The sequence below is a fragment of the Muntiacus reevesi genome, chromosome 6 (genome assembly GCF_963930625.1).
Source record: "Muntiacus reevesi chromosome 6, mMunRee1.1, whole genome shotgun sequence".
NCBI classification, from domain to species: domain Eukaryota; kingdom Metazoa; phylum Chordata; class Mammalia; order Artiodactyla; family Cervidae; genus Muntiacus; species Muntiacus reevesi.
In genome coordinates this window covers 108,826,613-108,898,701 of record NC_089254.1, presented here as the reverse complement: position 1 = coordinate 108,898,701, position 72,089 = coordinate 108,826,613, and the positions used below count along the sequence as shown (strand labels likewise).

The following is a 72,089-nucleotide window of genomic DNA, read 5'->3' as shown; positions in this document are numbered from 1 at the left end:
AGGGATCAAACCCGGGTCTCCCGCATTATAGGCAGACGCTTTTACCGTCTGAGCCACCAGGGAAGTCCCTATAAATACTCCCAATAATTTTTTTTTTTAAACAGCCATGTCAAGAACAGCAGGTAAAAAGGCCATTAGACCCTGAAGAAGAGAAGGTCAAACTGCAGCGTGAGGTGGAATTTGCACATTTCACATCAAGCTAGATGAACACGTCAAGATCACTCACATATTTATTCAGAACTGGCCACAGAAATAATTTTGCATCTCAAAGCAGCTGAAAGAGTTGAGATGAATAATACATTTTTATCTATCCCAACATTTTAAAACCCAGGCAGCCCCGTGCTATTTGTTCAAACCTGTCGGTGTTTTACATGGTGCTCTAGCATGAGTGTTTGAGTAGAAATCTCATTTGAGATGTGAAAATGTTTATGATGCTGACACAAATTCAAAACAATCTACCATCTATCGAGGCCCCACTGTAAAGGATTTTTAAACACATTTATTATCACAGAGTCACTGCAGAGATGAGAGGCCACAAAATGGAGCACAAGTCTTTTTCCTTCATGAAACTTCCCAAGGATGCTCCTTTTGCAGAGATTGAAGGTCTGTGAGCCGTTCTGATCCGCCTGAGAGACCCACGTTCAGAGGTAGAAAAAAGGCCCTGTAGCCAAAAGCTACATAGGAATTTGTTCCACCTCCAGTTGCTTCAAAGGTTTCCAGGACAACAGCTCAAATGAAAAGGTAACATACGAGTAGCTTGAACAAGATCTAGAATTCTAACCCGTAAATTCCAGTGGTGTTTCCAAATCATGACCAAAAATCAGACAACATGAACGGTCACATGTTACATGTTACATCTACGTATCCCAGTGAGGTCTATCCTGGCCAGTTGCTGGGGGGGAAATTGTGGACATTCAGGATCTTGCCAGTTTGCTCCAATAGTGAAGTTTTATATCTCTGGTGGTCCAGGAAAAGTCAAAATGACCATTTACCTTCAAGGATTTATTGCAACTTGTATCACCTGCCACCAAAAATAAAAAAGGCACAGTGGCCTCTTCTGCAGCCTTTCAAGTCAGCTGATAACAGTCTAGGGCAAGATTCTGCAGTCTGACAGATGCTATTTCCCAAACCTAGGCTCAGGAGTGCCCCGGGGCAGAAGCAAGTTCCGCAGCAAACCCAGAGCCTGCCCAGGTGGGCCATGTGCCCAGCAGATCCAGGCTCTGGGGGCCAGGGGTCGACAGGTCCCTGGCAACCCCCAGCGGGATGTTAGAGTACCCACCTGCCATTCCACAGTAAAACTCTGCCTCTGCTGCAGAGGGCTTCCGGATGTGAAAGGCGGTGCTGGGGTTGTAGCAGAGATTACATGCTTGACTGTTCCTGGGGAGCTATGGATCAAGTACTCCCCATCACATGACCTCATGTTGGGGCAAAGAGACCCCCTCTCGTTTCACCTTTGGTAACCGTAAATTTGATTTCTATGTCAGGCTTTTTAAATGTATGGTTTGGTCTCTACTCAAGGGACTTCCCTTGTGGCTCAGCTGGTAAAGAATCTGCCTGCAATGCGGGAGACCTAGGTTCGATCACTGGGTTGGACAGATCCCCTGGAGAAGGGAAAGGCTACCACTCCAGTCTCTGGCCTGGAGAATTCCATGGACTGGCTAGTCCATGGGGTCACAAAGAGTCGAACATGACTGAGTGACTTTCACGTCACTTCACTCTACTCAACATGTGTCCCCCACCGCCTGGCTCCTCCAGCAACCTCTGGGCTTCAGAGGAAGTGTGTTTGCCCAGGACACCAGGTCCCTGCCCTGCTGACCTGTGATAGATCATTGGTTAATGCAGTCCCTAGAAATTTCACCGCCGGTAGTATCATGGGGTCATTTGCACAGACTCTTGGGATCCTAGCAAAACATCCACTTTTCACATGAGACATACTCGATCGTGTGCATGCCCCCACCTCACATCATCCACTTTTCTCAGTTTTAATCAAAGTTCCTTTTTCGCTTGAACAATTTTGGCACTGCCTAGAATCCTCACTGCCATTTCTCAGGTTGCTTTTCTTGTTTATAAAGAGAATGTACGGGCGCTTTAGTCACATCACAACTTTAAGTTATGATGGAATTTGGAATTCTATACTTTGGAAGCTTGGGTTATATTTTTTAGGGCCATTGCCTGTTATGACTCTTTCACTTTTTATTTCAACGAGACTAGAAGCTGGTGTTCTTTGGGGAACTGTGTTTTACAAATAAAAGGAACTGATTGCTGGGAGCAAGTCAGTGAATATCTGGAAAGTATAAACCAACAAACTGTTTTGAGACATGGCCGCAAGGATGTGTAGACACCAGGGTCGGCTGCCCCTCTGGCTAAGAAACGCCCCTCCCCACTCCCCGCCTCGTGGAACAGACTCAGAGTCTGCCAGGTTCAGATACATCCTCAGTAACCTTACAACACGTGCCGGAGCCTCAGGGTGACTCACAGAATGCTAACTACTGGAATTCCATAATAGTATATCCTGCTCACCACTTCATGTTTCATCATCAGCATTTCCCACAGTCATTATGGTCATTAAATATTTGCCTGGCAACCCACTTAATGGGTTTTAAAGATCCCATTATATAGATATGCCACGTGTTAACCATTTCCCAATGCCTGGGACATTTCAATTGCTTAATTCCTTCTAGTCATTGGAAGGATTGATGCTGAAGCTGAAACTCCAATACTTTGGCCACCTGATGCAAAGAACTGACTCATTGGAAAAGACCCTGATGCTGGGAAAGATTGAAGGCAGGAGAAGGGGACAGCAGAGGATGAGATGGTTGGATGGTATCACCGACTCAATGGGCATGAGTTTGAGTAAACTCCGGGAGTTGGTGATGGACAGGGAGGCCTGGCGTGCTACAGTCCATGGGGTCACAAAGAGTCAGACATGACTGAACTGCAGTCCTTCTAATTCAGTATTCTCATGTGCAGAAATGGAGACGATAAGCAGAAATGTTCTACCTCTGCACCTCCAAGATATGAAGTGGTGGTGGTTCGCGGTGAGACCTTTAAGGAAGATGGGTATCACCAAGAGAGCCCCCAGTTGTCAGACTAGGTTAGAACTCACCCTGCAGGGCAGTCTTCCCTCCACAGGTGAAATAGGGACACATCTAAATGAGTTATAAAGTGGGTTGCTTGCTAGACTAACCCACTGAGAGGAAGATGAAACAGGTGGGGGGTAAGAATCAAGAAACGATGAGTGGCATTTGCACTATATGGATGGACCTACAGACAGTCATGCTAAGTGAAGTAGTCAGACCGACCGACAAACACCATGTGACGTCACTTCTGTGTGGAATCTAGAAACATAATGGTAGAAATGAACTTATTTACAAAACAGAAATAGAGCCATAGGTGTAGAAAACAAACACAGTTACCAGGGGGTAAGGGGAGGAGGGATAAATTGGGAGACTGAGATGAACATATACACACTTCAGTCCAGTTCAGTCGCTCAGTCATGTCCGACTCTTTGCGACCCCATGAATCGCAGCACGCCAGGCCTCCCTGTCCATCACCAACTCCTGGAGTTTACTCAAACTCAAGTTCATCGAGTCGGTGATGCCATCCAGCCATCTCATCCTCTGTCGTCCCCTTCTCCACATGCCCCCAATCCCTCAAAGCATCAGGGTCTTTTCCAATGAGCCAATTCTTCGCATCAGGTGGCCAAAGTACTGGAGTTTCAGCTGCAGCATCAGTCCTTCCAAGGAACACCCAGGACTGATCTCCTTTAGGATGGACAGGTTGGATCTCCTTGCAGTCCAAGGGACTCTCAAGAGTCTTCTCCAACGCCACAGTTCAAAAGCATCAATTCTTCAGTGCTCAGCTTTCTTCACAGTCCAACTCTCACATCCACACATGACCACTGGAAAAACCATAACCTTGACTAGACGGACCTTTGTTGGCAAAGTAATGTCTCTGTGTTTTAATATGCTATCTAGGTTGGTCATGACTTTCCTTCCAAGGAGGAAGCGCCTTCTAATCTCATGGCACATACACACTACTGTATATAAAACAATCAACAAGGACCCACTGTTTTGTCATTGCTCACTCACTCAGTTGTGTCCCACTCTTTGCGACCCCATGGACGACAGCACGCCAGGCTTCTCTGTCCCTCACCATCTCCCAGAGTTTGCTCAGATTCATGTCCCCTAAGGAGGTCATGCCATCCAAAAATCTCACCCTGCGTCACCTCCTTCTCCTCCTGCCCTCAATCTTTCCCAGCATCAGGGTCTTTTCCGATGAGTCAGTTCTTTGCATCAGGTGGCCAAAGGATTGGATCTTCAGCCTCAGCATCAGTCCTTACGACGAATATCCGGGGCTGATTTCCTTTAGGACCTACGGTACAGCACAGGAAACTCTACTCCATACTCTGTAATGACCTATGTGGGAGAAGAATCTGGAAAAGAGTGACTGTATGTGTGCATATAACTGAGTCAGTTTGTTGTACAACAGAAGCTAATACAACACTACAAACCAGCTATGCTCCAATAAAAAATGTTTCAAAAGGACCAGAGGAGTGGGCGACAAGAGACAAGGTCAGAGCCCTGCAGGGCGTCAGACTGCAGTCGCAGGAGGGGTGAGGCAGTCACAGGGGCCACCGACCAGCCCCATGAGAAATTGCTGCAGCTGGCCACACGGCCGTGCAGGGGGAAGGGCAGTGACTGAGTCTCCAGGAAGTCCTGGAACCTCTGTCCAGGCTGATGGAGCTAAGCAGATGGCTTTCCTTGGCTCGGTAAGGCAGTTGGATCCTCCAGCCCCCTCGCACATTCCCTGCAGTCACAGACCCCTACTGTCATCTCCCCAGCCATCGCGGGCTGCCCCTGCCTTAGCATATGACCTGAAGAAACATTAAAAGCAATTTGATGAGTTCAGTTGAGATACGGAAATCCAAGATTCAAAGCCACGCGTGTTTCCTAAAAAGAACATGAAGCGCATCCACTTCTGGCTGAACCTCTGATAGGAAAACTAAATTGTTCTTTATTCACAGTAGAGATTGTATTTATAGTTCTGACTTACTTGAACTGCACTGTCCAAAGGTCCAAGGGAAAACGAGATCCTGCCCCTTCCTAGGCAAGAGCAGCTTCAGCAAGGCAGCCGTGGAGCCGCAGGTGTGTGGCTTTTGCCAGGTCGCCCTCCGTGGGTGTCACTTCCACGCGATGACCCAATCAGGAGGGTCTGGAACTGTCAGGATCCTCGTCCGCCAGATTGTTCAGTCCACACTCGTGCATATTTGTTTCTCTAAACTCAATTATTCTACAGGCTCTTATGATATTGAATTACACAACTCACAATATTCGAAATGGCTCATTTGTTCTGGGAATTACATGCCTCTAATTGTATCACAAAAATGCTGACAACCAGCAGAATGTTAATGAAACACAGCCCTCCACCAGCAGGCTTTGAATGCGAAGCGAGATGGCACACTTAAATATTGGTACAGCACCGGTCAAGCGTACAACGACGTGACCAAGTCCCATCAGGGGTAACAAGGATTCACACTGATGCCACTCACTCTTCCAGAGAGCTTTGCCATCAACCCACAGCCTTCAGGATGCTTCCTGCCTTATGGGTTGAAGGACTCGCTCATTCTGCCGAAGACACACCGAACCTCCGAGTAACCATTTTGCCCCTGACAATAGATTCCTTAAGACACGGCAGTGATGGACAGCAAGACAGTAAGGACAGTAAGGGACACCACAATGTACCAAGCCTCCTTATGGGGTGGAGGACTCTCCACACACCCCCCACCAGATGACTGATCGTGGCTGCCATCCTCTCTGCAAACTGCTCTCAGACGAGGAGCACCCCTTCACACCGTGACGCACCACTGCGGGCAGAGGAAGCCACACCTAATGACTGGCCAGTGTGAGAGGAGCAGGGCCAGGGTCCCCCTGAAAATGCACCTGCTTCCAAGGTCCTTCCCGCGGCCGTCAGCTGAGGCTGCTGTCGACACCCCAGTGCCCCCCGGGCCCTCCTCCCTTCCTCGGGCGTTGACCTGGGAAGTGCTCCCGGTAAACTGCCTGTAGGTGTGCCTGTATCCCAGAGCGCACTTGGCCCCCTTTCCCCTTCTCCATCAAATTCAAACCGCTCACCTTGGCTTCGGATGCTCCTAGAGTCCAGCCCCACCTTCTCCGAATGAAAGCATTTAATGAAACCAGACTTCTCACTCTCTTCCGTTTATGCCACTATCGTTTCTGTTCCTGCGTCCTTTTGTTTGTTTCTCTCCTTCAACATGGGGAATTTTTACCCTAAATAGTAATTGCTAAGCTTAAGAATGATAATGAAGAAAGACATCGGTACGGATGAGACGGGAACTCACGCACACAGACCACAGCCAGTTTTGGTGGAGGAAGAAAACCCACCCCTCTCTCTGCCTCTGTAAGAGTGATACAGGCGCTGAAAGAGATTGCAGTGATGGTCCCTGGTCCACCCTAAGCTCCCAGTAAAGGACCAGAGATAGGAAGAATGAGAGAGCAGGGGAGGTGGGACTGCCCCAGAGGAGGGGAAAGGCCCTTAACACCGGCAGCAAGACTTACTCCAGATGTTCCAGTCCTGTCTCCTCTCCCATCCAGGGCGGCCCTTGAGAAACACCAGGTGCCCACGTTCCTGAGGAGATTTCCACTCCTGATGTCTGATAATGGATCCGCCTTTGAGGGGAAGAGAAGGGGGTCGAGTTAAGAAGAGGGTTTATCAGACGCTGTTACGTGCCGCTTAGTTCTCTACTCCACACAGCGTCCAGAGAGCCCTGCCTTGGCCAAGAACAGAACATTAAGAACTGCAAAGTTTCTGTTTCAACTGCAGGGGCCTTTGCACTCTGCTGCAATACCTCTGAACTATCATTAGACTGACACCAAACAGCACTTTTCGTGTGACAGACACATCAGAAACCATAATTTAAAGGATTAAATCAGGGATGGTGACATTTCGGGCAACTTGCAGAACTGTAGTTCACATTAAACAAATGCAAATCCTTCATAATCCTTTTTCAAAAACACTTAAAACCGGTTTTTACTCTAAGAGAGGCCAAGTTGCCAAAATCAATGACTATAGATCAAAACTCTCATTTTAACTATTTTTCTCGAGTAAGCTCATTCTTTCAGACCATTTTTCCTGAGGCTTGGAAACTTTTAATACAAGATAGAGTTCATACTTGAGGGGCACTCCAGGCTGTGTTGATCCAGCAAGAATCCTACAAATAATAATTATTGATCAATGCTAATAGCATATCTAAGTTTCAGCCAACAAAACAAAGGCTGTTAACACTTATTAAAATATTTAAATATATTTACAGTCTGAAATTGATAAATTGAGTTATTGAACAGAATTGATCCTTTGCATTTTAAGCTCTGGTATATTACATCATGCTTTATTATCCATCATAATTTACAATGAAAAGAAACAGTCCAGTAAGGAAAGATCATCAATAACTTACCAATTTTCATGATACAAGTGTTCAGGATGTTGCTGCTTGAAAATTATTAGAAGAGAATCCATGAGGTTTATTGGCAAGTGTCCTGTGTATGTCAGGATTTTCTGAGGAGCTTATTAAAAAGTACAGAAGCTCAAATCTGCCATAGATGCATGACAGACTCATCAGGGGTAGACATAGGGATCCACTTTTTAATAAGTCTCTCAGTTGGAACTGCAGATGAACCAACCTCAAGAACCCCCATTAAAGTAGATGACATCATATTCCTAGTACTGAGCCTGGGGGACATTCATTCTCTTAACCTTAAGAAGCTTTTTCCTATCCTAAGAACTCTGGAAATCTACATGAAGCATTCTGGTATCCCTGGGGGGAAATGGCAATTGCTAAATCAAATGCCAATCACCCCCAAGACATGCAACCACCCAAAAAAACACTCTGCACACTAGGAAGTACTGAGGACAGTCTTCCCAATGAGAAAGGCTCATTGTGAATGCTACGTTACATGCCACGGACATGACTGAGCGACTTTCATTTTCACTTTGTCGGTTTGTAAACAAATTTTACAAAACAAAATTCTTAGAGTCATTGTTAACTATTTTAATTATTGTAATAAATAGGAGAGCACATCACTTAAGGAGAAACAGTTCTCCAGTTCTGTGCATAATAATTGGATTTATTAGCGACCACATGAGCAGCCCTTCTTGTTGAATACAGCCAAGTATCTTTGCAATACCTAATCACTAATAAGTTACCATTTAAAAAATTCTAATCACCAAGATTTTTTAATAAATATTGGGTTCAGTTTGCATACTTGGTCTCTCCAACAAAATGGGGGCCAACAAGCATTCTTTAACTGTTTCAAAAGTTAGAGAAATAAGAGACAAAACACCCTCCTAAATATCACAAAATCATAAAATGCACTGGGTCTCTCCAGACTTTGCTGCTAATCGTGGACAAACCCTCTTCCGACTAAGTGACTGAACTGGACTGAACCCTCTACAGAAACTCAAAACAGAATCAGTGCTAGAAGCAACTAACTCTCCTGCACTTTCTCTCTCTCTCCTTCTCCTTTCTGCCCAGACTCAGTGACACCCTCTGGCCATGGATTCCCAAGAAACGCTAAAGCAAAACAGGAAGGGCTGCCCACGTGTGTACTGAGAGCAGAGCCACCATGGTGATGGCCCAAAGAACAGCATCTAGAGCTAAGCAGAGACCCAAGGCCTCCATACCTGCAGCCAGAGATGTCCCCAGGGCCATGTTGGCCCCTCCATGCTGCCAGCAGGCTTTGCTCTTGACTCTGGGAAGAGCCCAAGTCGTCCTGCCTTCCCTTTCTCCTCTCCTTAAGCAGAAAGACAGACACTAGTCCCACTCAAAGATTCAGTAGAATGCCCTGGTGTGCCACGCACTTTCCCAGTTCATCAGCTGTTGTTGTTCAGTTGCTGAGTCATGTCTGACTCTTTGTGACCCCGTGGACTGCAGCATGCCAGGCTTCCCCGTCCTTCACTATCTCCCAGAGTTTGCTCAAACTCTGGTCCTTTGAGTCAGTGATGCCATCAACCATCTCACCCTCTGTCTCCCCATTCTCCTCTTGCCTTCAATAGTTTTCTCTATTTCTTTGTTTACCTCAAACGTGAAAAGCATAGAAGGGTGTTGTGGGGGAGTCTGGGGGTGATTTATATGACTATCCTCCTCAATCAGACTTCAACCGGAGGCTTATGTTGAACTTTTCATCTAATCTTTGGACTCCAGGTTCCCAATTTTGATCCTAGTGATTATTCATGCCATCCACTCTTTCCAGTGACCCAAACCCAGGTTCCCTGACCCTGTCTTGGCCAAGATCACTGACATTGACCACCCACCTGCATTAGTTTCTTGTAACTGTTTTAATTCATCATCCTTTCTTCCCCAGGAACGTATACAGCTCAAGTCTTAACTCAAAACGCCCATCAGAGTTTTCCAGTCTTACCTCCTAACCAGTATGGGAGGGGCTAGTCTCTTTCTCACAAATATACAGGATACAGGACTAGCAAGCATTCGGTCTATTACACATGGAAGCAGGGCAGACTTCAAACTTCGTCTTAGGAGTTCATAATCACAGGCAGCCGTCTAACCCCCTAAAATAGTCTATCTTCTCCCTGATTTCTTGAAGCCTCCTAGTAAAGCACAGGGATATTACTGTCCTTTAAACTCAGATATCCCTTAAAACTCAGATATTAAAACAGATATTCGGGATGTCAGCTTGCATACATGATACTTTTAGAAGAATTAGTCAAAGGTGGTCCCTTTAGGATTAGGGCATAGAAGCTGTAGTGAGATACCGTTTTCCAGAACAGTCCACAAGGACTCAGGACTGGGAAAGTGAGTAAGGTCTGACTCCAGCCCATCATGTTGGCACGTTGGCCAGGTGCCCTTGCATGGGGCACCGTCTATACAACCAGAAGTGCTGGACCCACAACCTCCTTTAGAAGACAGACATGTCACCCGGATCCATGCAGTGGAAATATCCTTTCAAAACAGTGTTCAAAAGCATGAAAAGAAGGGAAAGATAAAAGGGCAAATAGTATTTGAGAGAAGAAAGGAACACATAGAATTTATTTTAAAGGGGACTCTAAAAGACAAGAATAAGTTTTGTCTGCTTCATAATTTAACACATGGAGCTTTGCCTGACTGGGGTCCTTGCAAGACAGTCAGGCAGATATTTCTTCATATCCCTGAGATACCACTTGGAGTATTACCTGTTGTAAGTCATCAAAAAGCTTTTGGTTGATAGAGGAAAAGGAAGGGTGACTAGCCAGTTTCCATGAGCTCAAAGGGTTGAATTAAAACTGTATCTGGTTAGAGACTTCCCTGGTGATCCAGTGGTTAAGAGTCTGCCGGCCAGTGAGGGGACCTGGGTTTGATCCCTGTTCTGGAAAGATCCCACATGCTGAGGGGCAACTAAGCCCATGCACCCTAAAGCCAGTGGTCCACAAGCAAATTCCCCACTGTGAGAAGCCTTTCTCTAGTTGCCCTGCAACGAGAGAGCAGCCCCTGCTCACCACGGCGAGAGAAAGCCCACAAAGAGCAATGAAGACCCAGCGCAGACACAAAGAAATAAATAACTTTTAAATGATATCTGGTTAACAGCTATGACTCACAAGATAATGTTCTAACCGACCACTTACTTTGTAAATATGGCTTAAATGGATCCTCCATATGTGTCAATGATTCAAATATTAGATGTGAAATATGCACATAGAGCATAGTATATTAGATATATGAAGGATACTGATAAATCCTTGTAACTAATCCTTAAAAGGCTTCCCTGGTGGCTCAGTGGTAAAGAATCTGCTTGCAATGCAAGAGACATGGGTTTGACCCCTGAGTCGGGAAAATTCCCTGAAGAAGGAAGTGGCAACCCACTCCAGCATTCTTGCCTAGGAAATTCCATGGACAGAAGAGCCTGGTGGGCTACAGTTCATGAGGTCACAAAAGAGTCAGACAGTCCATGGCATTCTCCAGGCCAGAATACTGGTGTGGGTAGCCTTTCCCTTCTCCAGGGGATCTTCCCAACCCAGGGATCAAACCCTGGTCTCCCACATTCCAGGCAGGTTCTTTACCAGCTGAGCTACCAGGGAAGCCCAACTGAAAAACAACAGCCCTTAACAGACAAGGCGAGGGAGTTCCCTGGCAGTCCAGCGGCTAGGATGTTCCCTGGACTTAGTGCTTTCACTGCTGAGGGTCTGGGGAACCCTTGACTGGAGGAACTAAGATCCTGCAAAGATGCGAAATGCGGCCAGAATAAAGGCAGTTCAGTCCAGTTCAGTCACTCGGTCGTGTCTGACTCTTTGTGACCCCATGGACTGAAGAACACCAGGCTTCCCTGTCCATCACCAACTCCTGGAGCTTACTCAAACTCATGTCCATTGAGTTGGTGATGCCATCCAACCATCTCATCCTCTGTCATCCCCTTCTCCTCCTGCCCACAATCTTTCCCAGCATGAGGGTCTTTTCAAATGAGTCAGTTCTTCACATGAAAAAGGCAAAGGGGAGAAAATAAAATACACCCCTGCCACACTCAATTTCACCAAAGATCAGAGAACACAGCAGAGCATAAAGGTCACTTGGTTACTTGCTTTGGTTTCTTTGGCATCTTGGTCTGCAGTATGGACAAAGGAGAGTGGATAAATTCTCCAGCAAACATCAAAATCTCAGAGTATTTGAACAGAATGCACACATGACTAGACATTTTAAGGATCTCTGTAGAGCATTGTTGTCTGGTCATAAAACCCCATAAAAATCTAGCTAGCCTAAATCTCTCCCTGGGGAGCAAATACCAAATAATAAATTTATCTCTAAGACCAAGTTGAGGATTTAAATCTATAATAGGACCACTGGTCCAAAGGCATTTGGTAATAAAAATTCACAAGTTGTTGGGTTAAATATTCATGGAGCAAGAACTGCAGCTATAACAATGAGTTTCCTTTCTGGATCAAAACTGTAGCGTTACTAATATTTAATGTCGTCTCAGGGGACTCAGTCACTTACTTCAATAAAGATACTTGTGCTAAACCTTTTCCATCAGACAAAAATGGTGAATTACAGCCCACATGCCAGGCAATTGAAAAAAAGAAAAGAAAGAAATGTTTATTTTCATGTAGTTGAGAACTGCCTTCAGAAGAGTTCTGGAATGAATGGGGAGTCCAATGACTCCACTCTCCCTGGAAAAGCACCCACTTAACTAGTGAAAATTATATTTTAAAACAGTCATCTAAACCTCCTGGGGACTGTCCTGAGGGCATTTAGCAATTGGAGAAATATTTGAGAAAATTGACTAAGTCTCAGTAAGAACGGTGGGGGTCCAGGGAATCTGAGCCTACTGTCACCCCGACCCTAGGTAACTCGATCACAGGCGCTCTGATCTGGGCAGGTCCAGCCAAGAAAACAAGGCTCCTCTCCCCACCTCATCCCAGTGCAGCTACACTTTCACTTTGAAAGGTATAGGTGACTGGTGCTTCTCAGGCTTTCAGAATTCCAGGGAAGAATGGCTGAAAAGATGAGGTTCCAACCTGGTGGGGCAGAATTCTACCCCGGGTTTAATGGGCTGGCAATACTGAAGCCTGGATCGACCCTACACCTACTCATTCATAAAGAGAGGCTCCACACCAAAAGGACAAGCCCAGAAGACCAGGGGCTCCCACCCCAACCCATCGCTGCTCAGACAACACGTGTATCACACCAGGAGAAGCAGACCAGAATGTGAATGGATCAAACAATCCAATCAAAAGACACGGACTGCCAAACTGGCTTTTAAAAAAACAAGACTCAGTTATTTGCTGGGGACAGCACCCGGTTATGGCCACCATTTACATCATCATGTGCTGTTGGCAGCCACAGGCTGCAAATTGAAAACCCAGGGCTTGGAGGGTCCAGGAGAGGGTTTCAGTCACAGGGACCAAGAGAAGGTCAGCAGTTGGGAAAACCCTCTGGAAGGAAAGGTAGCAATAGCTGAACAAGAGTTTTAAATCTTTTGAGCCAGTAATTCCTCCGCCTCTGGGATTTTAGCTTTATAAAATAACCATCGGTGTGCACAGAGATTTAGTGCCAAGGATGGTCACAGCTGTATACTTCTAGTAACAAAGAAGAAACAGCTTCCATGTCCAAAAACTGGGGATTAATTAAAGCTACTCTGGATATTTTAGACAGAGGATATTTAATACAAGAAATTGGTTTTCGGCATTTCCGACTCATCGGTGATGAAGCAATGCCTATCTAGACAAGACAAAGATAGATGCTACCACTGCAAGGCTGTGGGGTACACAGTCCTGCTCTCAGAGACCAGGGGCTGTGGTCGTCAGTCTGTGAGTGTTGGAGCCTTCCCCTTGAGCATGAGAGTGGGAGGTGGAGGAAATACCATGTCTCCTGCCACCCCCCAGGCTTCCATCCAGTCTTCCCTTTGGTCCAAGCAGGATCTGAAACAGCCTGGAAAATGGAGTCCCCATGACACAGAGCAGAGCAAGCTAAGAGTAGGGGTGAATGTGAGAACCAAGAGGGAGAAGACCAGTGTGGGAGACTAGCCAGGTTTGCGTGGAAGGTCTTCTTTTCTTTAAAAATGTGTGCACGTCAAGACCTCATACTCCAAGTGAATAGAAATGAAATATGCTTCACTCCAGCTGTTGACCTAACAGATGGAAGTGTTTTCCTATCCGTTTGCCAAATCATCTATATAAACAAGAGAAGTGGATGCCGCAGACCGTGGTCCAGATTCCCTCCTCCAGGACTGAAGCTCACATTCCCAAGTCTAGGGGGAGTTTTGGTGGCCACACTCTGATGTCTTCAAGTCCTGCCTCCTCCCGGGGTGGGCGAGGTCAGGCTGCATCCAGTGACGGATGGAGGAGGGCAAATCCAAGTCCCCTCTCCCACCTCCATTCCAGGGTTACTCTGAAAGTTCTTCCCAGAACCAGAGGTCCCTCTGGAATCGGCCAAGGCCACTGGTAGCTACAGGAGCCAGGAAAACACACACAGGACCTAAGGTTTCTGGATGGAGGGGATGGAACACTGGTTTACCAGGATGGGACCGCTTCCCAAGGCAGAGGACCAAGCGCCCTGGGGAGGACCCCGGGGCGGTGCTGACATGATGCTCGGATAGCCCTATGCGCAGGCCATTGTTTCCTCCAAGCTCTCAGTGAAGGACAGCGATCTGAACTGCTATGATCAGTGGCGTCACAAGGGTTGGAGAGACTCAAAAGTGTGAGCTTGTGGGGGGGAACGCTGTACAGGCCAGACCCCCAAATATCAATGCTGCTAACAACCTAGACAGTGTGTTAAAAAGCAGACATTACGTTGCCGACAAAGGTCTGTCTAGTCAAAGCTGTGGTTTTTCCAGTAGTCATGTATTGATGTGAGAGTTGGATCATAAACAAAGTGGAGTGCCCAAGAATTGATGCTTTTGAACTGTGGTGTTGGAGAAGACTCTTGAGAGTCCCTTGGGCTGCAAGAAGACCAAACCAGTCATTCCTAAAGGAGATCAACTTTGAATAGTCATTGGAAGGACTGATGCTGAAGCTGAAGCTCCAATAGTTTGGCCACCTGGTGCAAACAGCCATCTCATTGGAAAAGTCCCTGATGCTGGGAAAGATTGAAGGCAGAAGGAGAAGGGGGCAACAGAGGATGAGATATAGCATCACTGACTCAGTGAGCATGAGTTTGAGCAAGCTCCAAGAGATAGTGAAGGACAGGGAAGCCTGGCGTGCTGCAGCCTATGGGGTCACAATGAGTCGGACACTACTGAGTGACTGGACAACAACAACAATTCCAGGTTCTAGTAACCTTTTCCACTTCCATCTCTCTGACCTAAGGGTATAACAGCTCTATCCATCGTGACCTCTTTTACCTAGCCCAGACTCTTTCAAACAGTCTGTTTTTAAGTCCCCCAGAAATGGTCCTAATTGAAGAATGTTCCTTTTTCTTGTTGAAACCCTCTGATGCATCAGCAGAGATCACTTCTCACCACAGACTTTCAAGAAACTTCCAAATTGGTGGGAGTCATCCAAGCCAGCAAACAAATCACCTGCCTCCCCTGGTAACTTCTTAAGTCCTAGCCATGTTTTTTCATTCTCTGAGAACTGCAATGCCTCAAGTCCCAATGATCACAAAGCTAAGTCCTTTTGTGGCAGGATTGATTGGAACTCATTAATCCAGTTTTATAGAAGAGAATACCAATAACACAATATAAAACATTACTTTTAATTAACAAAAGCAATTAGCACTAATTAAGAAGCGCTCACATTTGTCAAAGAGCCATTTCACCTTAATTGCTAGGTGTGTTAAATAAGCAATTAAAAACAAATTAAAAGGAAGACCCCAGGATAAAAAGGGAGGCGGGCAAATACATCTGTGACAACACACACAAAAAAAATCTTCAGCTTGGAAACACACCGCACTGCCCTTGACACACATCACAGCAACTCCAGTCCAACATGCTTCATGAGTCAAGGCCATGAGTGCAGATCGGGGGTTGGGGTTAAAATTTAAAGCAAGCAAGTTTGAACTTTGGCACTGTTGCTGCCAACAGTCGCTAGGTTATGTGTGACTCTACTGTGATCCCATGGGCTGTAACCCACCAGGCTCCTCTGTCCATGGTATTCTCCAGGCAAGAATACTAGAGTGGGTTTTCCTGCCCTCCTCCAGGGGATCTTCCCAACCCAGGGATCGAACCCAAGTCTCCTGCATTGCAGGCAGATTCTTTACCACTGAGTTACTTGGGAAGGCCCTGGTGGCACAGGAAAGTAAAAAGTTCTTTCTGGAAGTTTTTGCAATATCCACACATGAATGGGCTCATAAGCAGTGCTAGTGGTAAAGAACCTGCCTGCTACTGCAGGAGACATAAGAGATGTGAACTGGATCCCTAGGTAGGGAAGATTCTCCAGGAGGGCATGGAAATCCACTCTAGTATTCTTGCTGGAAAAATCCCATGGACAGAGAAGCTTGGCAGGCTGCAGTCCATAGGGTCGCAAAGAGTCAGACGGAACTGAAATAAGTTAGCACGAACACATGAGTACGTCCTCAGTGCCTCCACGGTCGAATTCAACAAGGAACGTGAAAGCCATCCACCATCCAGATGCTGAGATGTTTTCTTGTGATACATACTGTTTCCATGACTCAGGTGGACAACAAAGACAGGAAGGCTGGTAAACACGCTCAGTGAAAAGCTCTTTAAAGGGTGTCATAACCAGACGGGTTTTAATGGGAGTAGAATTTATGTCAGACCTTGAAGTAGGAGTAGGAAATGTTTTGAATAAGAAGAAACAAGGGTATCCCTAGCAAGAAGAGTAGTGTAAACAAAGGCTCAGAGCTGGAGCCAATCGGTCTGACACACACCCCTTACATTTAGAGATGCTGTAGAAGATGTTGATCTGAAGTATATCTTGTAGGGAGAGTTGTCCCCAGAGGGAAGCAACTGAATGTTTTCAGTTGGGTAAGTTATACAATGAGTTGGCTGTTTGCAGCGGATGAGTCAGCTCTTTGTATTAGGTGGCCAAAGTACTGGAGCTTCAGCTTCAGCATCAGTCCTTCCAGTGAATATTCAGGACTGATCTCCTTTAGGATGGACTGGTTGGATCTCTTTCAGACCCAAGGGACTCTCAAGAGTCTTCTCCAGCACCACAGTTTGAAAGCATCAATTCTTTGGTGCTCAGCCTTCTTTATGGTCCAACTCTCTTTTCGTTGGAAAAGACTCTGATGCTGGGAAAGATTGAAGGCAGAAGGAGAAGAGAACAGCAGAGGATGAGATGGTGGGATGGCATCACTGACTCAGTGGACATGAACTTGGGTGAACTCTGGAAGATAGTGAAGGACAGGGCAGCCTGGAGTGCTGCAGTCCATGGGTTGCAAGAGCGGAACATACTTAGTGACTGAACGACAAACTTATACAATATTCCTGGCGTGCTTCTCCAGTGGACCTAGTGATGGGCTAGCTCTTCTCCAAGCTATGATAAGAAGAGAATTCTCCAGTTCACCAAGAATCACCTAGTTGCCAAAGGACAAGCCTACCAGCATTCATGTAAACATGTGACCTGTAAGTTACTTCATCTCAGAGGGGTTTTTCCAAAAGTGATGGGAAAGTGACAACAAGCTAGCAAATTAAAAAAAAAATTTCTCCATGCCTGGCAGCATGTAGGACTGTAGTTCCCTGACCAGGGATTGAACATATGCCCCATGCAATGGAAGGCAGTGTCTTAATCACTGGACCACCAGGGGAGTCCCAAGTTAGCAAATGAATAGAAGACATGAAAGTGGGAACATAGAAAGTTCTCTGCATGCCTCCTACAAATAAATTACATAGTCAGTCTTCTTGAACTGCCATAACCTCACTGACAGAAGGGCAAAATGTGAAGACATTAAGCTCTGATTCAGTGGTTGGGTTTAATGAAAGTGAGAAAACTGAAGACTTCATTATTTTGAGAGCACTAATATTTACAAAAGGTCTTGAGTTGATGTTGGCATCCCAGATGAAAAACTTCTCCCCTCAGGGATTTCTGACTCTTTCAGGACCATTGCAATTAAAAGCAAGTGTGAGGCAGATGTTTGGCTGGGGAAATCACCAATAAATAATAAAATGACAGATACAATGAGATTTAAAGTCCAGGATACAATAATTTCTAACTCTGAATGGTGACACAAGTCAAAGCCTTTCCGTATCTCTTATAATCTTAAGACAAATTTAGTGACCCGGAAAAAATTGAAAAATAAAAAGGGTGCAGGGAGGCGGGAGTCATACATATCTCTAAAAAGCTGCCAAGCTCTGATCCTTAAAAAATACATATCATATCCCAAGGCCATGAGAATCTTCTGAAAATTGACCAAAGGAAGTTGGTAAATGATGATATCTACCCGTGCATGTTGATGGGAATGCAAAATGGTACAGCCACTATGGAAAACAGTTTGGAGGTTCCTCAAGAAATTAAAAATAAAACTACCATAATTTTTAAAAATCCAATTTCTGTGTATTTATTCAGAAGAGTTGAAATCAGAATCTTAAAGACATATCCATACCCCCACATTCATTAAGGCATTATTCACAGTAGTCAAGATATAGAAACAACCTATGTGTCCACTGAAGGATGAATGGAAAAAAGAAAATATGGTACATACCTATGATAGAATGTTATTCAACCTTTAAAAAGAACGAAGCTGTGCCATTTACGACAACTTGGATGAACCTGGAAAGCATTACCCTCAATGAAATAATTCAGATGGAGAAGGATAAATACCGCCCGATGCCACTGACATGAGGCATCTAAAATAGTCAAGTTCACAGGAACAAGGGGCCTCCCGGGGGGCGCTAGTGGTAAAGAACCCGCCTGCCTGCACAGGAGACTCAGCAGAGGCGGGTTCAGTCTCTGGGTCAGGAGGATCCCCTGGAGATGGCAGCCACGCCAGTGTTCTTGCCTGGAGAACCCCATGGACAGAGGAGCCTGGCGGGCTAGTCTACAGGGTTGCAAAGAGTTGGACACGACAGGGCACGCAAACGTAAACAAATCGTAGAAACGAAGGCAGAATGGTGGTTACGCGTCTTTCCTTTTCCCATCAGGCATCCCCAACCTGACCCCCAGGGACGTGCGGGGGCTAAAGCTAGCCTAGCAGCCTACTGGTCCTGCTGCACCATGCAGTGCTCCGTGTCCGACTCTTTGCGACCCCACGGGCTGCAGCCCGCCAGGCTCCCCTGTCCGTGGGGACTCTCCAGGCAAGAACACCGGAGGGAGCTGCCACGCCCTCCTCCAGGGGATCTTCCCAACCCAGGGATAGAACCCAGGTCTCCTGCGTTGCAGGCAGATTCTTTACCGTCTGAGCCACCAGGGAAGCCCAGTCCTGCTGCAAACCTCACAGACACGGGGACGGCACACCAAGCTGCCTTGTACCTTTCTCCCCACATCTGGCATCTAGCACAGGGCTTCAAGGGTAAGATGCTGTATCTTTAAAACCGACACAGAGTGCAGACTGCCCAGGGACCACCGCTCCAGGAAACACATTCGCCTTGACTCACGTGACCAAGATGGTATTTCTGGCAGTCCAGTAAGTGGGGGAGGAAGCTGTCCAATAAAGGGTGTATTTGGGGCCAAAGTTCTCCTCAACCTCACAAACAGGTCCCCAGATCTGACTATGCTCACAGCCGGATGTAGACTACACCTGACCTTTTTAGCCCCTTTCCCATCAAATAAAAGTGGCAAAAGGCATTTTTTCCAGCTAAAGTTGCTTAAACCACAGGCCCTGGGCTCTTGAACTTGAGAAAGCCAGCGCTCTCCAGGCTGCTGCGAGTACAGGATTTTGACCCCGTGCTCGAGTTGCTATCAGGCAGCCTGGGGAGAGGATGTGTCTGACAGAAAAGCAAGCCCTGTCCCTCCATCAGGTGACCTGAAATGTCAGCCTCGTGCAGCTCTCCGGGCTCCCTCGGCCTGCTCTGACTCCAGAATTCAGGACACGTTTCTGTTTCAGCTGACGCGGTGGCCGGATGACTCAGAGCTGGGCCGGTCTGGACCTCCCCCCTCCGTCTGGTGTTGCCCACTCCTCTGGGGAGCTGGGTCAGAAGCTGGGCGTCTGCCCAGACTCCGGCGGGATGCTCAGAGCCGCTGGGGTGAGCTGCCGCGTCATAGTGGCCACTGTCGGGGCAGATGACAGCCCAGAGGGAAGGGCATGAGGCCAACGTCGACCAGTGGTGGAAAACTTACTCTCCCTCCCCTCAGATGGACTGTTCTGGGCACAGTTCCCCGAGTGGCCTGCCCAAGGCCATCCGCATGGTCGAGCAGGTGCCCCGCGTGTGACCGGGTGTCTCCTAGCAGTCCCACGGGAAGCAGGATGCTCTTTGCCCACCCTTCCCTCACTGCCCTTTTCCATCTCTCTCTGCTCCAGAATGGGCTTCCGGGGTGGCTCAGTCAGTAAAGAGTCTGCCTTCGATGCGAGGGACCCAGGTTGGATCCCTGGATCAGGAAGGCCCCCCTGGGAAAGGCTACCCACTCCAGCATTCTTGCCTGGGAAATGCCAAGGACAGAGGACCCTGGCGGGCTACCGTCCATGGGGGTCATAAGTCATCAGACACAACTGAGTGACTAACACTTTCACTTCGCTTTCTGCCCTGGGGTAGCACCTCCCTAGCCCACCGGTGATTAAACCTCACCTTGGGTCTGCCGTTTTGGAAAAGTCTAAGTCACTTGGTCTTCCGTTCTACTCATGAAGGGAACTCCCATGTCCACATGCAGGGCCCTGAATGCCAGCGTGAGCAAGGGTGAGTTGGCACGAGATAGACCTCAGCCCCGATGCTGCATCCATCACTACCCAGCTGGTGTCTCTAGATTTTTATCTAGTAGGGACTTCATAAAAATCCTGCAAGGTGGTTAGACAGAAATTGGCTCATTTGACAGATAAAATACTGAGACAGAACTTAGCTTTCTCAGTTCACACAGCGAGTGGCTGCAAAAGAAACCCCTCCCTCGTAGATTTCTCCACAAGGGTCTGCATATTAGTGGACGAACTCAGGGACAGGGTCCTCGGGAGTGAGGAATTGAGAGGCAGGAGCTGTTGAAAAGGCTGCCGTGCCTAACTCTCCCTTGTTAAAACAAAGATAGCGTGCACACCCAGGTTCTCTCCATGACTCTAAAACAGCCACTTGAAAAGCGAGGACTGGGTGAAACAGGTGTTTGGCATAGTGAAGACCAAAAGAAAAGTTTTGCAGGCAAGTTTCATAAATCAAGTGCCACACACCGTATCCATCTGCACTGCCAGAGGTTGGGAAATGTTTGCCAGCCATTTACTCCCATCAAAAGTAAATCTGTAGGGTTTTTTTTTTTTAAAGGAGCCAATATCTCAAAAACACTGCTGCGATTCTTGGCCTTGTCCTCGACAAAGTACAGCGAGACTTTTCACAGCAGCTGGCATTGTGTATCTGTGCCCATGCAGAGCTCTCAGAAGCATCTGCAGAGTTCCGGATGCCAAGAACAACTGTGGAATATACTGGAACAACCCAAGCTTGTTGGAGGCCAATTCCTACAAGAAGCCTTGCTTATCAAGCTATACACACATTAACAGTGGCCGGTGCTGTGGATGAAACACAGCTGCCCATATGCGCTAGCCCACCCACCCTGTACCACGGTAGGGTCCCCAAAGCTTCCCTGGTGAGTTTCCTTGAATGTCTGTGAAGTCCCAAGGCTGCCACTGAAAGGATGAAGGAGATAGGAAATGTCAGGACAAAAACTACCAGCTCACACCATTCCCTGGATCCTTAAGTCACAGCAGACGTCCTGCCCTGCCGGGGATTTCCCTAAATGCGGGCCACACTGATGTGTTCGGGTACTGAGCAGGTAAGCTGTCAAGAGTGACAGGTGGGTCTGCTTACTGCAGAGCCCTCCAGGGCCCTGCTTTCCTTCCTGTTCTCATGTGCGGTCTACAGCAGAGGGCTCGAGTTCCACAAGTGTGTTTCTTCTAGACAACTTCACAGGACCCAGTCATGCCCTGGGCACACACCTCCGGATGGCCTGCTACAGAAAACACCGCTCTGGGCACAGAGGGTGGGGCTGAAATGAGCGAAAACCTCTGACTTCAGGAGTGTTTGCTTTGCCGGGGAAGACAAAACAGTAAATAGCAGAGACAAGATCATTGTAAGCATTATATCTGTAGATTGGGATGAATGCAGTAAAAGAAATAAACACAGTCATAGAACTGTGCATCATGACAAACCTCTCTCCTGCAAACTTCATCCCGGCTCCTCTGAGCCCTCCTCTGGACTAACCTTGGCCCCATCCTTGCTGCACTGGCAGAGCCCGTTTTCAGCAAGAATCCTGCCAAGTCCACTTAGAGGCTTGTCCCCACCAGCCCCCAGTGATCATCTGGCCTGCCTTCAGCACGAGCCCTGTTAGGCCAGTTTGGAAAAACCCTACTCCCAGCCTCCATGGAGTCTCCTGGTCCTTCCCATCCACCAGCGCCCCACACCCTGCTCCTTGGCTGGAAATCCCCACAGGTCCTGTCGTATTCAACGCGAGTCCCATTTCTCTCCTCTATTGTCAACACAATATCCGGATAGTCCTAATGAAGCCTTCACCATTTCAACAAATATCAGAATATTTTTTTCCTTGGCAAAAACCAAAGGAAGAGGTGTGCAGTCTTTTGTAAGGTGGATGAGAAAGGCCTCTCCAGTGAGTTCAGGTCTAAGGATGGAGGGAGGTGGCTGCAGGGAGAGCTAAGGGCAGGGTGTTCACACCCAGAGCAGGGCCGGCGCCAACCGCGGTTCTAACGGCTCTGTGTCCAGAGCAGAGACGCGACAGCGGGGCAGATTCAACAGGACAGGGGCAGTGTGACAGGGTCCTCGGGGGTGAGGGACTGAGGGGCAAAAGCTGTTGAAGATGAGGCCACCTCAGGCGGCCCTTGCAGGGGTATTCACGGATTTCATTTCATTGAAAATGAGTAGCCAGGGAAGATATTCCAATAGAGGTGTATCATGTTTCAAAGTGACTATGGAGAAGAAGGTGGTAGTTGACTTCTGATTTAAAAAAAAATTAATTGCATTACTGTTGATGGTTAACTTTTGATTTTACATCTATTATCCACCTGAGCCTGAGAATACACCGGCTCCAGCCCCACAGAAAATTCATGGTTTGTCTAAAATTGTTAGCTTGGGACTCAGGGAGAGCCAAACAGCACTGAGGTCTCCCACGAGGGGATGAAAGATGACATGGCATAAAACTACAGCCCGCCTTCAGACGTTCTCTTTGCTGAAGCAATATCTCGGGCAGCCCCAGGGACCCAGACTTCATTACACAGCACAGCTGTGCCACACCATTATTGGAAGGATACCCGATAGCCACTGGGTCAGGAAAACATCTCTGGGCTTTGGAGAAGCTGAGGTGTCCTGCCCTGTGCACGATTAGCCTGTCCAGGAACAGTGACAAGGCTGAAGCAGAAACAGTGTCAGGAATCAGCTCTTCTATTTCCCAACCACCCGCTCACCTCTACCCTGCATCTACTTACGCATCACAAGGGAGAAAGCACGCTATAGAGGTTTCGTTGAGTTTCTAAAGTCCTAAGAATGCTTCCCAAAATGGTTAGATGACAACAAAGTACCTTTCTTTAAAAGCCTGCATTCAGAAGACAGCAGATGAAGAGATGCTCTGCATCATTCATCATTTGTTGTTGTATAGTCGCTCAGTCACGTCTGGCTCTTTGTGATCCCATGAACTGTAACCAGTCGGGCTCCTCTGTCCATTGGATTCTCCAGGCAAGAATACAGGAGTGGGTTGCCATTCTCATCTCCAAGGGATCTTCCCAACCCAAGGATGGAACCTACATCTCCCACATTAGCAGGAGGATTCTTTCTTTACCACTGTGCCACCTGGGAAGCCCTTCATTCATCATTAGAGGACTGCAAGTCAAAACCTTACTGAGCTATACTACCTTGCACCTTCTAGGATGGCTGTAATGGTAGTATTTGGCCAGGCCCGGGTCCCATGCCCACCCCTGGAGGAGCAGCTGGGCACAGTTCCGCCACACAAGGGACAGAGGATGAGGGGAACACAGTGTCCAGGGGGGCTGACTCTCTGTTTATCAGAAAAAGGGGAAATGGATCCTGGACAGGTGAAACAGCACTGCCCACTCAAAGCCTCCCCATGTCAGTGGTAGGCTGAAAAGGCCTATTTTTAAGTTGAAGCAAATTAATAACAATCATTATTCCCCGGGAGATGCTCAAGCAGCAGCTTCTGACTCTAATCACTTTGCTAATTATAATTATTTCCATTAAAGCAGGTGCTCCAAAGCTTTCCACTTGGCAGCACATTGTTTGTGGTCTGAGTTATTGGGTGCAGTTGGGAGCTTTTAAAGCTGCGTTTCTTGCTGAATGTTTGATCAAGAATCTGAAGCCATCAGGGCAAGTTCCACCTTAATGGGGTTTGGCACTATTGTTATCACTCTTCGTTCTTTTATTCTGTGAATGGGCAGCTGCTTGAAGATGCTACGTGGGGCTGGGATCACAGAGTGGCCCCAGATAGCTCACTCTTAGGGGATTCAGAGGGCTTTCATGGTGGCTCAGTGGTAAAGAATCCGCCTGCAATGCAGGAGTTGCAAGAGACGCAGGTTCAATCCCTGAGTGGGGAAGGAACCCTGGAGGAGGGCATAGAAACCCATCCTGGTACTTTTGCTTGGAGAATTCCAAGGAGAGAGGAATCTGGCGGGCTACAGACCGTGGGGTGGCAGAGAGTCAGACACTGCTGAGTGACTGGGCACACATTAGAAGCTGAACACAGGTCTCCACCTTCCTTGGGAGAGAAAGCACGGGTCTCCTGTTCTCAGCTGAAACCAAAGTGCAGTAATGTTCAAAGAGCTCTGCAAGCACCTCAGGTTTTCAGTTAAATCCATCTTTGCATCTGATGGAGAAATGGCCCCAGCCATCCCTCATCCTGGATTACCCACACCCTTGATGCCACGAATGATAGATCTCATGTTCATTTCATTTACTGGGCGGCAGATACGTAAGAAGGGATTGACTTAAAAAGCCACGTTGCACAGGGCTCTCGGTGTGATTGAATTTTGGATTAAAACCCACTTGAGGGATTTAAGGTGAAGCAGTCATTCCAAATGTAAAGGATTTCTGATGTGGAGCTGGAAATGAGCTCTACCAGCTCTTCTTTGTATTGCATATAATAAGAAATAAAGCAAAAGAAAACCAAGTGTGGAGCCCTTTTTCAATATGCTTTTGACAGAGGTCAATATCCACAGAAAATTCTCCAGTTTGAGATTTGCTCAAAGTCTGGAGGAGAAGTGAGTGAGGAGAGAAGAGCTTTGGGCACAGCTATGGGCCAGGGAGGTCCAGGTTTGGTTTTGCTTTCCCTGGGGACCACAGGTCACAAGGGTCAGCATCATTTGCTGATGCTGACAGAGGGAAGAGTCATCACCCCAACCTCGGGGAGAGGGCCACTGGTCACAAGGGTCGGCATCGTTTGCTATTACTGATGGAGGGAAGAGTCATCACCCCAAGCCCAAGGGGGTGTGTTTGCTTCCTGAACATTGTGCATCTTGGAGTCCGACAGCTTCCTCCCCCTTCTCTTCTCTGCATTCACAGGAGGTATGTCCATCTGCACGAGTCTGCACTGACATGCACGCTTTGTGACTAAATTACCACTGCGCTTGATTCTTTTCCTGCGCCGCTCTGGTTAGTCGGGTCAGAACCTGCGTCGGCAACAAACTGCAAAAAGAATTACGAGCTGACTCGTATCATCACCTCCTGACTCGACACTTGCTCTTCCACCTCCTCACCCAGTTTTTCAGAAGCATTTTTTAAAATTATTAAACTGCGTGTTTGCTGGCATTTTCTGGCATCACTAATGCAGCTGTCTGCTCCTGGACTTCGTGATGGAAGAAATTAAATGCAATACACTCTCCCCACTTAGGGAGTAGTAACAGGAAAATCTAATTTTGTCTTTGTGAAGACATACTCTGCTGCCACTTTGATCCAAACTGTCTCCTGGAGAAAGTCATTGGACTAGAAAGAATGGCTATGTGCAGCTTTGAATTCTTTCAACCTGCTTTTTATTCTACAAATCAGTATATTTGATAAAGAAGTCTATAAGGAGGCAAAGGGATTGTTTGTATTAACCAGGAAAATTAGTAGACATTTTTTTGTAAACCTTTTACAGTTTACAAACACCCTAATTTCAATCACATTGATTTTTTGAGATGACACCTAAATCTCTCTCTATCCCTATCCCTCTGTCTACCCAGACAAACACATATGTATTTATTTTACAGAATTAAACCTGGTTTTGATTTTGAGATCTTAATGTTGTTTTAGATATTACTGGTGGCAGTGTATAAAAGTCAGCACTGATAATATTTTAAGCTAGTATTTATGAGATTTCCAATAACATCATGAAAAATACAATTATTTCTCCTTTTGTCCAAATCAAGAGGGTTTTTTATTTTCTTTTCTTGTTATTCTGAAGGTGGATATCTGGTACTCAGATCATGTGCTTTCCACGGCGGATGGTTTATATCACATCCATTTCTGTGCCGGGTTCTTAGAGGTGAATGTGCAGCTGTAAGCTGTCCTTTGCTTTTCTGCCTTATGTATGGCACAAAGAAGTGTTTTGAAGTATTTACAGCACAGAGCACAAAAAACTACTCATCTATAGCAAGGGTGATGAACGTTAGAATACTTTTGGCTGCAGAGGGGACAGATGGAACCAATCTGAATGATCTCAATAAGGAAGCTTTGCGGCAGCTCTTCAGTCACTCAGGAGTGCCCAGTCCTTTATGACCCCATGGACCACAGCACGCCAGGCTTCCCTGTCCTCCACGTCTCCCAGAGCTCGCTCAAACTCACATCCGTTGAATTGATGATGCCATCCAACCATCTCAACCTCTGTCGTCCTCTTCTCCTCCTGCCTTCAGTCTTTCCGAGCATCAGGGTCTTTTCAAATGTGTCATCAGGTGGCCCAAGGATTGGAGCTTCAGCTTCAGCATCAGTCCTTCCAATGATTATTCAGGACTGATTTCCTTTAGGATGGACTGGTTGGATCTTCTTGGGGGTCCAAGGGACTCTCAAGAGTCTTCTCCAGCACCACAGTTTGAAAGCATCAGTTCTTCAGTGCTCAGCTTTCTTTATCAGGAAGCTGCTTGGCTCTATAACTGAATGTCTGCAGGAAGGGCAGATCTACAGCTGGTTACTGGGAGCTCAGCGCGGTCCCAGTGCTCTCATCTGCTCACGAGGAAGATGCTTCTTCTCTCATATGTGTGCTGCTAAATGCTTCCTCAGAGGGGCTCTGTAGAGACCTCGGGGGCTTCAAGTATAACAGTTTCCCCTGACGAGTGAGGAACCTCCTTCTCTAGAAGTCTCTAGAAAACCCTGTCTCAAGTCCCACTGGCTAAAATTACACCACAGTCGTTCCTCGGCTAATCATGGGGCAAAGAGGAGGAAAGAAAACTCAGGCCACCCCTAGAGTGGGTGTCATTTCCCCGTGGCACTGGACTCAGACAAAGGGGGAAGACCCTGATGCTGGGAAAGACTGAAAGAGGGAGGAGAAGGGGCTGACAGAGGACCAGGTGGTTGGATGGCATCACCGACTCAAAGGACATGAGTTTGAGCAAGCTCCGGGAGACAGTGAAGGACAGGGAAGCCTGGCGTGCTGCAGTCCATGGGGTCGCAAAAAGTCAGACACGACTGAGCAACTGAACAACAAAAACAGTTCCTTTCAGGAAAGGAAAACGGGAAAATCTTTGCCAAGGACCAGCCAGCAACACCACTCCAGGTGCTGAGGCAGAAATAACGTTACTGCATCTAATTTGAAGAGATGCACACCTATCTATCCTTATATATATAGGGGTATAAAAATATGCCCTGTGTTCACAGCAGCAGTATTTACAATGACCAGTCCTTTGAAGCAACCTAAGTGTCTGTCGACAGATGAATAGCTAGAGAAGATGTGGTACATATATACAATGAAATATTACTCAGCCTTGAAAAAGAATGAGGTAATATCATTTGCAGCAACATGAATGAGCCTGGAGATTTTCATAATATGTGCAGACAGACAGAGAAAGATAAATCTTATATCATTTATATGTGGAATCTAAAATATGACACAAATGCTGTTTATAAAACAAAAATAGACTCACAGACGTAGAAAACAAACATGTTTACTGAAGGGGAAAGGAGGTGGGGAGGGATAAATTAGAAATTTGGGATTAACAGATACACACTACTATATTAAAAAAACAGGTAAACAAGGACCTACTGTGTAGCATAGAGAACTACATTCAGTATCTTGTAATATCCCATAGTGAAAAAGAATCTGGAAAAGAATAGATATATGTGATATGTATACAACTGAATCACTTTACACCTGAAACATTGTGAATTACTATGAAAGTGACAGCGTTAGTTGCTCAGTCATATCCGACTTTTACGACCCCCTATAGCTCTTCTGTCCATAGAATTCTTCATGCAAAAATATTGCAGTGGGGAGCCATTCCCTTCTGCAGAAGATCTTCCTAACCCAAGGCTCAAACCCAGGTCTCCTCACTGCAGGCAGATTTCTTACCGTCTGAGCCACCTACCTCAACAAAAGAATAGTGCTATTGCAGACGGGAATCTTCCAGAGCTCTACAGAGAGCAGCTGGGTCAGGTCCCAAGTCAAATGAAAGCAAGGCCCAGCAGGGTAACAAATGCATGGACAGGCTGGTGTCCTGCAAAAAGGAGCAGTGGATTCTGGTCAACGGGGGTGTGCGTGCCTTCCCGGGGCATCCCTGCCCCATTAAACAGAGGCAGACCTCCGCTGCCACGCTGACCTGAATTATCCACTGGAGAAACTGGCTTTGGACCAGAAGGAATAAAAATGTGCAGACTGCTTGCCCTCGGGCCCCTCCCCAACACCCGTGACCTGTTCCCTCTACCTTCTCATCCGAACCTACAGGACCCTTCATCCCATGTCCCCCAACCCTGTCCATTCACTCCCCTCTCACCTGAGATGTGGTGTAAAACCACATTCCACGCACCGTGTAAATCCCATTCATGGGCTAGCCATATGGGCTCACATGGCCAGCAGGCAAACACATGTGAGCCCAGAAACCAAAAGTCAAACTTCGATCAGTTTGCTTACATTGCTCAGGGCACTGCCCCAGCTTATATTCAACTTCTGGAACTCAACCCCTTGAATACACTAATAATCGAATGAGCTGGACAGGTCTTGTCTGCATTTGAATGTAAACTTTGCCACTAATGAGGTCCGTCACCTTGAACAACAAGGCACATCCATTCGTTTGATGAATGAAAAATCCCAGGCTCATAGATAAATACTAACCATCAAGCATTTTGGGAAGATTACATGAGGGTTTATGTAAACCACCACCCACTACCTGCGCACTCCAGTGTCACCCTGGGCTTTGGCATGTGGACAAACATAAGGCCAAAGTATCACATTGTCTCCTTATTTTCTAAGGGGGTTTCCCCAGGACCCCAGACTCCAGCTGCCTGGGCCTTGGACAGCTGGTCTTCTCAGGTTTCTGCTGAGAACACTGTCTCTGACGTCAGCCCGCCCGCCCCCCAAGTCTCCCTCCGCCCTCCCATCCCAGACTGCCAGCACCACCCACCAGCTGGGAGACCAGAGGGCAGGCGGCCTCTCTGGAAAGTGGCTTCTGGCACGTCCAGAGCGTCTGGCCCAAGGGCACCTCTCATGGGGACAGGCGGGGTGGGCAGCAGGCCTCCTGTGTCCCAGCCCCCATCTGGTAGAATCCCCAGGGACCCCTGCCGCTCGGCCGTGTTGACTGTTCTCCACCAGCCTCCCCTGCTGAGCTCACCCCAAGTTTTCTTAGCAAAGGAACAGAACTCCTCCATGATGTCGCAATGCTCGATGCAGAGAAGGAATCTGAAATACACCTGGTGCCTCCCGACCCCTCCTCTCACAGGAATGGAACCCCCATCTCCCAAACTGCCACGGCGGCTGCTGAAGACAATAACTAATAAAAGATGCACATGTGATTTCTCAAACAGTATTTTATTAGTTTGCTTCTTATTGGAGCATAATGCTTCACAATATGTGTTAGTTTCTGCGGAATGACGACGCGAATGGGCTCCGTGTGCACGTATATCCGCTGCCTCTCGAGCTGCCCTCCCAGCCACCCCTCTAGGTCATCCAGAGCACCGAGCCGAGCCCCCTGGCCTATAGCAGCTTCCCAGTAGCCATCTCTTTTACACAGTCGTGTGTATACGTCAGTTCTACCCTCCCAATTCGCCCCACTCTCCGCGTCCTAAAACCTCAAACAGTGTTTTTTATTACCACCCATCCTCTGTCCCCCGCAGCCCGTGAGAGTACCAGGCAGCTGCTGAGGCCCCCATTCAACCAGTAAGGATACGCGGGCGGGAGGGGGGGAACCAGCTGCCTATCAATCCACACCGTGAGTGATGGGTGGAAGTGGGGGCTCAAACCCAGGCCTGTGACTTTGGGTGACAATTTTTTTCCACTTTATATTCCAATTTATCCCCTCATCTATGAATCCATAAACCATTCCTTTAGTGCTTCTTACTCTAACCTTCCTTTATAAATCAAGCATAAAGATTCCGCTCGAAGCTCCAAATGACTTCCATTCCAGCCTGAATAAAACGCTCCGCGGGCCCTTACATTTCAAATTCACTGTGCTCCACACCCGAATACACGCCTACCATCACACTCAAGGGGATCACGTGATCAACTGTCGGCTGTTACCCCTGGAGGACCGCAGGGGCTGTCATATTTGGGGAGTGAAGCTACACTTTAGTTTCCACTTTAAGTGTTCAAATATGGAAAAGAATCATGTCAGTTGACATAAATGTGGTATTTTAATGAAAATCTGAAATTGCATTTGGCCCCAAATCATTGCAGACAGTCACTGCAACCATGAAGTGGAAAGACAATTGCTCTTTGGAAGACAAGCTACAACAAACCTATTAGCATATGGAAGAAAAACTTTGACAGTACCTACAAGTGTGAGTCAGTTCTTTACTTCAGTTGGCCAGAGTATTGGAGCTTCAGCTTCAGCATCAGTCCTTTCAATGCATATTCAGGACTGATTTCTTTTAGGATTGACTGGTTTGATCTCCTTGCTGCCCAAGGGACTCTCAAGAGTCTTCTGCAACACCACAGTTCTTACTGGGAAAACCATAGCTTTGACTAGACAGACCTTTGTTGGCAAGGTAATGCCTCTGCTTTTTAATATGCTTTCTAGGGTGGTCATAGCTTTTCATCCACAGAGCAAGCGACTTTTAATTTCATGGCTGCAGTCACCATCTGCAATGATTTTGGAGCCCAAGAAAATAAAGTCTGTCACTGTTTCCACTGTTTCCCCATCTATTTGCCATGAAGTGATGGGACCGGATGCCATGATCTTCATTTTTACAATGTGGAGTTTCAAGCCAGCTTTTTCACTCTCCTCTTTCACCTTCATCAAGAGGTTCTTCAGTCCCTCTTTGCTTTCTGCCATAAGGGTGGCATCATCTGCATATCTGAGGTTGTTGATATTTCTCCAAGCACTCTTAATTCCAGCTTGTGCTTCATCAAGCCTGGCATTTCACATGATGTACTCTGCATATAAGTTAAATAAGCAGGGAGACAATAAACAGCCTTGACGTACTCCTTTCCCAATTTGGAACCAATCTGTTGTTCCATGTCCAGTTCTAACTGCTGCTTCTTGACCTGCATACAGATTTCTCAGGAGGCAGGTCAGGTGGTCTGGTATTCCCATCTCTTGAAGAATTTCCCACAGTTTGTTGTGATCCACACAGTCAAAGGCTTTGGCATAGTTAATAAAGCAGAAGTAGATGTTTCTGTAGAACTCTCTTGCTTTTTCATTGATCCAGCGGATGTTGGCAAGTTGGTCTCTGGTTCCTCTGCCTTTTCTAAATCCAGCTTGAACATCTGGAAGTTCTCGATTCACGTAATTTTATTGGAGTTTGTTGCTTTTCAATGTTGTGTTAGTTTCTACTGCTCTCCATATACATATATCCCCTCCTTTCTGGACTTCCTTCCCATGCAGGCCACCCTAGGGCATTAGGTAGAGTCTCCTATGCTCTATAGTAGGTTCTCATTAGTTATTTTATACTGTTGTTGTTGAGTGACTAAGCCGTGTCCAACTCTTTAGTGACACTGTGGACCGTGGCCCACCAGGCTCCTCTGTCCATGAGATTTGCCTGCCTACATCCAGGCAAGAATTCTGGAGTGGGTTGCCATTTTCTCCTCCAGGGGATTTTCCCAACCCAGGGATCGAACCCACGTCTCCTGCATTGGCAGTCAGATTCTTTATCCTGGAGCCACCTAGGAAGTTACATAGCATCAACAGTGGGTATATATGTCAATCCCAATCTCCCAACCCCTCCCACCCTCTCCTTTCCCCTTGGTATCCATACATCTGTTCTCTATATCTGTGTCTCTATTTCTGCTTTGCAAATAAACTTGAATAGAATTCTCAAGAATATTCCCTGGGCTATAATGAAACACTTTGACTGAAGAGAGTGGGTATTTAACTCAGCCACAGGAGAAAAAGATACAAAAATTGCCAAAAAAAAAAAAAAAAATTCCCAATTCCCAAACTCCCCTTCCAGGGCCCCAGACAGGAAGCTTAGAGAATCAAGTGCTTATTTATGAAAGAGTTTCTGTAATAATTGTGTAGCATTTGCCTCACGCACGAAGACTCTGAAAAGACAGCCAAGTTGTTTGAGGTCTCTTCTAGGTAAGATGGATTTAGATACCTATAAATCTCCTAGACAGAACCAGACAGCATCAATAAACTTGAATGATGGCCCAGCACTCACATAATTAAGAAGAATTAATCCTCCCAACTCTGCAGTGATAGGTGTGTTGTCCGTAAGAGCCCTGTCAGCACTTCAAATATTTCTCAGCTGACAAAGACTGGACATTGGGGAAGACTAAACAGATGTCGTCGGACACAATCTGACAAGATCTGCTAAGGTGAATCAACCTCCCCACCCTGGGGCAAAAGAGGAAAAGAGAGTGAGGAAAGCAGAGAGTGGGCAAAGCTTATCTCCCCAGACTCTGGAAGTCACCCGAAGATTAACTTCGCAAATAGAGCCGATTAGGAAACGACCCAGCATGATTTCCAGTTGGGCAGGAACACAGCCGGTTGACAACGGTGCTCCTCTAAGGACCTTGCTGACAGTGCCAGCTTGCAAATTCTTCCAGTTCCTGAGGAGATAAGGAGTTTGTGCCAGAATATGTCAACGACAGCCCTGTTTAGTTCAGCTCACTTTTTCAAAATGTTTTAGTTTTTATTCAGTTCCGTCACTGCGTCGTGTCCGACTCTTTGCGACCCCGTGGACTGCAGCACATCAGGCTTCCCTGTCCATCACCGACTCCCAAAACTTGCTCAAACTCACGTCCATCAAGTCGGTGGTGCCATCCAACCATCTCATCCTCTGTCGTCCCCTTCTCTTCCTGCCTTCAATCTTTCCCAGCATCAGGGTCTTTTCCAGTGAGTCAGCTCTTTGCATCAGGTGGCTAAAGGATTGGAGCTTCAGCTTCAGCATCAGTCCTTCCAATGAATATTCAGGACTAATATCCTTTAAGATTGATTGGTTGGATCTCCTTGCAGTCCAAAGGGCTCTCAAGAGTCTTCTCCAACATCACAGCTCAAAAGCATCAATTCTTTGGCACTCAGCTTTCTTTATGGTCCAGCTCTCACATCCACACATGACCACCGGAAAAGCCATAGCTTTGACTAGATGGGCTATTTTGTATTGGAGTACAGCAAAAGGAGAAGGGGGCAGCAGAGGATGAGATGGTTTGACAGCATCACCGACTCAATGGACATGAGTTTGAGCAAATTCCAGGAAGCAGCGAAGGACAGGGAAGCCTGGCGCGCTGCAGTCGACAGGTCGCAGAGAGGTGGACGGGACTTGGCAACTGAACACCAGGATGGAGCATTAGCTGCTCATGACTCACGGCTAGGAGCATCTCCAGGAGCTGCTGGAGACCAGGATTTCCCTGCTCTGTCAAACGCCATCGCCTGCTCCCAAGCGCGCTCTCCTGCCCCTTATAAATGGCACCGTTCTCACTCCCTCCAGCCAAGGAGGGTGGGGGTATCAAGGGAATGATAAAGTGGTACTTTTAGCATCTCCAGGCCTAGTTCCTGGGGCAGACACACACCTGGGAAAGAACATCCGCTGCCACATTTCAGCGAGACAGAAAACAAAATTCCTTACAATATGTGGGGATTTATTTCCCTGGTGGTCCAGGGGCTAAGACTCCACGCTCCCAATGCAGAGGGCTGAGTTCGAGCCCTGGTCAGGGAATGAGATCCCACACGCTGCAGCGAAGATCTCACCGTGGCAACGGAGATCCCGAGTACCGCAACTAAGACCTGGGGCAGCCACGTTAATTAATCAATTTTTAAAAATAGAATGAAAATATGAATAAAAGGAAATGAAAAAAATATATTTCCTGTTAAGATTTTGAAAAAGAAAAAGAAAAAATTCTTGAGTACTCCAAAATAGTGAACATATTTTGTACTCTAGACTGTGATTTTGGTCACTGTGTCTGATGCTTTGAATATGAACATTAGTTCTGAGGATGAATTTAATGTTAATAAATAAATATTCAACTTAACCAAATGCCTGACAGGATTCCTCAGTGACTGTTTTGAGGAAAGTAGATGCCTAGAAAGGTTAACAGATTTAAGTGTCTTTAAGAACAGGAGAGAAGTATCTAACAACTCTCTGTGTGTGTGTGTGTGTGCAGAACAAACTCAGGGCACCACCCGTGGAAGGCAGGTGTGAACACGAGGAGTGTGTCCACATCCCCAACACGAGCCTCCCCGCCCCATCTCACGCCCAGAATACAATCCTGGACCAGCGACTTCCTCTCAAAGTCCATCACCTCTGCCTGAATTACCCAGCTCAGGACACCAGCCATTTTCAACAAGGGTCTGGGCTTGGATATTTCCTTTTTAACCACTAAAAATTATTGCATTGCCACTGATAAATGCTCATTATTCATGCCTTCTGAAAATGAAATCTTTTTAAATTTACAATGCTGTGTTTAATTTTTGCTGTAAAGCAAAGTGACTCAGTTATATGTGTGTGTGTGTGTGTGTGTATATACATACATATATATATTCTTTTTTGTATTCTTTTCCATTATAGTTTATCACAAGATTTTAGGATTTAAGATGAAAATGCCCCCCAAACCCGCACACTTCTGCATTATCCTCTGTTTCCTCTCATAACTACATCCCCAGAATTTAAATCAGGTTTCTCTCATTTTTCTTTCCTCTTAAGAAACATTTTATTGTTAATTCTCTAACCTGGAGTCATATGGGCCTTTTCCTCCAACTTGAAGTTGCCTTGCTAAGCTCCAGGGTAGGTGTCTGTCGGCGCCCGTACGAGGCTTTCTGTGAATTTCTCCAAGACTCAGGCGCTTGGCCCCAGGTTCTCTCTGTTCTCAAAACAACATTCCTCCACCTTCTGAGCAATGGAAATTATAGCAAAGTTAAGCCAGAAATCAAGCTGTATAAAATCACAATCACAGTGACCAACTTGGTATTATCACCATAGAGCAAAATCCACTGGGAGTAAAAGTCCCAAAACCCCTCGACAAGACTGTCAAAGGCCATTTATTTCTTCTCCCTCAAAGTAGATGCTGCCAATTGTCCTCTCAACATGTGTCTCCCCCTCTCTTTGCACATAGGCAAAAAAAAAAAAAAAAAAAACTTATTACAGAAGTGTGCGGGGAAAAGCTTTGTTTACACACCCTCAGAAGGAGCAAGGTAGCTTCGCATTGGCATGAGCACACTTTAACATATTAGGGTTTATCATGTCATGAAGAAGGACAAACGAGATTTAGTGATATTCCTGGTGACTACGGCCATGATTGAGAACTGTCTGTAAAGAGCTCTCTTCATAGACTGGAGCCGTATATTATTACCTTCTTAGGAATACAAGAACTCCGAGAATGAAAGCTTAAGGAGTGAGTAAGCTTTGTTTCTGCCATGAATTAATGGACGAGAGGGACAGCGTCCTTCAAATGGATTCTTATTTTTTTTTTTACTGTAAGATGAGTGAAATCTCAGTAAAAGACAAAATCTCTCCCCACCCACTCCACCCTCACACTCCCACATGGGGACATGCCCCGGGGAAGCCAGTCCGCCAGGAACCAAAGCCGAGAACCCAGCAGTGACAGCCGTCTGACACTGTCTACCGGGGAGGCTGAGTGGCCTCAGCAGAGACAGAGAAGACGCTGTGGGTCTGAGGTGTGCGCCAGAGACGGATGGACTTGGCCACAGCCCCCCTCTCATCTGACTGCCAGTACCCCCATGCGGGTCCGAGGCCCTGACGTCAGGGCCAGCCTGAGTTCTGTGGCTGAGAGAGCCGTGGTGGCCGGTCCGGCACTGTTTCATCACCAGCGTCCCCTGGGGGCCGGGGTCTTCAGTCACCTGTTCAGCCCTGCTGCCCACTGTACTGTTTATTGAGCTGGCCAAAAAGGTCATTTAGATTTTTCAGGACGATGTTATGGAAAATCCAAATGGATTTTTTGTCCAACTCAACACATTCACTAGCCTCTCACACTTAATTGCTGCATCTCACCTTCTGTTTTTTCAGCATCCTTTCTTCCCCTTGGTCACAGGAAGCCCGGCTTCCGGGCAGTAGTTCCTATCAATCTTGGCCTACAGAGGACGGCCACCACTGGCTTCTCAAAGATGCTAGTGATCCCCTCATGGAGTCTTTATCGGCATGGTGACTGAGTGTCCTCGGACTCTGATAGGGAACAAGCAGGTTTCTTCCTCGTGCAATAAATCCACTCCAAACTTCACACTTCCCTGAAACTCCTGGCCTGTTCTGCAAATCCCTGACAAGACACTTCTGAATCTTTCATCTCCTGAGTTCTCCCTCGTATTTAAACTTCAGGGAGTCAGCTCAGCTGTATCTTAGGACCTGCTCCAGGAGTTCCTGCCTGTACTCAGTTATGAATCACAGAAGGAAGCTCCACGTTCATCAGCTCGCCATTTTTCACCCTGGAGTCGACTGATTCAGCTGTTGGTCTGAAGACGACGAGGCAAACAGGAGCAGATTTTGAGGAGGAAAAGCATCATCTTCAAGGCATTGACCTAACTAAGACCCCAGCATGGTCTCCAGGTCATAGCAAAAGCGTTCTCTGGGTATAGCGTCAGTCGCTCATTCATGTCCAGCTCTTTGCAGACCCACGAACTGTAGCCCACCCGGCTCCTCTGTCCATGGAATCCTCCAGGCAAGAATACTGGAGTGGGTTGCCACTTCTTTCTCCAGGAGATCTTCCTGACCCAGAAACAGATACCAAGTCTCCTGCATTGCAGGCAGATTCTTTACTGTCAGAGCTACCAGGGGAGCCCTCTTTGGGAACAGAGTCTACTGCTTTTTCCCACCTTGAGACTTCAGGAGGACCTCGGAGTTCACAGTGGAAGAGGAAATGGGGGCCACGTGGGGAGCAGGGTTAGAGGAGACCCACATCATTCACACCCATGGGGACACTGTCCTGGAGCACAAGCAGGTGTTATCACCAACCAAAACAAAATGAGGAGGGGATGCATCCGTTAAGTTACCCCAACATAGCGTCTCCCCCAAACAGCAAGCATGAGTTGGGAATTACCCCAGACGTACCTTTTAGGTCTCAACCTCTTGCACGTTCCAAGATTTTACAGGAAACATTCATTCTTACGGGCTTCTCAATAACCCCAAAATATGAGAAATTTGTCACTGCTGTCGTAAGTGCTCTAAGTGGTTTTTCCCTGTAGAGAGCAATCTGTCACTAGCCCGGAAAAGTGGTCCAGGAACAGAAAGATCAGTAAGGCAGCACTTTTCAGGGCAGCCTCACGAAGCCACTTCCACGGCCACTGAGAGATGGATAGATAACGTGCAAAGAAGGTGTGCTGATTCTCCAGCTGTCATGGGCTCACAGGAGATGCACGGAGTGTCCCCGACAGGCGGGAATATCAGTACCATTAATGTGCCACTGTGTCTGGTGGGGACGCTGGGGGCTGGATGGAGAGTCATTTGTTAAGGGGCCCATTTAATCTCATGTCAGTTCGTTAGCATATTTAAATAGTTTTCATCTGGCTTCAGCACTCCGATTAAAACTGCTGACAAAGATAACAAGTTTTGCTTGACGGGGAGAAACATGGCCAACAACGTGGATTCCAATTGGTTGATCGCAGGGCAGGTGTGAGTCTATGGGGCCAGAGAAGCTAACCCCACAGGTGAGACGTTACAGAGTAGAACCTGCATCACTTTACAGAGTGAGTGGTCCCCTCACCCTGGCACGCAGCACTGGTGTTTCACGTGTGACCTGCTGTGAAAGATCTCATGACTTATTGATATATAATGTCTTTACTAAATCATCGTGCTTCCATGAGTATTGTTGTTCAGTTGATACGTCCAACTCTTTACAACACCATAGGCTGCAGCATGCCAGACTTCCCTCTCCTTCACCGTCTCCCAGAGTTTGCTCAAACTCATGTCCACTAAGATGGTGATGCCATCCAACCACTTCATCCTCTGTCATTCCCTTCTCCTCCTGCCTTCAGTCTTTCCCAGCATCAGGGTCTTTTCCTGTGAATCAGCTCTTTGCATCAGGTGGCCAAAGCATTGGAGATTCAGCTTCAGCATCAGTCCTTCCGATGAATATTCAGGACTGATTTCATTTAGGATTGACTGGTTGGATCTCCTTGCAGTCCAAAGGACTCTCAAGGGTCTTCTCCAACACCACAGTTTGAAAGCATCAGTGCTTCGGTGCTCAGCTTTCTTTATAGTTCAGCTCTCACATCCATACATGACTACTGGAAAAGCCATAGCCTTGACTAGACAGAGCTTTGCTGGCAAAGTGATGTCTCTGCTTTTTAATACACTAAGTTGGTCATAGCTTTCCTTCTAAGGAGCAAGCGTCTTAGATGAATTAAAAAATACAAAACTGCCATAGATTAGGACATCACTTACCTTCCCTGTAAATTTACTCTGTAAATTTTGTATCTGAGTTTTCAAATGCCTGGAGATGTTTGCCAAGCATCATGGTCACTACGGAAATGGAGCCTGGGGGTTTCCTGGCAGTGATGCGGTAAGTAGCAGCTAAGGAAGCAGAGGGGATGAATCACTGTCTCCACTGTGGGCTGGACTCACCTGTGCTGTGTCCTTCAGCCCCACTGCAATGAAGCAAGAGTGATCCATGTCATACACTGTCTTATAGAGGAATCCTTGCTTGGGTTCATTTTTTTGGAGGACAGTTGAAGAGACATATCTGGTAACGTTTAACAGGAAGCCTCAGGGAAGAGTGAAATAAATCTCTCTAAATCTGACCCCTTCCCCTGTACTCTTCTGAAAAGAGGCTGGCGACCCCCTCCCCAGCACTCGCTCACTCCCTTCCAGCCTCCTGCACGTCCCTTCATCGCTGCTTCTGAAAGAGATGGTGCCTCGGAGCTCTTTAAGATGCCAGATTATTGCTGTAAAACGTAATGTGATACAAGGACAGATCAAATTTATGGAATGCCTTTTATGAGACGATCCCAAAGGGCTCTGCATAATGGCTATAAAATTGTGAAACACATTGTGGAACAGATTTAATTTTTAAAGCAGCTGAAAATATATATTAATGATTTACCATCCCTATTCCTCATTAGAGGTCTTTAGGAATACTAATAAAATGACTCTACCTACAATTATTTCCATCCAAGTGTTTCTTCGCGGAATTCAATCTGATCATACAGCATGTAATTGACCGATCAAGATAACATTCTGGGGGGGGGGGGGGGAGCGTTGTTTCAGTCAAATAGCCATCCGATTTTGTCATTAGCTTCTTCCTCTTCCTGCACCACCTGCTCAGCCTTCACCTGCGTTACTCGGCTTGGATTTGCTTACAATGATGCATCATCTGAACATCATGCAGGTAATGTAAACTAGATGGAAATCTGTCCTTGGTAGACAAGGCACGTGGATCCAGGCCTACTGTGTAATTGCCGTGTACAAATGCTCTTCATTCTTTAAGATCTGACTCGGGGCCCCATCCTTACCTGGCAGAGGTGGTGATGTTTCCCCAACGTGCTCTCTGAGCGCCCTACCCTTCCCCTGTCTGCCTTTGATGTCACCAACTAGAAGGCGGCGGAACCAACGACCTCTTCACCCAGCGAGTGGGGGTGATAGACTCAGCTGGGGAACCGTCCAAGGAGTTGTGCAGATGCACCACGTGCCCTGTCCTACAGGACAAGTGTCAGGGCAGTTTTGTTAGCGGGGATCCCAGCAGGCAGACTGGGACGCAGAGCCATCCGAGACAAGAGCGGTCTTGGAAACATCCAGGAACACTGGGGCTCCGAGGGATTGCAGCCCCTCTTCCCGGGGAGTGAGACCCCTGGTGCTGTGGGAAGCTGAGTGGAGTGTAAGCCCCCCACTGGGAGAAGTGGAGAGCCTGGTCCAGCGGGCTTGTGGTCCAGGCACCCCAGGGTCACTGCCCCCAGTAACACACACTCAGGAAACACACTGAGTGACTGAACGCCTGGAAAGACTGAATAGCAGGAGGAATCGGGTACCAGCCCGAGGTCCATGGCCGGAGGTCACCAAGCAGGACACGCAGAGCCAGGCCAGGGGCCGCCAGGCTTGGACTGGGCCCAGCCTGGGAGCCAGGGGCCCTGACTGTGACCAGTGACCTCCTGTCACCTGGGAACTAGCCCTGACCACCGTGCCTGGTCCCCTCGCCAGCCTCAGTCTCCTGCTTGAGTCTCACGCCCACCCGCCCCATGCCCCCTCCCCCACACCACCCCATTCCAGGCCTGGCCCTCTGATGCCAGGCACAGACGTTCCTGATACCCACTAGCCCGTGCTTATAGCTGCAGTGGTCCCGTCCCTTCTGCCGGGATGCACATTCCTCCGGGCTCTCCCGACCCTCCCCACCAGGGATGGCCATCACCTAAGTGCAGCGCTTCACCCCCCTGTGGATGCCTGCATCTCCTGCCCCTGGGCCCACACTCCCCCCAAAGTCGTGCCCACGCTCACCTATGACAGTGGGGAGTCAACCTGCTTCCAGCTAAACGTTCGACATCTATTTACATCAACGCCCTACAGCCACGATCAATGAACAAGCCAAAATGGAGAAAAACGGGCACCTTCTCAAGAAATAAGCCCAGGACACTTAGAGCTCAGAAGCACCCAGGCACCTGCCTCGATCTAGACAAAAGGTTACTGAGGGTGGAGCCAAGGCTGAGAAGAGTCAGGAGAAAGAGGGGGGACCCACATCCCGGTCCTGCCGGGAGTGAGAACAAGCTTTTCATTCCTCCCAGGCCTGGTCCTCTGCTCTCTGGAGAGAGGGCTCCCAAGAGCCTGCTGGAGGTCCCCTCTTCGCCCAGGGAGCCTGTCCTGCATGGGGAGGACGGTGGGCAGAAATCCAGGGCCCCTGGTGGGTGTGGCCGGAGTGTTGATCACCGAGGAGCACTTCCTGGACAGTCTCTTATCACCCTTTTCCCTTTTCTCCGCATCTCATAACCCGGTAACTTTCCCCTCACGTCACTCCCCTGGTGTCTGTGGTAAATCGTCGGAGCTGTCTTGCTGAAAACCAACCAGGTTATCTTGCTGAAAACCAAGCCGAGGAAGCGCGACAAGAACCTCCCCTTCACCCCTTCCCCTGGGCACCCATCCTGGCGTGGTTCAGTCTCCATTTCTGGGCAAGGAGAGGACTGAACAGTGCTGGTTTAGGAGACAAGGGACCCGGGTTGTGCTCACCGCTGCGCCTGCAACTCGCCGTGTGACCCCCAGCGAGTCAGCTAGCTTCTCTGGCTCTCTTATCTACACAGTGAAGTGTGGGGCTGTGATTCTTTCTAATCTCCCCTCCAGCTTTTCTCTTCGATAATTCATGGCTTGCAAAACCGCAGAAGGCTTCATCATTTTTGACTGATCTCATTAATACAAATGAAGGGAAAGAATCTGGCGTTTTTTAATAGCAGCCCAGAAGTCAGCGCATCACCATTCTCCGGGGATGGGTTTGGTGATCCCCGGAAGGGAAAAGCTCCTTACTGCTTAATCCCTATCTCTCCAACAAGCCAGACATAAAATCCTTTAATCAAATCTAATAAACTCAGCTAAGCTTCAGAATGGGGCTAAGAAATAACTAATGTGTTTTCTGTCTGTCCAGATTTATTCACAGGGTCCCCTTTGTAGATGTGCTCCCAGGTGATGCTGGGAACAAACAGGGATGGCAGAAAGCAAATAAGTACTGTGAGGAGCCCTGAGGCTGTGGGAGCCACTTGAGTGCCTTTAGCAAAGGATGCTGTCCTCACCCTTCCTGAGAAGAGGGTTGATCTCACTGTGAATTAGGAAGGAGGGTCGAGGCAAACCCCACCCTAGGTGTAGGCAGGTTGGGCATCAGAGCTGGCTGCCAGCACCCAACTCTTACTATCCCACAATTAGTGTCCGTGATTTTTTCCCTACTTCAGTGCATTTGCACATAGTCTTCCTTGACCTGGAAAATGCATCATTTCTCCGATGTCTATTCCAGCATATGCAGTGTGCACACTACTGCGCCTCCTTTGCTGGGAAGTTATGCAATGGGTCAAATATACCATAAGCCCTTGGTCAGTGGTGCTGGCTAAGATCCTGCAGCCAGGAAAAAAAGAACACATACCTAGGATATGCATCAGTTCTAGGAAGATAAGTGGCTTCCCTCTCAAGGATGGAGTTGGTCCAGAGCAGTCACTTTGCTACCAGACATCTGTTTGGTCTCTTCAAGAGATGAACCCATACTGGGGTTTAGGGTTTGTCACTGACTACACTAAAGCCTTTGTGTGGATCACAACAAACTGGTATTCCCACACCACCTTACCTGCCTCCTGAGAAACCTGTATGCAGATCAAGAAGCAATAGTTAGAACCAGACATGAAACAACGGACTGGTTCCAAATTGGGAAAGGAGTACATCAAGGCTGTATTGTCACCCTGCTTATTTAACTTATATGCAGAGTACATCATGTGAGATGCTGGGCTGGATGAAGCACAAGCTAGAATCAAGATTTCTGGGGGAAATATCAATAACCTCAGATATGCAGGTGACACCACCCTTATGGCAGAAAGTGAAGAGGAATTAAGGAGCCTCTTAATGAAAGTGAAAGAGGAAAGTGAAAAATCTGGCTTAAAACTCAACATTCAAAAAACTAAGATCCTGGCATCTGGTCCCATCACTTCATGGCAAATAGATGGGGACACAGTGGAAAAAGTGAGACTTTTTATTTTCTTGGGCTCCAAAATCACTGCAGGAGGTGACTGTATCCATGAAATTAAGATGCTTGCTCAGTGGAAGAAAAGCTATGACCACCCTAGACAGCATATTAAAAAGCAGAGACATTACTCTGCTGACAAAAGTATATCTAGTCAAAGCTATAGTTTTTCCAGTGGTCATGTATGGATGTGAGATTGGACCATAAAGAAAGCTGAGTGCCAAAGAACTGATGGTTTTGAACTGTGGTGTTGGAGAAGACTCTTGAGAGTCCCTTGGCCTGCGAGGAGATCCAACCAGTCCATCCTAAAGGAGATCAGTCCTGAATATTCATTGGAAGGACTGATGCTGAAGCTGAAACTCCAATACTTGGGCCACTTGATGTGAAGAACTGACTCACTGAAGAAGACCCTGATGCTAGGAAAGATTGAGGGCAGGAGGAGAAGGTGACGACAGAGGATGAGACGGTTGGATGGCATCACCGACTCAGTGGACATGAGACTGAGCAAGCTCCGGGAGTTGGTGATGGACAAGGAGGTGTGGCGTGCTGCAGTCCATGGGGTCCCAAAGAGCTGGACACGACTGAGTGACTGAACTGAACTGAACTTGTTGCTGACGTGATGGACACCAGCACAGGCGGCAGCTAGATCAGCCTTTCAAGTGGTTTCCAAGCTGCCTGGTCTCCATCCCAGCCATCCCTGTCCATGTTATACACGTGTGTATGGTGTCAGACCTGGTGGCCCGACTTCAACCATGCAGGTCTCTCTGTACAGTTGGTTTACTGAGTCTTCTGAAGTAGCTTCTTCCCTAACGAGCACTGTCATGTGATAACGGTCTTCAGGCTTCGTGCTCCCTGCCTTTGGCTCATCTCTACACCTCTCTCCTTGCTTCTGATGCCACACTGTAGCTCCTTCCAGGGCCCTAACTACCCAAGCCATTTGTCACTTGGTTCAGGCCCCTTCAAATTCCTTGGGAAAATAGGAAGTGAATGTAACCATGTGACAAGACTATAAACGTATACTGTTGTCTTTCCCAAGTAAACGGGAAGAATGTCTGATACTCTTTTCTGATAAGAATCAGGGCAGATCAATGACCACATGCCGAAATACGCGTGCATGCGTGCATGTTCATCTGCTCTAACAATGCTGTGTGTGGGATGGCAGCCGCACCTGCCGCTCCTACCTGGGTAACTTTGCAACTGTCCACTTTCATTCTCCTCGAGATGAGAGAGAGGGGGAGAGAGTGCTGGTAAAGTCAATGAACATAAGATGGGTATCACTGCCCATGCAGCCTCTCGGGTTTTAAAGGTTCCATTAATGTGTACCATCACCCTGGGGTGTGACACTGCTTCTGGTACTTTTATCTCGGTCATGGGAAGGCAGTGTTAGAACTTTGACTTGGCTTCCCCCGCAACGATAATAGCTCTTTCCCACAGGATGAAATACCAATATGGAATTCTCCCAATTACCATGTATGTCTAGCCCAGTTAGAAATTCAAGGCCAGGGAAATTAACCACAGGGTGAATGCAAACTCGGTGGACCCACTGCTAGCCACTCTGGGCCAAGTTTCTGCTCATCAGTCAGTCCTCTCTGCGGGGAGGAGGGGACACCTGATGACACTTTAGATCCACAGGCATCGGTGTCAACATAGACTCCACATTGTATGTACCACTTCAGCCCACTTACCGAGCAACCTGCAAAGTTACTGGTTTTAAGTGGGGCCCAGAAAAACAGAAGGCTCTGCTCTTGGCCTTTGGAGGCAGAATTATGATCAGAAGTATTGTCTTTATTTGGAGATTAAGGATGGTGTAAGGAGATGTGTATGGGTGCCAAGTAGACAAGGGGTAGATTTGTGATGGTTAATTTCATGTGTCAACTTTACTGGGTTATGGGTGTGGGGGAGGAAGGTCAGATATTTTGCCAGACATCAGTCTGGATGTTTCTGGATGAAGTTAACAGTTGAACTGATAAAGAAAAGCAGATTGCCCTCCCTAATATAATGGGCTTCAATCAGATGACACTCTGAAAGCAACAGAAAGCCTCAGTAGGAATTTCCCCGTCTGGCTGCTATCAAGCTGGAACATGGGATTTTTTTCCTGCCTTTGAACTTGAACTGAAATATCAGCTCTCCCTGAGTCTCTAGATTGCTGACCACAGATTTGGGGAGTTGTTAGCTTCCATATTCACATGAACCAATTCCTTATTTTACATACATATATACATATATACTGGGCTTTCCAGGTATCGTTAGTGGTTAAGAACCCCTCTGCAATGCAGGAGATCTAAGAGATGAGGGTTCGATCCCCGGGTAGGGAAGATCCCCTGGAGAAGAAAATGGAAACCCACTCCAGTATTCTCACCTGAAGCATCCCGTGGACAGAGGAGCCTGGCGGACTTCAGTCCATAGTGTTGCAAACAGTTGAACAAGACTGAAGCGACTTAGCACATACACACACACACCACATACACACCCACACACATCCTTTCAGTTTTCTATTGCTGCGTGACCTTAATATAAGCCTTCATATTTTAATTGCTAGACTCTTCTGCATGAGGGTCAAGTTCCCCTGTTTCCTTCTTCTGAATTCTGCTCTATGGTGACAATTGTCCTAACTAAGCCTGAATGCACTTGGGGACGTCCAGGCTTGATACAAACACAGAGTCCTATTCCTGTCTACACATCAAGTGCGTGAAACAAAGGCTTGCAAGCTACCTGCAGACCTTGTGATCCGCTCACCAAGCCCCTGGAGGACTAACTCTAACCGCAGTGAATGTACGCTCTTAGATGGCGTGTTTTCCCACTGTGTCTATTGACCTATCCTTTGCCAAGGCACCTGTATCCAGGGCAATGTCAAGTGTAACTATTGTTTAATTTATGGATTTATTTTTGGTTGCCCTGGGTCTTCACTGCCACGCAGGCTCTTCTCTAGCTGCGGTGAGCAGCGGCTGCTCTTCGATGTGGCTCACGGGCTTCTCGTTTGGCGGCTTCTCCTGTTCTGGAGCATGGACCCGAGGCACGAGGTCTTCAGGAGTTATGGCATGTGGGCTCAGGAGTACTGTGGTCCTCAGACTCTACAGCACCTCAATAGTTGAGACGCACAGGCTTCAGTGCTCCATGGCATGTGGGATCTTCCCCGATCAGGGATCAAACCTGTGACCCCCTGCACTGGCAGGCGGATTCTTAAACACGGGACCACCAGGGAAGCCCCAAGGGTAACTATCACGACCCTGGTTTCAGGCATATTCCTGTGCTTAAAGACCAAGTCCACGCCAAGTTATCAGGGCCCAAGAGTCACGTGAGCAGCGGCCCTAGCCTGCGGCCAGCTCTGCCCGAGCACCACATGTCACCACGGGCCAGAGCAGAGAGGGGAAGTGTTCAGCACTTTCCTGCTCCCTCGGCGGCTGCAGGCGGAGTGGAAGATGCATGGTGGCCATCTGGGGCTCTTGTTGCATCGTTTGTCATGAAAATGAGGTATTAGAATTTCAGCGTCTAATATGCTCCCTGAGTTATAGTGGAGCGTGGGGCTGCTCCTCTGGTATATTTCCCATAATAATGCAACTTTGTCAAAGGCTGATGGCCAGTGATCATTTCAAAAGGGCCTCGGAAAAGCACACGCTTCGTGTTGAAATGGCTTACGTTGCAGAAAACATGACGATCGGTCAAAATGGCACATGGGGAAGGAGCTCACACACCTAGAGGAAGCAGTTTCAGCGTGACCCAGTGGATAAAGAACCTCCATGGAGCCTGTGTAACAGCAGATTGCTCAGTGGCTCCCAGGTTACTGATACCCCACTAAGCCCTCATGCTCCCTGAGACCACCAGGCCTCGTCTTGTGCATAGAGGAGAAAGCAGTGTGTGATATTTCCCCAAAGAACACCTGCCTGAAAGTACCTCCCCAACCACCCAACACTCTGCACAAATGTCCACCATTAGACTCACTTTTTAAGAGTCACGTGGAGTTAGGTGCCTTTGCTGCTGTTCAGTCGCTCAGTTGTGTCCGACTCTTTGCAACCCCATGGACTGCAGCCCACCCGGTTACCCTGTCCTTCACCATCTCCCAGAGCTTCCTCAAACTCATGTCCATTGAGTTGGTGATGCTGTCTAGCCATCTCATCCTCCAGCCCCCTTCTCCTTTTGCCTTCAGTCTTTCCCAGCCTCAGGGTCTTTTCCAATGAGTCAGCTCTTCGAATCTGGTGGCCAAAGGATTGGAGCTTGAGCTTCAGCATCAGTCCTTCTGATCAATATTCAGTGTTGATTTCCTTTAGGGATTGACTGGTTTAATCTCCTTGCTGTCCAAGTCACTCTCAAGAGTCTTCTCCATAACCACAACTTGAAAACATCAATTTTTTTACCTTCTTTATGATCTAACTCTCACATCTATACATGACTACTGGAAAAACCATAGCTTTGACTATACGGACCTATGTCAGCACAGTGATGTCCCTGCTTTTAAACCAAGTTAGAAGTCTATCTTCTCAGGGAAGATAATACATTCAACAGTTTGTAGTCTTCATTTAGAAGGAAAAACTAGGGGCAGTTGTCAAGAGCTCTAGGAAAGAAGATTTTAATTCCACAAGCGCCCAACACAGAAAGGGTTCCTCGGCCACAGGATATATTTGGATAATAATCGGATGGTCTTCTTCCTACCTTGGGTAGGAAGCTGGAGCAGCTGGGCAAAGGTTCCTTCTGACTCAGAGGTCCTGTAACTTATTTTACCATTAACTCAGAATAGGGAGAACAAGGGGATTCTCCTCCTCTTTGGAAAGATATTAAGAACATTAGCAGATCGCTGGGCAGGGAAATGTAGATTCTGTGTGTGTCCGTGGGGGATGCACCTGTTCAGCAGAGGAGTTGTTTGCGTTCCCTAAGGCTCTTCTCATTCTGAAGAGCTCAATTCTTGAGCCTAGGTGAGTCATATGGGATCCTTCCTATCTCTTTAGGGAGAAAGAATAATAGTATCACTCCAGAGCAGCAACAAAGGACTAAATCTAGCACCAATTCTCATTGATTGGTAGTGGCTACTTAAAATGACTACATCAAAGAAGAATCTGAGGCCAAGTCCAAAGAGAAGTGGGAAGTATTTTCAAGAACAATTAAGTGTGTCTGTCAGAAGGTCTAGAGTGTGGAAATTTTGACAGTAAGTACCATATTTGTCAGCCCTGAAGTAAACCCTTAAAAATCCAACTTTGTCCATTTCAACGGTCACAGGTGATTGCTGACCCAAGATACATCAAATAAAAGACAGTGGTTGAACTGGACTGAGAGGCTGAGTGTGGTCACTGGTCACAGGCATGAAGGTCACCTAGGTCTTGGTGCTCCAAACTCAGCCCCTGGGGGTCCAGCCTCTTCCTCGCCCTATAGCATCATTGTGCTCTGTCTAGCCTGTCTGAAGCTATTCTTCAAACGCTTCCGCTATGTTCTATTTCATTTTAGGAGGGAAATGACAGACTGATTTTGAAGACTTGAGAAGGCTCCTGGAAAAAAGATTACTCATAAATATTAACAGATTATTGTATAAAGCCTCTGCTCCGGTGCAGGAATGTTTAAGATTTATAAAAGTGCTTTCAGAGATTCAAAGCTGTACAACTTCAGTGTATCATTAATATTACTAATAATAATTGGTCCTTCATGTCTCCAAAAGAGATATCTAAACACATTGTCGGGACTTCTCTCAGAGTCCAGTGGTTAGGACCTGACACTTTCACTGCCAGGGGGTGGGTTCAATCCCTGGTCAGGAAAATAAGACCCCAAAAGATGCCTGGCATGGTTAAAAAAAAAAAAAATTGTGGACAACAAAACTTCAGTAAAACAGTCCACACTAACATGAAGAAGTTTGATAGAGAATTAATTGATAAAGGAACAGATAAACACTGGATGAAATGAACGAATAATGAATCCCCAGGGGGCAGGCACCACACCCCTCCAGTTGCCCTTTGTCTCACTTTTCTAACGCATCTTTTTCTAAATTTTTAAAATAATACTAGGATTGAGAATAAAGAAGTGGACAGCTGTCAATGAAACTTTTCAGTGAAAAAACTCAACGGATGAGCCTCCCAAGGCAGCAGGAAGAGTGGCTGATGGAAAATCTGGAGGTTGATGCCACAATAGGAAAATGAGCTTTTGCCAAACATGCTCACTATTTTCCCAAAGATAACTCACATTTTAAATTTCTTAGTTTGAGCTGATTTAAGTCACCCCCAGCCCAAACGTGAAAGGCAGAAAAACATTAACTCCAAGCTGCCTCTAAACTTGTATTGGTCTGGTGTCTCTAGAGAAACAGAACCAGTAGGAAACATTTCTACCTGTGAGTTGTCAGAGGGAGAGGTTTTGAGGAGCTGCCACATGAGATTGTAGGGGCTGCCCAGTCGGAAATCTGTAGGGCTGGAAATCCAGGTAGGAGCTGAGGCTGCAGTCATTTTTTCTAAATTTTTATTTTATTTTTAAATATTTTTTACTCTTTTATTTACTTGGCTGCACTGGGTCTTAGTTGTGGCACATGGGACCCAGTTCCTTGACCAGGGATTGAACCTGGGCCCCCTGCTTTGGAAGCACAGTGTCTTAGCCGCTGGACAACCAGGGAAGTCCTCAGCCTGCAGTCTCCTTCTTCTCAGGGAAACCTCAGTTTTTGCTCTGTGGCAAATTGAATGTTTGTATCCCCCGAGAATCCCTCTGTTGAAGTCCTAATGCTCGATGTGACGGTATTTGATGAGGCCTTTGAGAGATGATGTGTGGGCTTCCCTGGTGGCTCAGAGGGTAAACCATCCGTCTGCAATGCAGGAGACCTGGGTTCAATCCCTGGGTTGGGAAGATCCCCTGGAGAAGGAAACAGCAACCCACTCCTGCACTCTTGCCTGAAAAACCCCATGGACGGAGGAGCCTGGTAGGCTAGAGTCCATGGGGTCGCAAAGAGTCGGACATGGCTGAGCAGCTTCACTTTTTTGGGAGATGATTAGGGTTAGTTGAGGTCTTGAGGATGGGGCCCCATGGTGGGATCAGTGCCCTTAGAGGAGACACAGAGGGCCTGCGCTCTCTGCCACGTGAGAGCACAGTAAGAAGCAGCTGTCTGCAAGCCAGACAGGGGATGCTCCTGGGCGGATGCAGAGAAGGTGAAGAAGGTCGTCAGACTGGCTGGAGGGAAGGACTGACATGAGGAGACACACGCCCAGAGTTGGAAGGGAAAGCGTTTTACACATGAAGGATCTCAGATGTGAGGCTGCAGAGACTGTTATGAACAGCTCAGGGGCCGAAAAGGAGACCAGAGGCAAATAAAAGAAAGTCCGGTTGGTGGGAAGACGAGACAAAAGAGAAAGGGGAGCTCATGCTACCAGGAAGCCTGTGATGCTGGGCATTGCGCTGCATGCAGTTCTTCTCATTCCATCCTCACCGCAACACTGCAGAAAGGCAGACGGAATTTTCATCTCCTACAGGCAAGGAAAAGGAGGCTGAAGGCTACACGCCTCAAAGAGGCGGACCCTGTTTCCACACCAAGCCTGTCTTACACAAGCCTCTGCTCCCCCACCGTCTCCTTTCCACCCATGGCTGCTCCTGAAAGGATAGACTGGTAATGCGTGTAGAAACTATGAGCCACTCTCTGGGTAATAGAGAACAGCCACCGCTAAGTCACCTGGCATCAGCCTAGTCATTTACATCACAAGAACTTCCCTGAAGAAGAGGAGGAACGAAGGAAGACAAAGGCTCAGTTTCCGCGGTAGACTTTCCTCATCTGCTCAAAGACAGAACCAAATGCAGCAGACATTTTTCTTCCCTGAAAACGTCCAAGGCCAGTTACCCAGGACCGGTTCCCAGCCAAGCGCCAGTGGGAAGATGGTGAAGGCATCCTCCTCACGCCTCTGTGGTCCCTCTTTCCTGCTTTCTTGATGCTCCCAGTCTCCTTCCAATGTGAAAGGGATTCCCAAAGACCAAAGGGATTCCCGTCACTGCCTGTTCATAGTGATTAACGGTTGGATTTGAAAGTCAGACTTCCTCAGCTTAAACCCCTGCCCTGTTACTTCTAACTTTGTGTCCCCGAGCACATGAGCCTCCTTACATTTTATTTCCCAGGGTATAAATTGGAAATAATAATAGTACCAGCCCAGCAGGTCATTGTGAGCATTGAATGAGCTGTGTATTAGAATGAAGCATGTGTTGGAAGGGGCGGGAAGCAGGTCTGGAATGTGCAGTGAAGTGGTGGAGTGAGGGGTTGAGGGGAGAGAAAGCATAGCCAGTGACCTCCCATGGGTCCTCCAAACACACCCCCTGTCTGCCGTGATCCTTCCTCCTCCCTCTCCACTCACGTTTTGAATGAGGCTGATAGAAGTCAGTCCAGAGTTGTAGCGCAAAGGATATAGGTCTAAAGCCAGGACACCACCATCGAATTTTAGGTTATTTTATAGATGAGGAAACTGGGGTCTGGCAAGATGAGGGGCTTGTCCAAGGTCACACACGGCTAGCTGTTACTGAGTCCAAGCTCAGACTGCTTGTCACATGACAGGCTAATAAACTGAGAGATGAGTTGTTGGGGCAAGGAATAGAGGCTTTATTCAGAAAGCCAGCAGACCGAGAAGATGGTGGACTGGTCTCCCAAAGAACTATCTTACCCCAGTTAGAACTGAGGCCCCTTTTATAGTGGAATTCTTTGTTCCTGCTGCTGTCTACCTCAATCAGGTCATAAGGTCATGATGTTCCTGTAAACCTCCAACAAGATACATGTTACTCTGTTCTGCAATTTTTTATCTCCATATGAATGAGAAACAGTTACACCTTAAAAGCTCAGAGCCTGGAGAATGTACTCTCCTGTATACTTTAGGTCACTAGCAACATTCTTAACTTTAGCAGAAAGGATAAAATGCAGAGGTTAAAGTCAAAGAAACAGATCCAGTATGAAGTCAGATCTGTCCTTCCCTGTTATGCAGTGACTACTCCGCAAGAGGCTGCCAGCTTAGAACCCACATCTGTGGACTTCCAGGCTGCTCTCCCGTCCCTTCCATATGTTGCTCGGCCTCTCACACTAAATGACAAGCAGACAATGAAGAAAAACGTTGGTGTGAATGTGATTTAAAATCGTGAGGAATATGACATGATAACCAGCTGCTTGCCGTCACTTCTGGTGATAAGCTGTTGTAGCGACAGTGCTTCAATTAAACCTGAGCCGAAGAAGCAGCTCGTTCCTGGGCATCTGGCAGGCGTCTTGTTCTTTTGGCTTCAGTTCAGTGCCACAAGAGATGGGTGCAGACTCACTGTGACCCGTGGGAGCTGCAGCCTGGGCTCCCTTAGAGAGCAGAGTGTGTCCACCCTGAGTGGCTATCTCCACTCTGGTGCTGAGAGTGAGTTATGGTCACACCCTCGTTCTCAAATCTATCTAAACTTTTCCCTCAGAACCGACCAAAGGGAATCCCAAGAAACCACCAAAGACATGCTAGAGTAAGCTGATCCCCACTTCCTCCTGCAGACGCTACCAGGGGAACCGCACAGGTATCCACGCAGTAGCCGAAAATGATGTCACTGCTACCCACCTGACCCCTTGACCTGGGCATGGGATTACTCGCTCTTGACTAGTTGTTCCAAGTGTCAGCTATGGATTCAATAAACACCTTAGATGGTTTACTGAACCATGCGTCCTTGGGCAGTCTTTTTGTTTTAATTTGGGTAAATATAGGCAACACAGTTATTCAAACAAGACACTGTTTGGACCCCATGCAATAACTCCTCTGCCTGCAGATTGGGAATGCTATTTTAGGATGTCCCATAATCTACCCTGAGTTCCAATAGCCCTCTGGACTCCTGTCACTGGAGTTGGCCAAGGAAAGCAGTGGCTAGAATTTCAAGCAGCTGCACAGAGAAATGTTTCAGCCTGGAGTTCCTTTTACCATAATATCCAGCATGAACTGTCAGTATTTACAGTCCCTTTCCCTTCAGTCCTGGTCAGGGCAGGGAACAAGAAAAATGAAAGAGAACAGGAAATTGATCTGAGAATTTTAATCTAGGCTGAGGCAGGCAGAAGGTGGGAGAAAGAGAACAGCATCTTAGCTGAGGCTTCAGAGGAATGCTTCTCGTCCTGCCCACTGTTAGGGGTCAGGAAAGGGGTCACAGTCTAGCTCTCCAGTTATTCCTAGACTCACCACCTCTCCAAATAACCTTTCCCCATCCTTTCTTCTTCCACCAACACAGACACACTCACATGTGTAAACACAAACATATACACACACTACCTCAGTCAGTCAGTTCAGTCGCTCAGTCATGTCTGACTCTTTATGACCACATGGACTGCAGCACGCCAGGCCTCCCTGTCCATCACCATCTCCCGGAGTTCACTCAAACTCATGTCCATTGAGTCGGTGATGCCATCTAATCATCTCATCCTCTGTCACCCCCTCCTCCTCCCGCCTTCAATCTTTCCCAGCATCAGGGTCTTTTCAAATAAGTCAATTCTTCACATTAGGTGGCCAAAGTATTGGAGTTTCACCTTCAGCATCAGTCCTTCCAATGAATATTCAGGACTGATCTCCTTTAGGATGGACTGGTTGGATCTCCTTGCAGTCCAAGGGACTCGCAAGAGTCTTCTCTAACACCACAGTTCAAAAGCATCAATTCTTCAGCGCTCAACTTTCTTTATGGTCCAGCTCTCACATCCACACATGACTACTGGAAAAACCATAGCTTTGACTAGATACACCTTTGTTGACAAACAAACACACTCCTTACTGACTCCAAAAATGATTGGGTGGTTCATGTCAGAGTACAACTAATCATAGCCACTTACGAGCCCGTTATCAGTCATGCCTAATTACCAAGTAGCATATAATCACAGTACATGTAATTAATAACGTGCTTGATTAGTTTTGTTGTGCTTATTTGCTATTAATACTGAATCCTGTTCTGTGAGTCTGGCCTTCATGGTCTGGAGGACATGGCTCTAAAAGGGTAAAGTGATGTGAAAGTGAAAGTCGCTCAGTCGTGTCCAACTCTTTGTGACCCCGTGAGCTATACAGTCCATGGAATTCTCCAGGCCAGAAATCTGGAGTGGGTAGCCTTTCCCTTCTCCAGGGGATCTTACCAACCCAGGGATCGCACCCAGGTCTCCCTCATTGCAGGCAGATTCTTTACCAGCTGAGCCTCGCAGAAGCCCCTAAGAGGGTAAGGAAGGGCTGAAACCTGGGCAGTCAGAGCCCAGGAACACCTGCCAGGAAAGACGCAGCCAAATGAAGGTTATTAGTAGACCAGGGGGTTAAGAGCAGTTCTAGAGATAGCGAACAAGACCAGGGTTTCAGAAAGCCAGTTGCTGCAGAGCAGAAAGAGGCCTGGAGTAAGGACAGAAGGTGGAGACCGCTCCACACCCAGCACAGGACAAGAGCAAAGGCAGGTGAGCAGGACTGACACACCTGGTCTGCAGGTGCGTGTTTCAGGCACTGAAGAGGATGTTGGATCCACAGGACAAACTCGGTGCATTTGAGAGGGTCTGAATACAGCAAGTGTACCTTTCAATGATCAAAACTGGAAGAAATGCATCACTGCTCACAATAAGCAAAAGGTAGAAACACCCCAAATGCACATCAAGCCCTGAATGAATACATAAGATGTGGTCCATCCATACACTAGAGTATTGTTCAGTCTTGAAAAGGAAGGAAATTCTGGTGCCTGCTGCAGCATGGATGAATCCTGAGTACAATTGTTCCTGGTGTTCAGTTGCTCAGTCGTGTTCGACTCTTTGCGACCCCATGGACTGCAGCACGCCAGGCTTCCCTGTCTATCACCAACTCCCAGAGTTTGCTCAAACTCATGCCCATTGAGTCGGTGATGCCATCCAACCATCTCATCCTCTGTCATCCCCTGCTCTTCCTGCCTTCAATCTTTCCTAGCATCATAGTCTTTTCCAATGAGTCAGCTCTCCACATCAGGTGGCCAAAGTATTGGAGTTTCAGCTTCAACATCAGTCCTTCCAATGAACACCCAGGACTGATCCCCTTTAGATGGACTGGTTGGATCTCCTTGCAGTCCAAGGGACTCTCAAGAGTCTTCTCCAACACCACAATACAAAAGCATCAATTCTTGGGTGCTCAGCCTTCTTTATGGTCCAACTCTCACATCCATACATGACTCCTGGTAAAACCACAACTTTAGCTATATGGACCTTTGTAGGCAGTTATGTCTCTGGTTTTAAATACACTGCCTAGTTTGTCATAGCTTTCCTTCCAAGGAGCAAGCATCTTGCAGTTTCATGGCTGCAGCCACTGTCCACAGTGATTTTGGAGACCAAGAAAATAAAATCTGTCACTGTTTCCACTTTTTCCCCATCTATCTGCCATGAAGTGATGGGACTGGATGCCATGATCGTAGCTTTCTGAATGTTGAGTTTTAAACCAGCCTTTTCACTCTCCTCATTCACCCTCATCAAGAGGCTCTTTAGTTCCTCTTCACATTCTGCCTTTAAAGTGGTGTCATCTGCATGTCTGAGGTTGTTCATATTTCTCCAAGCAATCTGCTTTCCCAGCTTGTGCTTCATCCAGCCTGGCATTGCACATGATGTACTCTGCATATAAGTTACATAAACAGATGACAACATAGAGTCTTATCATACTCCTTTCCCAATTTTGAATCAGTTTTTCTGTGTACGGTTAATATACTAAGTGAAATAAACCAGACTTAAAAGGACAAATCCAGGGATTCCACTCATATGAGGTCCCAGAAACAAGCATATTCCTGATGAGAAAGTAGCACAGAGGTTACCAGGAACTGGGGAGAGGGAAACAGAGAGTTAGTGTTAGCAGAGACAGAATTTCCTTTTGGGAGGGTGAAAAAGTTCTGGAGATGGGCGTGGTGATGGCTGCATAGCAATGTGAATGTACTTGTGCACGTGTGCTAAGTCACTTCAATCATGCCTGACTCTCTGTGACCCTGTGGACTGTAGTCCACGAGGCTCCTCTGTTCATGGAATTCTCCAGGCAAGGACACTGGAGTGGGTTTCCATGCCCTCCTACAGGGGATCCTCCCAACCCAGGGATCGAATCCACATCTCCTAGGTTCCCTGCATTGGCAGGCAGGTTCTTTACCACTAGGACCACTTGGAAAGTCCATGAGTGTACTTAATTCTACCCAATTGTTCATTCAAAACTGTGCAATTTACACAATGGAAAAAATCTAGAAGAAGGTTGGGATGTTAGGGGAGGAGACTAACAAGAGGTGAAACATTTTAAAGTTGTTCCCTTAGGCCTCAGGTTTAAGTGGAGGATGGCACATACAAGGATTCACCAAAGTAAGAAGGCTGACACCTGGGGACAGACGAGGAATGGCCAGGCCAACCATGCCTGGTGGACCACATGTCCCCTCCTCATCCACAGGGAGGTTTGCCTTGTTCTTCCCAGAGTCCCATCTCTGCAGCTCCTGTCCCAGTTCTAATTACGGCCACGGTGATGCCAAGATCGTGGCAGAGAACACAGGCTAGAATTCAGAGTCGGCTGGCAAACACTCGCATGTAGCAGGAAAGGCACCAGACTGGGGGAGGGACGGGGTGGGAGCTCAGGATTAGCAAATGCAAACCCTTAGATCCAGAACGAATGAACAAGGTCCCACTGTATGACATGGGAGCCACTTTCACTCTTCAGGGCTAAACCATAATGGAAAGGAGCATGAAAAGGAATGTATGTATGCGTATAATGGAGTCACGGTGCTGTAAGACAGAGATTAACACAACATTGTAAATCAACTATACTTCATAAATGAGCAATTTTTTTAAAAACAGAAAGAAAGGCACTAAGCTGAACCCAAGAAATTGATATCTTTGGATATTTATCAAAGCAAATACTCCTTTTAAAAAATGTCTACCCTTTGCTACCTTGAGCTGCTTGGGTTTTTAAAATCATGTTTTTACAAAAGGAAAAGAATCATGAACAATTCACATGACATCCCAGTAGCTCCCTGTAGCTGATGTAACTGACGCACACGGAAGCTCAAAGGCTGACGCCCGAAGGTCATGGCTGAACGGAGAGCAGAGCCCCGGAGGGCAGAGCTCGCCGCCCTTGGGGAGTCCTCGAGGGCCCTGACGCCAGGCTGGCCCAGCGCCGCACCTGTGTCCACCCCATGCGGTCGGCAGCTGCTCTGTGGGTTTGCATGGCAAGTGGTGGGAATGATTCATTGTCATCGGCCTCCTCTTAATCGCATTTTAATAAAGCCATAAATCAGCTCCCGACAACAAGACAAGTCCCAGAAGGCACGGCAGTGCCAAAGGACAAGAGCCAAGCCAGGTGGCACCTGGGCATTGGCAGTGCCCAGTGGGCAAGGCCGAGTGGGGAGAGAGCGCCTGGAATCCACGACCACAGCCACACCTAACCCCGTACCTCTCCCGGAGAGCTCAGTCCTACCTCTGGGGTTAGAAGCCAGGTTTAGGGCTATATTCAGCCATAAGCGCTTGATGCTTTTTAACTGTAGTGCTGGAGAAGACTCTGGAGAGTCCCTTGGACTGCAAGGAGATCAAACCAGTCAATCCTAAAGGAAATCAACCCAAAGTATGCACTGGAAGCACTGATGCTGAAGCTGAAGCTCCAATACTTTGTCCACCTGATGCAAAGAGCTGACTTGTTGGAAAAGACCCTGATGCTGGGAGGGATTGGAGGCAGGAGGAGAAGGGGACGACAGAGGACGAGATGGTTGGGTGGCATCACTGACTCAATGGACATGAGTTTGAGCAAGCTGCGGGAGTTGATGATGGACAGGGAAGCCTGGCATGCTGCAGTCCATGGAGTCACAAAGAGTCAGACACGACTGAGCAATTGAACACAGCTATACCTGTTGATTAAATATTGAAATGGCTCCCAACAGATGCTATAGACCCAATGTTTGTGACCCCCCCCCACCCCAATCCATATGTGGACACTAAACCCAGTGTGATGGTGCTTGAAATTTGGGGCTTTGGCGGTGATTAGCTCATGAGTGTGGAGCCCTCCGGAATGGGGTTCATGATCTTATAAAGGGATGGAGAGACCAGAGCACTCTCTTTCCAAGAAGACAGCATCTGCCAACCGGGAAGAGAGCCCTCGCCAGACACCCAATCTGCCAGCACCTGGCTGTTGGACTTCCAGACGCCAGGCAGTGAGACGTAGGTGTCCGCTGTTCAAGCCCCGCAGTCTGTGGCGCCTGTGATAGCAGCCTGAACAGTCTAAGACACCAGATGATAAATATCCCCAGCACCAAGGTCCCAAAGGGCCTGGCCATCCCCGCCACCGCCTGACCTCATCCGTGACCCGGAAAACCACCCCACCACCAAGCAAGTGAAAGGCCCGCCTGGTGCGGCAGGGGGCCGGCCATCCTGCTGTGGTGGAGCCCTTCCTGACGGGTGGGTGGCCGGCTGCCCTGATAGCTATATGTTTCTATTATCACTGCTATCTGTGCTGCTTTAATTTATATCACACAAAACAGAGCAGACCAGCCTATAAAGATGTGGAGTGGAGCAGGAAAAGTCAGTTGTGACATGTAAGTATGCTTACACAAAAATTTTCTTTCTACCCCTTAGAGAACTCCATTTATCAGGTCCAGAAAGACATGTTTTGAACAGACACACACAGTTTTCTTTACGTTTCTAGAATAAGAATGGCTTCAGGTTGTGACTTTTGTAGAAAAGCTGGGTGATGATTTACTACTGGATCCATGGCATTTAATATTCCCAAGGTCTGATCTTCTGTCCTCGTAGAGCAATTTATAGACAATATAAGATATATGTGTGCGTGCTCAATCTTGTCTGACTCTTTGAGACCCCGTGGACTGCAGCTTGCCAGGCTCCTCTGTCCATGCAGTTTTCCAGGCAAGAAATACTGGAGTAGGGTGCCATTTCCTACATACATAATTCAAAAAAATAAATATAATTCCTTGCTTTATTAGAGATAGAAAAAGAAAACAATTTCTAATACAATGATATGTGTTTCATACTTGGGCACAACTAAGCTCAAAATAATGATAAGTTATGCTGTCCTGGCCATACATAAAATGAATGAGTTTGGACTGGGAAAAAAAGGAGGAAAAAAAGGATCAGAAACCATCGTGACAAGTACAGAGAAAGCAAAGAGAGAGGACACCAAAATAAAACCCAGTACAACCAGCATACGTTAAAAATAAAATAATGATGCTAACAGATAATCTATGTTTATAAGTAAACCAGAATTCGGTTCTAGGTAAACTTGAATTCGGTTCTAGGCTCAGGAATAATAAACAAAATTTCCACCTTTTTGAACAAACTTTGAACGTCTTGCTGACTAAGATACCATCCTTGGACAGTAATTTCCAGAATACCCAATGATGTCCCTGGAGTTCACCGTCTGAATGTTGTTGGTGGTCCCCTCCTGGTGATAGCCAGGCATGCTCCCCCAAATTCCAAAAGAGCCGCATTGAGGATCCCTAGCTAACCAACGCCAAAGAGACAGAGACCTCACTCTCCTGGTGGTGAGCATGCCTGAGTGTGTCGGGGCTGTGAAAGAGCTTGGGACACAGGGGAAAGTCAGCCTTTTCTCCCCACGCTGAACGTTGGAAGAAAGCGAAATGAAGACTCAAAGTTGCAGGTTAGGTTTTCGGCTCGAAAGTTCTGTGTGGTGGGGCAGCTGGCATGCGGTGAAGCTTGTCTCACGCCAGCCCCCAAGAGCCCATGGGAGTATCTCTCCGATCCTCACATCAGGGCACCATGTGGGGAGCTGGGAATCGGACCCAATGGAAGCATTTGCACCAGGGAAATCAGGACTCTTCTTTTTTAAAAAGAGAGCCCAGCGTCTTTGTTCTTTGCCACACCGTGCAGCTCGTGTGGGGTCTTAGCGCCACAGTGAGGGACTGAACCTGGGGCCACGGCAGTAAAAGTACTGAGTCCTAAGCCTTGGACCACCGGAGAACTGCTGAGAGCCCGTGGTTACAAGTTTAGCAGCACGCCCCTGCAAGAACATCTCACCACTGGCGTGGCCCAAAAGTCCATCTGGGTTTTTCCGTTACATCTTACAGAAAAATCTAAACGAACTCCTGGGCCACCCAATACAAATGGGTAAGACAAGAGGAGGAGGATATTTTAGGAGGCACGGTGAATTCAGTGAATCGTGAACTCAGCATTTGATGTCTTGAGTTTGAGAGCAACAGTGTTCAATGCCTAGTTAATTCACAAATCACTCAGGAAAACAGCAAGTCTAGCTACACGATTCTCGCTTTCTTCTGTCCCAGAGAATGGAGTGGCTGTCCTGGTCCAATGCTTAGAATACTGGGCACAGGAGATCCAGCCTCTGATGCATCTTTGGAACTAGAAGGGGTCTCTGGGCGCAGCTGTGGGAGGTGGGGAGGGAAAGAGAGAAGGTAGGGCTACAGATGAAGCAGATCCCATACCACTGGGAGCGGCTGTCCTCTCCAAGATTCCACTCACCTTTGCTGTCGTTCAGTCACTAAGTCATGTCTGAGCATTCTTTGGCATTGCCTTTCTTTGGGATTGGAATGAAAACTGACCTTTTCCAGTCCTGTGGCCACTGCTGAGTTTTCCAAATTTGCTGGCATATTGAGTGCAGCACTTTCATATCATCATCTTTTAGGATTTGAAATAGCTCAGCTGGAATTCCATCACCTCCACCAGCTTTGTTTGTAGTGATGCTTCCTAAGGCCCACTTGACTTCAGACTTCAGAATGTCTGGCTCTAGGTGAGGGATCATACCATCGTGGTTATCTGGGTCGTGAAGATCTTTTTTGTACAGTTCTGTGTATTCTTGCCATCTCTTCTTGATCTCTTCTCCTTCTGTTAGGTCCTTACTGTTTCTGTCCTTTATTGAGCCCATCCTCGAATGAAATGTTCCCTTGGTGTCTCCAGTTTCCTTGAAGAGATCTCTAGTCTTCCCCATTCTATTGTTTTCCTCTATTTCTTTGCTTTGTTCACTCACCTTTAGGATTCTTGTTTTGTGATTGGTTTATTGCTTGTTTTCTTTCAACACTGCCCTTAAATACTGCTTAATGTAGGCGTGGGACATAGAAGGCTCATAAAGAAGGTCTTTTGAATGATTAAATGCCCAGGTATTATGTTATCCAGAGTCCACAGATAAAGAAAGCCAAAGGTGAACAGAAGCACGTGGCACTCTATCCCCTGGGCCCTGGCTGGGCCCAGCAGCAACGCCAGCAGCAAACCTCTCTCTGGAATGATCTGGAAGCCCGTGGACCACGGGACTCAGAGTGGCCCCCACACCGGAGCTGTTCCTTAATGAAGTTCCCAGCAGCGCACATTCATCACTTCCTGCGACTGGACTGCACTCAGCACTGGGAGAATATTAAGTTAAGAGGAACACATTAAGTGCTGGTGTAAATTAAAAGCCAAATCATTCTATAATCAAATAGTCATTATTCCAAAAGGAATTGCTCACTGGGAACACTTTTATCAGTATTTATTGCTCTATTATATTATAATGGGCTATTTAATAATAAAAAAAATACATCATATTGATTAGAAGCCAGCCTTTGATTCAGACAAAATCGCAGAGGTCCTGTGTATATTTTCGCCCATCCTGTAATTTATCCCCCGCTGCCCTACTTTTATTGCACCCTGGTCTGAGGAACAGTTAAGGACACATAGACGCATCAGTCTTTCTGCCAGGGAACAATACACGCGGACGCTATGAAGCAGCTTTAAACTGGGCATTCTTCTTGGCTGCACTTACGGAAATCGAAGATGACTGCTTCCGTACGCCCCTGACCTTCTGGGCTGGGAACATACCACCTCGGCTTTGGTTCTGCACGGGGAGTCAGGGTTTGCAGGCTGCCGTGTGGTCAGGAGCTGGGCGTGAGCTGCGGGCAGCAGAGCCAGGACAGGAGGTGAAGGGAAGGAGGAACAGGGAGAGGATACGGAAAGGGGAGAAGAAAAGATGGAGAAGAGGAGGGAGGGCTGTAGGAAGGGAGGACGGGAAGAGGGCGGGAGAGGCGCGGGGTCAACAGTGGAGCCCCGGTCCAGGCACTGGGGTGCACGGGGCAGGAGGAGCTCTCCCCTCCCCCATCCCTAGCATCACTCCCTCCTCAAACCACCCTGGACCACGTGCAAACCCAGCCAAGCCAGTCACATCGTCCCCGGGGCCTTTCTCCCCTTGAGCCGGTGAAGACAGTCTCTCAGTGTCAGCGGGTAACATGGCCGAGGCTGGACCTAACTCATTTTGTCCAGAGTGCAGAATCTTGCTGTCTTCTCAGATCTAATTCCATCACCACTAGAGTGCCAAGTTCTACCATCCCCAGCAGAGAAAATCATGGTATTTCCAATAGTTTCTTCTGTAATAGCGTTGTCTCCAACAAGTCATAAAAGGCTTTCAAAATATGTCTAAGGAAATACAGAGAAAGAGCTACTTTCTAAGTTAGGTAGTAATGAAAAAGAGAGAGAGAGAAATATAAGAACAGAAATAACTTGCGTTTATGTAGAATCATGTGCCATTCAAAGCACAAGACTAATTTCCCAAGGTCACAGAGTAAATTATTAGAAGAAATGGAGTCAGAACTCTCTTTTTCTGACTCGAAGTACAACAGCCATTCCTCAAGGCCAGAGGCTCCTATGGAATTGCTAAGCCGGCTCACTGAGAATGAGTGAAACAAGATCTTCTTTATCCCTCCCTTGATTCTGTCACGTTTCCTGCATTCCTCATTGAAAATATCATAAGTGGACACAACACCCCCTTGGTGTCCAGTGTACCCTGCTCATAGGCTCTGTCCCTTCTGTTCAAAGCCATCTTCTCACCATGAGGACATAATCTATACCTTCAAGCCAGGCATGAGCACAAATCCCAGGGTCCCCTTTTGAAATTCTAATTGCCTCCCACACTTCAGGCACCAGTGACTCTGTCAGTCAGGACGCTGACATGAACAGCACATCTGCAAAAATTAATTTAGGGATGTTTAATGAAGGTGTCTTCCCAAAGTTGGCTGCGAGGTTCAGAGAAAGCAGCAAACAAAGATGAATTAGCCTGGATGGACTTCTTCAGGGGGACACTGACCCTCAGTCCAAGTGTAAAGGGGAGGGGTTGGTTCTCGGAATCCAGTGAGAGCTGCCTCTGGAGAAAAGGGCTGTAACCTCGGGTGGAAAAATGTCTTCAATGATGATTTTTAAATTCTCAAAGCTTCAGGAGACACAAAATTCCACTTGAATAAATATAATCAAACTAACAATGGAGGGAAAAAGAAAAAAGTACAAAACTGCACACATTGTTGAAAGTGCTTATGTAAGTACTGATAAAAGAAATTCGCTGTGATATTTAGAATTTGAAAAAGAATAGATAAATACAGTAACAAGAGACAACTCTACACGTGGTCAATACTGAAATCAGATTGATTATATTCTTTGCAGCCAAAGATGGAGAAGCTCCATACAATCTGCATACAAGACCTGGAACTGACTGTGGCTCAGATCATGAACTCCTTATAGCAAAATTCAGGCTTAAATTAAAGAAAGTAGGGAAAACCACTCGACCATTCAGGTATGACTTAAATCAAATCCCTTATGATTATACAATGGAGGTGACAAATAGATTCAAGGGAAGAGATTTGGTGGACAGAATGCCTGAAGAACTAGGGACAGAGGTTCATAACATTGTACATAAGGCAGTGACCAAAATTATTTCAAAGAATAGGAAGTGCAAGAAGGCCCAGTGGTTGTCTGAGGAGTCTTTACAAATAGCTGAGAAAAGAAGAGAAGTAAAAGGCAAAGGAGAAGGGAAAGATATATCCAACTCAACGCAGATTTCCAGAGAATAGCAAGGAGAGATAAGAAAGCCTTCCTAAATGAGCAATGCAAAGAAATAGAGGAAGACAGGAGAGACGCGTGGCCTTCCCCTCTCCCTGCCGTTGGCACGTGCTCATCCGCTGATACCAGTGTGCGGAAAAGCGGGAGTCATCTGGCAAAAAGGTCACTTTGCCTGCTGTGTTCAAGGCTCCCATGTGACCAGAGATTGTTAACTGTGTTCACACCAACCTGCGGAGAAACAGCAGACAGCCCTACGCTGTCAGTGAATTAGCAGGTCATCAAACCCATGCCGAGTCTTGGGGTACTGGCAGAGCTGTGGCTCGAATTCCCAGGGTTCGCGGTGGTGGGACTCACCGTTCAGGTGCTTCTGGAAACATGTGTCTTGGGGCCCACATGTTCACACCCACCTGGAAACACTGGCACCGTTGAGTGAATCCAAAGCAGCAGTGATATGCCATCTGCTCTGCATGGGCTGCCTCGGCCTTACCAGCGCCGGTCATGTCTGAAGGAACTTCCTGAATGCCCTTTGCTGGTCGAAGATAAAGTTGAAGGCTCCAAGAAGACCAAGGAGGCTGTTTTGCTTCTGAAGAAACTTAAGGCCTGGAATGATATCAGAAAGGTCGACCGATGCCTCTCAGCAAATGAGAGCTGGCAAAGGCAAAATGAGAAATCGTTGCCATATCCAGCACAGGGGACCCTGCCTCAACTATAACAAGGACAATGGTATCATCAAGGCCTTCAGAAACATCCCTGGAATTACCCTGCTTAATGGAAGCAAGCTGAATGTTTTAGAACTTGCTCCTGGTGATCATGTGGGACGTTTCTGCATTTGGACCAAAAGTGCCTTCCGAACTTAGATGAGATCTATGGCACTTGGCGTCAAGCAGCCTCCCTCAAGAGAAACTAGAACCTACCGGGGCACAAGACGCTCAATACAGACCTCAGCGGGATCTTGAGAAGCCCATAAATCCAAAGAGCGCGCCAAGCACCATGCAAGAAGATTTATCACAGAGTCCTGAAGGAAAATTCCACTGGAAAACCTGAGGATCGTGTTGAAACTCAACCCATATACAAAGACCATGCACCAGAACACCATTCTTAGACAGGCCAAGAGCCACAAAATCCGGATGGATAGGGCAGCAGCGGCACTAGAAGTGAAATCAGATGAGAAGGGGGTTCCAGGCAAGAAGCCTGCAGTGGGAAACAAAGACAGCTGTTGGTGATAAGAAGTTGAAGAAGCCTTTAGTGGGGAAAAAGACCGCAGGGACCAAGAAACCAGAGGCTGAAAAGAAGCCCATAGAAAAGAAACCCACCACAGAGGAAGAGATGGCATCTGCATAGACTTAATTTTGTTTATTCCATAAACGCTAAATCATTTTGGACAGCCAATTTTGAATAAACACCTGAACAAAGAGGCAATGAGAAACATGAAGAAAAAAGAAAGAAATAGAGGAAAACAATAGAATGGGAAAGACTGGAGACCTCTTCAAGAAAACAGATCTCAAGAGAACATTTCATGCAGGGATGGGCACGGTAAAGGACAGAAACAGTAAGGCCCTAACAGAAGCAGAAGAGATTAAGAAGAGAGGAGGCGGCCAGAATACACAGAAGAGTGTTCTCTGTATTCTAGTTCTTTGTACAGAAGAACTGTGCAGAAAAGCTTTAATGACACAGATAACCACGATGGCGTGATCACTCACCTAGAGCCGAACATCCTGGAGTGTGCAGTCAAGTGGGCCTTAGGAAGCATCACTACGAACAATGCTAGTAGAGGTGATAGATTCCAGTTGAGCTGTTTAAACTTCTAAAAGATGATGCTGTTAAAGTACCACACTCAATGTACCAGTAAATTTGGAAAACCCAGCAACGGCCATAAGATTGAAAAAAGTTTCGATTTTCATTTTCAATCCCAAAGAAAGGCAATGCCAGAGAACTTTCAAGCCACCGTACAATTGTACTCTTTTCTCATAATAGCAAGGCGATGCTCAAAATCCTTCAAGCTAAGCTTTAGCAGTACATGAGCCAAGGACTTCTATACGTACAAGCTGGATTTAGAAAAGGCAGAGGAACCAGAAGTCAAATTTCCAACATCTGTTCGATCATAGAGAAACCAAGGGAATTGCAGAAAAACATCTATTTCTGCTTCATTAACTATGTTCCCAACAAATTATGGAAAATTCTGAAAGAGATGGGAATACCAGACTACCTTACCTGCCTCCTGAGAAATCTGTATGCAGGTCAAAAAGAAACAGTTAGAACCGGACATGGAACAACAGACTGGTTCAAAATTGAGAAAGGAATACATCAAGGCTGTATATTGTCACCCTGCTTATTTAACTTATACGCAGAGTGCATCATGCAAAATGCCAGGCTGGATAAATCACAAGCTGGAATCAAGATTGCAGGGAGAAATATCAACCTCAGATATGCAGGCGATACCACTCTAAGCAGAAAGTAAAGAGGAACTAAAGAGCCTCTTGATGAGGGTGAAAGAAGAGAGTGAAAAAGCTGGTATAAAACTCAGCATTCAAAAAACTAAAATCACAGCATCCAGTCCCATCACTTCATGGCAAATAGAAAGGAGAAAAATGGAAACAGTGACAGATTTTATTTTCTTGGGCTCCAAAATCACTGCAGATGGTGATTGCAGCTATGAAATTAAAAGATGTTTGCTCCTTGGATGGAAAGCTATGACAAACCTAGTCAGCATATTAAAAAGCAGAGACATCATTTTGTTGATGAAGATCAATATAGCCAAAGCTATGGTCTTTCCAGTAGTCATGTACAAATGTGAGAGTTGGACCATAAAGAAGGCTGAGTGGGGAAGATTTGATGTTTTCGAATTGTGCTGCTGATGAAGACTCTTGAGAGTCCCTTTGGACTGCAAGGAGATCCAACCAGTCCATCCTAAAGGAAATCAGTCCTGGGTGTTCATTGGACGGACTGATGCTGAAGCTGAAGTTCCAATAGTTTGGCCACCTGATATGAAGAACTGACTCATTAGAAAAGACCCTGATGCTGGGAAAGATGGAAGGCGGGAGGAGAAGGGGATGACAGAGGATGAGATGGTTGGATGGCATCACTGACTCAATGGACATGAGTTTGAACAAACTCTGGAAGATAGTGAAGGACAGGGAAGCCTGGGCAGTCCATGGGGTTACAAAGAGTTGGGCATGATGTGGGGACTATGAAACAACAACAAATAATAATAAACACTGAGACTTCAAAAAAAGAACAGATGCCTAAAAAAAGGAGGCTAGGGGATCATTTACAAGCAATGAGATCTAAAGACTGTCCAGAAGAATGGACAATGTGACCAACAGATTTCAAGACTACCATCCCGTTGCTAAGGACAACCTGATTATAGGAAAGGGGATTTCATTCTATGTTGACATATGCCATTAAACATGATGATCGGGCGGGGGGGGGAAGTAAAGAAAATAAAATCTCAAAGGTTTGATAAAACATGCCTCAAAGCTAACAAGGTGGCAGCTTGGTATTGCCACAAATTTTGCTGCCGTGGAGTAGCTCTATGACCCCCACGCCTACCCTGACTTCATTCAAAGTTAGTTTTGTCACCTTCAAACAAAACTGAAGAGCCGACACCCACCCCTTCTCATCCGGCAGGTCGTCTCAAGCTTTACTGATGTGAGCGAGTGCTTCCTAAATGAGCAGGCCTGATGCAACCAGAGGTATGATTACTGAGGCCGCAGTGCAGGTGTTGAACTAACGCCCACCACAGTAATATTTCCACTGTAAGCATTTGGCTATGAGTTGCTGATAGACTTTTTATTTAATCAACGTAAAGGCAAAGCATCAGTCTCACTAATAACCCCATTGTTCCTGTGAACAAGAGGCAAAGGCTTTATAAACCTGCCCTTCTGGTCGGGGGACGTGTCGCCACCGTTTCTAAGGTAACACTCATCACCCACAATTTAGATTCAATCAGTAATCCATCAAGTACGCACATCTGCAGAGGGGTATGTATTGAGAACAAATTCAAGTCTCCTAATTTCAGCCTCAACATCAAATTTTTAAAGAACGATCAGAAAACATGATCACTCTTTGCAGGCAGACTACTGCCCCCTGTTTCATTTCTTCACTAGACTTAAGGGGTCGTGTGGAGGGCCAGACGCTGGGTTCCTGCCACTCACACTGTTTAGGGTCTTTCTGAGAGTTCACGGCGACTCTAACACAGCATCTAACACATCTGTGTCCCCTTCCCCCGTGCCCCATGTCCCCTAGGCTCAACGCTACATCAGAATTGAGCCCAATATCATTGCTGGGAAATTCAGAACCTTCCAGACTATGATTCCTCCCACTTTATCCCAACAGACAACCTTGCCCTTCTGAGCTTAGCTTTTGGGGGTGAGCTAGTTGACTGATTGGTGATTGCTTGGGTTAGAATCAGCGATGCTATGAGGAAAGCAACAATCTCCCAAACACTCAACACTCAACAACGTCACTGTTAAAAGGACACCAAATATATATCCACGATATGTATAAAATGCGTAACTAATGAGACCGACTGTGCAGCATAGGGAACTCTAGTTGGTACTCTGGTGACCTAAGTGGGCTTCCCTGATCGTTCAGTTGGTAAAGAATCCGCCTGCATTGCAGGAGACCCTGGTCTGATTCCTGGGTCGGGAAGGTCTGCTGGAGAAGGGATAGGCTATCCACTCCAGTATTCCTGGGCTTCCCTTGTGGCTCAGCTGGTAAAGAATCTGCCTGCAATGTGGGAAACCGGGGTTCGATCCCTGGGTTGGAAAGATTCCCTGGAGAAGGGAAAGGCTACCCACCCCAGTATTCTGGCCTGGAGGATTCCAAGGACTATAGAGTCCATGGGGTCGCAAAGAGTCGGACACGACTAAGTCACTTGGTGACCTTCGCGGCAAGGAAGTCCAAAAAAGAGGAGATAGATGCATCCATGTGGATGATTCACTTTGCTGTACAGTAGAAACGAACATAATACTGTAGAGCAACTACACTCCAATAAAAACAAATCAAATGCGTGTATCAAACTAATAAATAAATGGCAACAGAAAAAGTGACCCAAATGTAATTTCCAAGAGCTTTCACGTTCAAAAGCCAGCAGCCTATAAAAGCAGGTTTATTTTTCCAACAACAATAACAGATTTTGCACATCAGCAGTTCGTCAGAGGGAGGGACTATTTCCTTTGACCTTGTTCAGGACCCTGTGGAATTGGTGACACGTTCACAAGTATTGACGCTAGGGCTTCACTGCAGCCCTGACTGCTCCCACCCAGATGACATCATCTCCTTCAAGTTGTCACCCCCTTAGTGACAGGGAAACGTTCCAAATCCAGGATCAAGTCCTGGAGAAGCAAGCCATCGGGAGCTACAGCGGAGCTTCTTCCTCTGGCCTTTCTAATCCCAAGGCCCCCTTACCTGAGGTCTCCAGGGGACCGACTGCTGGCATTTGAGCCCCCATAACCCACCCACCCCCTGAACTTCAGCCCCCTCTCCTGTGACGGGCACCCTCAACGCCCATAGGATTAGCATCGTCCCCAACGCACCTCAGTTTCCTGTGCTCACAACCCTACATGCCTGGATCCACCCGCCCTTTCCTCACCTACTGAAACCACATGTAAATGAGTAGCTGTGTTGGCTACTGCAGCCTGATCCATGGCCCTCTTTCCCCTTCTTAGCCCTGGACTGGGAACTACATTTCCCAGACTCCCGCTCCAGGGAGGGATTCCAACTGGTTTCCTCCAAAGAGGTGCACTGGGCTTCCCTCATAGTTCAATTGGTAAAGAATCTGCCTGCAATGCAGGAGACCCCGGTTTAATTCCTGGGTCAGGAAGATCCCCTGGAGAAGGAATAGGCTACCCACTCCAGTATTCTTGGGCTTCCCTTGTGGCTCAGCTGGTAAAGAATTCACCTGCAATGCGGGAGACCTGGGTTCAATCCCTGGGTTGGGAAGATCCCCTGGAGAAGGGAAAGGCTACCCACTCCAGTATTCTGGCCTGGAGGATTCCAGGGACTGTACAGTCCATGGGGCCACAAAGAGTCGGACGCGACTGAGCGATTTTCACTTTCACTTTTCAAGGAGGTGCACTGCTGCAGAATTTGCAGGCAGAATAAACAAAGAAAGCCACTTTTTTCTGGTGGTTTGTACTTTGCCAGGTTAATAACAGTGGTGCTTTGAGGTGACCTCTCTTTGGTGCTGCACTGAGGTCATTCACAGCATCTCTGGATATCCTCCCAGGAGTCTCCACTTTAATGCTATTGCAGGTGAGAATTCTAGCCATTTCTGCACTTGGAGATTTCCTGAAGATAACGTCGTCACCTAATGGAAGTTTAATCCAATAATTCTCTACGAAGACTCTTCCCATTTTAGTATCTAAAGTGCATCACCCTCTGGCTGATCCTGATACGGTGGAGGAAATGTTAACAATTTTAATAGACGGCTCTGGAAATGCTTGTAGGAAAAGAACAATATATGCTTGGAGGGAAAAGAAAACCTTGAGATATACTTCAAGGAGAAGGTGAGATGGCCAGGGTCAGGTGTGTGGGCTGAATCACTTCTCTAGAGAAGCAGACGCCAGAGGAAGAGGAGACGCAGTGGAGCTGGAACTTGATATCTCTTCCCCAGACCTTGGGCCTTCAGTGACCCAGAGCTTCAGCATGACAAGCCAAGAGTCAATCTCTTGTGTGTGCATGCTTAGTCATGTCCAACTCTTCACCACCCTATGAACCAAAGCCCACCAGGTTCTTCTGTCCATGGGATTTTCCAGGCAAAAGTACTAGAGTGGGTTGCCATTTCCTCCTCCAGGAGATCTTCCTGACCCAGGAATTGAACCCACATCTTCTACATTGTCAGGCAGATTCTTTACCACTGAGCCACCAAGGAAGCCCAGATTTCTTGTAGGAAGGGGTAAAGGGGTGACATGGGAAAAGCATGGAGCTGGGGGAGACTGAGCCCCGGCGATAAGCAGGTTGGTGGAGACAAATGATGAAGTGCCCGACCCTTCCCTCAAGGACCAGGAACCCTGCTGCCTCCCAGGCTGCTTGGGTGTCGTGGTACCAACCCAGTATCTCTTTCCATCCCACTGAGGAGCCTTGCATGTGACCAGACACCCTACCCGCTGCCTAGCCTAACCTGGCCAACCGTTCCGTGTTAAATGGTGCCCATGGGGTGCCTCCTCCCACAAGCCTTCCAGAATGATAACTCAACCCAAGAAAAGTTTGGTGGAAGATGCAGTTAGACATTTGGTGGCAGGAAACTTTTTAGTATCCATTAAAGTCAAGTTGTATAGAATCAACTCCCAAACCTGGAAGAATTATCACACAATGTAAAAAGAGAGGCTGTCAACCATGAAATACTGATTAAAACAATAGAGACTCCAACAAACAACGCGTGCTCACTGAGATGTTGCCCACCCCCGCACTCCCATAGATACCCTCACCCATGTCCAGAAGTGTCATTTGGTAATTCTGTAAATGGTGAAAATTTCTTTCTGATGCTGCAGAATCCCCGCTGAGACTGCAAAGTGGAGCTAGGTAGATGCAGGTAATCTACACTTCTCCAGGGCACCATTTTTCCCCTGACTATGTTCTGTGAGAGATTTTATATTTTAAAAAAAGAGAGGTTACAAACTCAAATAAGTTTCAAAACTGCTGCCTATCTCATCCTCCTTTTGCAGATTTACAGTTTACATCAGCAAAATAAGCACTGTAGAATCCAGCACTAAAAAGACCCTTTTAAATTCCATTTAATCTAAATGATCTCCAAATTTTTCTGTGCAACAAGTCCTTTCTCAAAAGGGTCTATGAAACAGTGCTTCAAACGAAGCCTGTTTGGGAAACTCTGCTCTAGAGAAAGTACGGCCAAGGTTTTACAAACCCTGGCATCCCTGGTTATGTGTCTCTTAAAACTCCAATAAGTATTTCTTTAGGAGAAGAGAGACTAGCCTGCAATGTTACATAATCTGCCACTTTCCACATATTACGTGCAGCTTCTCCCTCATCTCTAAACCAGAAAACCTGCTTCAGACCGAATGCTTTTAAGTCAGGACAGCCATTCAGTTCTGCCTCCTCCCAACTCCCAGAGAGGCGAAACTTCACCTCCAGACTGTCAAGAAACTGGCCGCAGAATGCAATGACAGAGGCAATTCCTTACGCAGCACCAAGGGGCCAAGTGCCATTCTCAGGTCTTGGCCTATCTTAATCCATTTAATCCTCGGGGAACCCTGGAAGGTATAGACTACTATCTTCATTTTGCAGATTGAGAGTCTAAGGTCCAGAGAGGTGAACCACTTGCCCAAAGCCACACCTGCACGAAATGATCAGACAGGTCACCTGGCTTCCTAGCCTGTACCCTAACCACTGAGCTACTTTTCACAATTACTTCCTTTTTGGGGGGCTTCCCTTGTGGCTCAGCTGGTTAAGAATCCACCTGCAATGTGGGAGACCTAGGTTTGACCCATGGGTTGGCACGATCTCCTGGAGAAAGAAAGGCTACCCACTCCAGTATTCTGGCCTGGAGAATTCCATGAACTGTATAGTTCATGGGGTCACAAAGAGCTGGACATGACTGAGAGGCTTTCACTTTCACTCTTTTCCTTTTTTGGGGGTTTTTTTTTTAAATAAAGTATAGTTGATTTACAATGTTGTGATAATTTCACATATACAGCAAAGTGATTCAGTTATATATATATGAACCATGAAAGTT

General features: G+C 47.1%; 1 pseudogene; it reads left to right on the top strand.

The window, feature by feature from the left end:
• Positions 1 to 19,457: 19,457 nt before the first annotated feature.
• LOC136170388 (large ribosomal subunit protein uL4 pseudogene) lies at positions 19,458 to 64,735 on the top strand (annotated as a pseudogene).
• Positions 64,736 to 72,089: the final 7,354 nt, after the last annotated feature.